The 72089-nt window shown below is 37.6% G+C and overlaps 1 protein-coding gene and 3 pseudogenes across 1 annotated transcript; all 4 read left to right on the top strand.

The window, feature by feature from the left end:
- Positions 1–21704: 21704 nt before the first annotated feature.
- On the top strand, positions 21705–22526 carry LOC125819390 (uncharacterized; annotated as a pseudogene).
- A 2294-nt stretch (positions 22527–24820) lies between these two features.
- On the top strand, positions 24821–27616 carry LOC125819389 (uncharacterized; annotated as a pseudogene).
- A 566-nt stretch (positions 27617–28182) lies between these two features.
- Positions 28183–29004, top strand: LOC125819388 (uncharacterized; the record flags this gene model as incomplete). The annotated part of the gene is made up of 1 exon (XM_049498826.1): positions 28183–29004. A coding segment is annotated over exon 1 (822 nt), but the record flags the coding sequence as incomplete, so codon positions are not given.
- Positions 29005–31297: 2293 nt separating this feature from the next.
- On the top strand, positions 31298–45028 carry LOC125819387 (uncharacterized; annotated as a pseudogene).
- The last annotated feature ends 27061 nt before the right edge of the window (positions 45029–72089 follow it).

The raw sequence follows: 72089 nt of genomic DNA, 5'->3' as shown, positions 1-72089 counted from the left end.
ATTTTAGGCTTAAGTGGACTAATTTTGAACAAGGGTCTATGATCACCTCCCAACTTCTAGCCTATATTATCTTAGCATGATCAACGGGGTAAGTTCTAGATTGGCACACACTGTATGAACATTCAAGCTTTTCCTCACACTCATTTGGCACATTGTTTTATTATCATATTATTCGACTACCCAATTCAAGTTTTAGCTTAAGTCATGAGGTCAAATCGGTTCCTATCTTCTCACATTGAGATCCAACACATTTGACTTATCAAGCCTAAAGATCTAGAACATTTCATTATTTTTGGTCAGGGATCATTTTTTCATGCTTTTCTCCTACACATATATTCCTAAACATGCCGATTCAACAAAAATTAAAACCATCTCTTTGGGGGGAAAGAACACAGGCAAGAAAACCCCAAGAGATTATGAGTTGGGTTACTCAAACTTCACCCTATCACTCACAATCCGTTTATCATACCCCCAACAAAATAAAGTGCAATTGTCCCCAATGCACAAAAAAATAAAAAGTAAAGGATCGGGTGAAGCAAACTTGTGGCGCATAGCGCCGAAGACCAGTCAAGAAGCGGGTGGGTCCGATTTCCCCGAGCCCGCTGGATCAACACTCAGAACGCCATCAGTAGCGCTCCCATCTACTATCTCAGCACTCTCAGTAGTGCTCACATCAACTCTCACAACACTATCAGTAGTGCTCACACCGCTAGATGGGCCAACACCTATCTCCTGGCCCGCAACTGTCTGAACTCCTCATCTAGTAATGACGCCCTCATAGCCTCCTCCAATTGATGGTGCTCTTTCTTCTTTAACCTCTGGGCATCAGCATCATAAGAAGTACAGCCGGAGCGGGGGAGCTTCCTAGTAGCACAGGAAGAATGAGGTGGCGGCATATCATCGCTGAATAAGGCAGTCATCACCACCTCATCAACCGGTGCCATGAAGGAAGACTCTGGCTCAGTCTCTGGGGGGGCTATGAGTGCATCAACATCAGCGCGGAGGGAAGCCAACTCCTGCTAGAAGGTGAACACATCAACGGTCGGGGATGGCCTCTCCAACACGCGCAACTCAAAGGCATCCAGACACTTATGAACAACCTCAGCCTTCTACTCCATCAGCCGCTCCATCCTCGCCTCAAACTCTACTATGGACCGCTGCATCCAAGGCTTTATGTGCTGAAGCAGGGTGGCCATCTGCCTCTCTAGCTTCTGGACTTGGGCTAGAGGGATTGTGGTGGAACCGGAAAAGTGGGTGGCTCTGGATGAGCTAGGGTCCTGACTGGCGGTCGAAGACGGAGGAGCTTGGGCATCCACTGTAGTGACTTGAGGGTAGTGTCATCACCCTGCATCTACTACAAGGTCAACTCCCAACGGTGGCACCTCAACCTGTAGCTCCTAGCGAGGTGCAGCTACATTGGCCTCATCCCAAATAAGGTTGATATCCAGAGTCTTGGTTGCCTGAAGCAACTGGTCACAATGCTACACTAGTATGGACGCATCCTTGCATAGATGGAAGATGAGGCACAGGAAGGGAAAGGTGGTGGTGGCCTTGAAAACCCTCTCATTGATCTTCGCAATTAATATATGGGAAAATTCAATCTCAAACCCTGCTACCATAGATGCAACCATCACTATTCGGTCCCATGTGACCACATTGTCCACCTGAGTAGGGGACACACGATTTCACACCAGCAGCCAAAAGCAGCAAAAGTCAGGGTCGCCTTCTTGATACAAGCTCGGGGTCTGGACCCACTCAGCCACTCTCCATCCGTAGCAATATGTCGGGCCAGCGATCTCACAAGGACTCCCTCTGCTCGGCATTCCTCTGAAAAGCTCCGCTCTGAATAATGAACATTCGATAGTCAAACTCTGTTGTATCGATGGGCAGAATGTGGTTCGGGCCATAGATAAACCTGCGAAAGATGGTCTCTGATATGTCAACAGTGAACCCCGGACGGGTGTGGCCTCAAGTGGAGGCTGAGCTAGCCGGTGATCCAATCGGTGTGGCCCTTTCTTCATACTGGGGGCAGTGACCACGTTGAAGCTCATCCACCGGGCTTGGTTCCGTGAAGTGCGTGGAGCAGTAGGGGAGGTCCTAGTGGGAGGTGGAGCATACTCCCCATCCGTATCCTCATCGATTAGCCTGAAAGAGGGAGCAACATTGTAACACCCCGTCTTTTTGAAACGTATAAATTGACTCGTATCTTCGTGGAAAGACCAGGAGGGTGGGTAATAAATTAAGAATGATGTTTTATGTGATATTTTAAGTGTTCAATTGTTGTATATCAAGTTTTGAAGTTAGGTAAATGTCAAAAATAAAGTTGGCGAAAGTTACCGTAAATTCCTTTTTAAAGATTTTTCTGAAATTTGGGTCAAATGTCTCAGACGTTTTCTCCCAATCTATTAAGAATTATGGTCCCCGCAACCTACAAAATTTAAGGTCTATGAGTCTAGTTTCCAACGCATCAACCCGTTTGTTCATACAACTTCACAATTGAGGGATATTCACATTTTCACAAGACTGCGCAAGCAGGCAGGTGGGTGGGTAGGTCCCCTAGGTCGGTGGAACTTTATATATAACATCTTCTTCGACTTTTCTTCATTTTTCCTTCATTTTCCTTAGTGAAGAACCAGAAAACTCACAAAATCTACAAAACCCACTTCTAGGACAAGCCAAGTTACTGATTTTCATGACTTAACTCCTTGACAAAAGTTGTTCTACGCATTGAGCTTGTCAACATGGTATAATTTGTTTTATCGATTTCCTAGCATATCGTACTTTGGTGTGTATACAACAGGAGATTGGGCATATTTTAAAGTTTTGAGGTGTATTACAAACTTATAATCAAGGTAAGACCCTTCTTTCATCGACTCTAGCTTTGATAAGTCGTAACTAGCAATTTGCGATGGAAATACATATCTTTTATCGGATTTTCGTTGTATATTCTATTCTTTTGTGTTGATTATGATTTTTCCTTGTTGTAGTATCAAAGGGTGTTGTGATTAAAGTTATTAGGACACGTGAATTCAGCGAAAAAGGTATGTTAAGCTATTCCCTACTTACGTCATGTTTCCTTAAAGCTTAGAAGCAATGTATTTGGGTTTATCCTTGATATACTTGTACCCGTGATTGTTGATTGTTGGCTGCTCGAGTTGACATAATCCTCCCTTGTCGGGATTCTTATTCAATTAGTAGTGTCTCTATGTTGGACACGACTTAGAGGATATTTGTATAGGTTGGTTATAACTAAATTGCTTGATTTTAGCGATTGTATAGTTATTGTTTCCCTTGGGGCTTTTGTGGTTAGCTGCATGAATGTGATCTATGCCTAGAAGGGCTATGTTCTGCCTATAGGGCTATATGGATACTAAAAAGGGCTATGAGTTGCCTATAGGGCTATATTGATGCCTAGAAGGGCTATTAGTTGCCTACAGGGCTATATTGACGCCTAAGAAGGTTATGTTCTTCCTACAGGGCCATGTTGTTGCCTAAGAGGGCTATGAGTTGTCTATAAGCTATGTTGATGCCTAAGAGAGCTATGTGCTGCCTACGGGGTAATATTAATTCCTAAGAGGGCTATGTGACCTCCTACGGGGCTAGGGGACTACTGATATGGTTATATAGGCTGATTGGCACCATCAGAGCTTATGGGGGCCTGAGTAGGTGGTCTTATGTGTTGTTTGTACCTGCCAAGCTTATGGGGGCTTGGTTAGGTTGTTGTTTTATTATTTTTGATAAGTTTAGATTTAGGAGCAGGTCAGTACACTTATCTTATCCTTGATTTATTTATCAAATTATTCCAGTATATCAGGATACCTCATCATAGTCTATTGCCTTTCATACTCTGTACATTATTTTGTACTGACGCCCCATTGCCTTGGGGACGCTGCATTCATGCGTGCAGGTCTTGACAGACGACCGCGTAGACCTCCTCAACAACATGATTGACTTTTATCCGGTTGGCTAGCCCTTTTCTTTCGGAGCTACCAGAGTTGGGAGATTTGTTACCTTTTGTTGTATATATCTTTATGGATAGGCTGGGGCCCTGTCCCACTAATCTTTACTACTCTTAGAGGCTTGCAGACTAGTGTGTGGGGTGTATAGCTACGTTATGGCCATACTAGCCTATGTTGTTGGTTTGTTGAAGCTTGTGAGCTGTTTGATGTATTGTATTGATATATACTTGTTTTTAGTTTTGGTATAGATATCATGGTGGCCTCGACGGCCCAATCAAGACTTTTGTGCTAGTTGGCTATTTATTTATATGATGTCCTGGGAGTAGCTCTTTCTTTTATAGATCAGTTGACAGGGGCCTTGCCGGCTGATGGCTTAGTTTTAAGCCGAGATATACTTGTTTGTTTTCTTGATTCCGTGTTGCTGCCATGCGCTAGTAGCAAATGGTTCAGCAGGGTCGGCTCGGGCCTGAGTTTTGGCATTAGGAGCCAGTTGCACCCCTCAAGTTTGGGGCGTGACAAATTTGGTATCAGAGCAACATTGTATCCTAGCGAGTCTGCAAGCCATGTCTAGTAGAGTCTTGTTTATAAATGTGTTGTGCACCACATCCGATTAGCAAGAAGCTACCAAGCATGTTAGAATGACTATCCTTCTTTTGCTCACCTCGTGTTATAGAGCGGTGTCTTAAGGGTTAAGGTTTCTGGCTTATAATTGATACTTGTATGCATATAGAGATGACTGACACTAGACAGAGCACAACTAGCCAGAGGCTAGATACAACTGCAAGCGAGGGTACCGGCAAGGTACCACAGGTGGAGGTAGCCCATTGTGAGACCCATGGGGAGACATCTTCTTAGCCCCTATAGCTTCTCCACAGCTTCAGGAGGCTCCGAGGGCTACAGGACTTCCGGCTCCACCAGCAGTACCACCTCTAGTTCCTCCTATTCCATCTGATCAGGATTTCAAGAGTGCAATATATCTGTTAGCACAGTTAGTAGCTGCACGTGAATCCTCCACAGTTTCCAGGGACAGATTGCAGAGAAGACCCTCAGCACTTTGTTGATCAGCTTCATAGGATCTTCAGAGTCATACATGCCTCAGCGACTGAGTCAGTTGAGTTAGCAGCATTTCGATTGCGTGATGTTACAGTATTGTGGCATGAAAGTTGGGAGAGATCTAGGGGAAAAGATACATCTCTACCCACTTGGGATAGCTTTACAGAAGCTTTCATAGATCACTATTTGCCTCGAGATATTAGGGATGGCCGGGTGGACCAGTTTCTGAACCTCCGATAGGGTGGCATGAGTGTCCGAGAGTACGGGCTGAGATTTGATTCATTGGCTAGATATGCACCAGTATTTGTTGATACGATGCATGACAGGGTGTGTAGATTTGTGGGAGGGCTTGACTCAGACTATATCAAGTCTTGTTCTACCGCTGCGCTAAATGATAATATGGATATCTCACAGATTCAGGCCTTCGTACAGGGCATAGAGGATCACCGATATCTAAAGTATATGAGTGAGGGGGTCGAGAGAGAGAGACAGAAGAGGGCTAGGCCTGCTGGTTCGCAGGGAGATTTTCAGGGTGGTCCCAGACCCCGATATTTTATTAGGACACCTAGACCTCCACCACATCTGTTCCAAGGTAGTAGATGTGATCGTCATGAAGAGGCTAGATACAACTGCAAGCGAGGGTACCGGCAAGGTACCACAGGTGGAGGTAGCCCATTGTGAGACCCATGGGGAGACATCTTCTTAGCCCCTATAGCTTCTCCACAGCTTCAGGAGGCTCCGAGGGCTACAGGACTTCCGGCTCCACCAGCAGTACCACCTCTAGTTCCTCCTATTCCATCTGATCAGGATTTCAAGAGTGCAGTATATCTGTTAGCACAGTTAGTAGCTGCACGTGAATCCTCCACAGTTTCCAGGGACAGATTGCAGAGAAGACCCTCAGCACTTTGTTGATCAGCTTCATAGGATCTTCAGAGTCATACATGCCTCAGCGACTGAGTCAGTTGAGTTAGCAGCATTTCGATTGCGTGATGTTACAGTATTGTGGCATGAAAGTTGGGAGAGATCTAGGGGAAAAGATACATCTCTACCCACTTGGGATAGCTTTACAGAAGCTTTCATAGATCACTATTTGCCTCGAGATATTAGGGATGGCCGGGTGGACCAGTTTCTGAACCTCCGATAGGGTGGCATGAGTGTCCGAGAGTACGGGCTGAGATTTGATTCATTGGCTAGATATGCACCAGTATTTGTTGATACGATGCATGACAGGGTGTGTAGATTTGTGGGAGGGCTTGACTCAGACTATATCAAGTCTTGTTCTACCGCTGCGCTAAATGATAATATGGATATCTCACAGATTCAGGCCTTCGTACAGGGCATAGAGGATCACCGATATCTAAAGTATATGAGTGAGGGGGTCGAGAGAGAGAGACAGAAGAGGGCTAGGCCTGCTGGTTCGCAGGGAGATTTTCAGGGTGGTCCCAGACCCCGATATTTTATTAGGACACCTAGACCTCCACCACATCTGTTCCAAGGTAGTAGATGTGATCGTCATGAATAGTCAGTCCCAGGTGAGGTTCATGAGCATCAGGCTCGCAGCAGCAGAGGGGTTCAGGTCAGGCTAGGACATCCCCACCGTGTTGCGCTACTTGCGGTAGGATGCATTTCGGGAGGTGCAGACAGGGTTCCACAAGTTGTTATTCTTGTGGATAGGAGGGGCATGGATGGAGAAACTGCCCTACCATAGGTCAGGGTTGTATAGGTCAGATGACCAAGTCAGCAGTAGGTTCCTCCTCATCAGCACAGTCTACAGGGCGTGGATCCCAGACTTCAGCACATAGGGATAGAGGCAGAGGTAGATGCAGAGAGGGAGCATCTAGTTCTGGTAGTGGACAGAACCATACATATTCATTAACCGACCGACAGGACTCAGAGTCATCACCAGATGTTGTGACATATACATTGATTGTTTTCTCCGATTGTGTTTATGCTTTGATAGATCCTGGATATACTTTGTCTTATGTTACACCATTTATTGTGGGGAGGTTATGTATAGTAGCAGAGTCATTAGATTTCAGTTGTCATCTCACTCAATCGCGTCTAAGCCTATTTCCTGCAAATATAAAACATTATTTCTAACATAAAATGGCCCTAGACACATACAACTCTTACGTGAAATGCATCAAAAATAACGTAAACAAACTGTATATCATACTTCTTTTCGTAACTTTGTGAAAATGGCTGAATATCACGTTAATACCCCTAAATGGCCGAAAAATCAAGAAAACTACATTAAAAAATACAAAAAATGCCTCAAAAAAATATCGACTTGCACCTATGACCTTGGAATATCGTGGCGAATAAAAGAATTTTTTTTATTTCTTTTCGTAGCTATCCAAAAATGGCCGAATATCAGGTAAATGCCTCTAAATGACCGAAAAATCAAGAAAACTACATAAACAATACAGAAAACGCCTCAAAAATATCGACTTGCACCAATGACCTTAGAATATCGTGACGAATAAAAGAACAAAACTTTACTTCTTTTTGTAACTGTCCGAAAATGGCAGAATATTACGCAAATTCCCCTAAATAGCCGAAAAATCAAGAAAACTACATAAACAATACAAAAAATGCCTCAAAAAAATTTGACTTGCAACAATGACCTTAGTATATCGTGACAAATAAAAGAAAAAAACTTTACTTCTTTTTTGTAACTGTCCAAAAATGGTTGAATATTACGTAAATACCCCTAAATAGCTAAAAAATCAAGAAAACTGCATAAACTAAAAACGCCTCAAAATTTTTTGACTTGCACCAATGACCTTTAGAATATCATGGCGAACAATAGAACAAAACTTTACTTCTTTTCATAAATGTTCGAAAAGGGCCGAATATTACGTAAATACCTCTAAATAGCCTAGAATCAAGAAAACTAAATAAATAATACAAAATACGCCTCAAAAAAATTTCGACTTGCACCAATGAACTTAGAATATCATGACAAATAAAAGAACAAAACCTTACTTCTTTTCGTTACTGTCCGAAAATGGCCAAATATTACGTAAATTCCCTTACATGGCCAAGAAATCAAGAAAACTACATAAATAATTTTTAAAAAGCCTCAAAAAAATTTGTCTTGCACCAATGTCCTTAGAATATCACGACGAATAAAAGAACAAAACTTAATTCTTTTCTTAACCGTCTAAATATGGCCGAATATTACGTAAATGCTTCTAAATAGCCGAAAAATCAAGAAAACTACCTAAACCATACAAAAGACGTCTCAAATTTTTTTTTACTTGTACCAATGACCTTAGAATATCGTGATGAATAAAGAACAAAACTTTACTTCTTTTCGTAGATGTCCAAAAGTGGCCGAATATTACGTAAATACCCCTAAATGGCCCAAAAATCAAGATAACTACATAAACAAAATAAAAAACGCCTCAAAAAAGTATCGAATTGAACCAATAACCTTAGAATATCGTAACAAATAAAAGAACAAAACTTTACTTCTTTTCATAACTTCCGAAAAAAGCCAAATAGTACGAAAATGCCCCTAAATGGCAAAAATATCAAGAAAACTACATAAACAATACAAAAAATGCCTCAAAATATATCGACTTGCACCAACGACCTTAGAATATCATGATGAATAAAAGAAAAAAACTTTACTTCTTTTCGTAATTGTTCGAATATGGCCGAATATTACGTAAAAGCCCCTAAATGGCCGTAAATCAAGAAAATTAATAAATAGTTTAAAAAATGCCTCAAAAATATTTAGACTTGCACCAATGACCTTAGAATATCTTGACGAATAAAAGAACAAAACTATACTTCTTTTCGTAACTGTCCGAAAATGATCGTATATTACGTAAATTCTCCTAAATGGACAAAAATCAAGAAAACTACATAAAGAATACAAAAAAACGCCTTATATAAATTTTGACTTGCACCAATGACCTTAGAATATCGTGACGAATAAAAAAACCAAACTTTGGTTCATTTCATTACTGTCCAAAAATCACCGAATATTACGTAAATACCCCTAAATGGTCGAAAAATCAAGAAAAGTACATAGGCGATACATAAACGCCTTAAAACTTTTTGACTTGCACCAATGACCTTAGAATGCCGTGACGAATAAAAGAACAAAACTTTACTACTTTTCAAAACTATCCGAAAATGGCCAAATATTAGGTAAATTCCCCAAAATAGCCGAAAATCAAGAAAACTTCGTAAATAGTACAAAAAATGCCTACAAAAGTTTCAACTTGCACAAATGACCATAGAATATCGTGACGAATAAAAGAACAAAACTTTATTTCTTTTCGTAACTGTCTGAAAATAGCCAAATATTACGTAAATTCCCCTAAATGGCTGAAAAATCAAGAAAACAACATAAACAATGCAAAAAACGCCTCATAAAAGTTTCGATTGGTACTAATGACCTTAGAATATCGTGACGAATTAAAGATCAAAACTTTACTTATTTTCGTAATTGTCAAAAAATGGCCGAATAGTACGTGAATGCCCTTAAATAGCCAAAAATCAAGAAAACTACATAAACAAAACAAAAAAATGCCTCAAAAAAATTCGACTTGCACCAATGACCTTAGAATATCGTTATGAATAAAAGAACAAAAATTATTTTTTTCATAATTGTCCGAAAATGGCCGAATATTACGTAAATGGCCCTAAATGGCCAAAAAATTAATTAAACGATAAAAACAATACAAAAAATGCCTCAAAAAAAATTTGACTTGAGCCAATGACATTAGAATATCGTGACGAATAAAAGAACAAAACTTTACTTATTTTCGTAACTGTCCGAAAATAGCCGAATATTACGTAAATGCCTTCAAATGGCCGAAAAATGATGAAAACTACATAAAGAATACAAAAAACGCCTAAAAAAAGTTTCAACTTGCGTCAATGACCTTAGAATATCATGACGAATAAAAGAAGAAAACTTTAGTTCTTTTTGTAAATGTCCATAAATGGCCAAATATTACGTAAATGCCCCTAGAGGTGTGCACTATTCGGATTAAACTGAATAACCAAAGCAAATCAAACCGAAGTTTTATTTGGATTGGTTTTTTAGTTTTTCGGATTGCTTTTGGATTAATAAATTACTTTGTTTGGCTTTCTGGTTTGATTTTAGATTTTAAAAAATAAAAATCGAAAAACCAAAAAAAACCCGAATATATATATATATATATATAATATATATATATAATGTTTAGGCTTAGAATTAAGTTGGAGTTAACCACTTTTGTCCCTTATTGGTTATTGCATTTCATGATGATTACGTTTATATTTTCTGTTTGAATTACATCTATAATAGGTATACTTATAAGTATTGTGTTTTAAGTTTTGCTTTTGATTTATATTAGAAAGTATATTTAAGGGATTAAATATTATTACTTTGATTATATATGTTATTAATTTTTGACATAACCGAATAACTAAACTGAAAAAAGCCGAACCAAATAGAGGAAAACCAAACCAAACCAAATTTATTTTGGATCGGATTGGATTACACTTTTACAAAACCAAAAACCGAAAATCCAAACCGAGGAGTGTAAAACCAAACCGAAAAACCGAATGCACACCCCTAAATGCCCCTAAATGGTTGAAAAATCAAGAAAATACATAAACAATACAAAAAATGCCTCAAAAAAGTTTTGACTGGCACCAATGACTTAAAATCCTGTGACGACCAAAGGATTAAAATTTTACTTCTTTTTGTAACTGTCCAAAAAGGAACGAATGTTACATAAATGCCCATAAATGGCCGAAAAATTAAAAAACTACATAAATAATACAAAAAACACCTCAAAAAAGATTCGGCTTGCACCAATGATCTTAGAATATCCTGACGAATAAAAGAACAAAACTTTACTTCTTTCTGTAATTGTCCAAAAATGGCCGATCATTACGTAAATACCCCTAAATGGCCGAAAAATTAAGAAAACTACATAAACAATACAAAAAATGCCTCAAAAAAAATTTGACTTGCACCATAACCTTAGAATATCATGATGAATAAAAGAACAGAACTTTACTTCTCTTCGTAACTATCCGAAAGTGGCCAAATATTACGTAAATCCCCCTAAATGGCTGAAAAATTAAGAAAACTACATAACCATACAAAAATCGCCTCAAAACTTTTTTGACTTGAACCAATGACCTTAGAATATCGCTACGAATAAAATAACAAACCTTTAATTCATTTTGTAACTGTCCAAAAATGGCCAAATATTACGTAAATACACCTAAAGGGAGGAAAAATCAAGAAAACTACATAGACAATACAAAAAACGCCTCAAAAAAATTTCAACTTGCACCAATAACCTTAGAATATCGTGTCGAATATGACAACAAAACGTTACTTCTTTTTATAACTGTCTCAAAATGGTCGAATATTACGTAAATGCCCCTAAATATTCAAGAAATCAAAAAACTACAAAAACAATAAAAAAAATGCCTCAAAAAAATTTCGACTTGCATCAATGACCTTAGAATATCGTGACGAATAAAAGAATAAAATTTTACTTCTTTTCGTAACTGTCTGAAAATGGCCAAAATTACGTAAATTCCCCTAAATGGCCGAAAAATCAAGAAAACTATATAAACCATACAAAAAACGCATCAAATTTTTTTTGACTTGCACTAATGACCTTAGAATATCGTGACGAATAAAAGAACAAAATTTTACTTCTTTTTGTTACTATCCGAAAATGGCCGAATATTACGGCAATGCCCTTAAATGGCTGAAAAATCAAGAAAACTCCATAAGCTATATAAAAAACACCTCAAGTTTTTTTTTGAGTTGTACCAATGCCGTAGAATATCATGGCGAAGAAAATAACAAAATTTTACTTCAATTCATAACTGTCCGAAAATGGCCAAATATTACGTAAGTGCACCTAAATGGCCGAAAAATCATGACAACTACATAAACAATACAAAAAACGCATCAAATTTTTTTTGACTTGCACCAATGACCTCAGTATATCCTGACGAATAAAATAACAAACTTTACTTCTTTTTGTAACTGTCATAAAATGGCCGAATATTACGTAAATTTCCCCAAATGGCAAAAAATCAAGAAAACTACATAAACAATAGTCAAAAAAGGCCTCAAAAAAATTTCAACTTCCACCAATGACCTTAGAATATCGTGACAAATAAATGAACAAAACTTTGTTTTTTTTCGTAATTGTCCGAAAATGTCGGAATATTAAGTAAATGCCCCTAAATGGCCGAAAAATCAAGAAACCTACATAAACAATACAAAAAACGCCTCAAAACAATTTCCACTTGCACCAATGACCTTTGAATATCATGACAAATAAAAGAACAAAACTTTACTTCTTCAAAACTGTCCGAAAATGGTCGAATATTACGAAATTCCCCCAAATTGTTGAAAAATCAAGAAAACTACATAAATAATACTAAAAAACGCCTCAATTTTTTTTTGACTTGCACCAATGACCTTAGAATCTCGTGATGAATAAAAGAACAAAACTTTACTTCTTTTAGAACTGTACGAAAATGGTTGAATATTACGTAAATTCCCCTAAATGGCCGAAAAATCAAGAATGCTACATAAACAATAAAAAAAATCTCAAAAGAATTTCGACTTGCACCAATGACCTTAGAATATCGTGACGAATAAAGGAACAAAAGTTTACTTCTTTTCATAACAGTCCGAAAATGGTCGAATATTACATAAATACCTCTAAATGGCCGAAACATCAAGAAAACTACATAAACAATACAAAAAACAGCTCAAAAAAAATTTGACTTACACCAATGACCTTAGAATATTGGAACGAATAAATGAACAAAACTTTATCGCTTTTTGTAACTGTCCAGAAATGGCTGAATATTACGTAAATACCCCTCAATGGCCTAAAAAAAAGAAAACTACATAAACAATACAAAAATACCTCAAAAATTTTTTGACTTGCACCAATGACCTTAGACTATCATGAAGAATAAAAAAATAAAACTTTACTTCTTTTCATAACTGTCCGAAAATAGCCGAATATTACGTAAATTTCCCTAAATGGCCGAAACATCAAGAAAACTGCATAACCAATACCAAACACGCCTCAAAAAAATTCGACTTGAACCAATGACCTTAGAATATTGTTGCTAATTAAAGAACAAAATTTTACTTCTTTTTCGTAACTGTCTGAAAATGGCCGAATATTACATAAATGCCCCTAAATGGACGAAAATTCAAGAAAACTACATAAACAATACAAAAATGCTTCAAATTTTTTTTGACTTGCACCAATGATTTGAAATATCGTGACGAATAAAAGAACTAAACTTTACTTCTTTTCGTAACTGTCCGAAAATGGCCGAATATTACGTTAGTGTCCATAAATGGCCGAAAAATCAAGAGAACTACATAAACAATACAAAAAACACTCCAAATAAATTTTGACTTGCACCAATGACCTTAGAATATCGTGATGAATAAAAGAACGAAATTGTACTTCTTTTTGTAACTGTTCGAAAATGGCCGAATATTACCTAAGTCCCCCTAAATGGCCGAAAAAAAGAGAACTACATAAACAATACAAAAATGCCTCAAAAAAATTTCGATTTGCACCAATGACCTTAGAATATCATGACTAATAAAAGAACAAAACTTTACTTTTTTTCGTAATTTTCCGAAAATGGCTGAATATTACGTAAATGCCCTAAATGGCCGAAACATCGAGAAAACTACATAAACAATAAAAAAAACGCCTCAAAAAAATTACAACTTCAACCAATGACATTAGAATATCGTGACGAATAAATGAATGAAACTGTACTTCTTTCCGTATACGTAAATACCCCTAAATGGCCGAAAAATAAAGAAAACTACATAAAAAATACAAAAACACATCAAAATTTTTTTACTTGCACAAATTACCTTACAATATCATTATGAATAAAAGAACAAAACTTTACTTCTTTTCGTAACTATCCGAAAATGGTCGAATATTACGTAAATGCCTCTAATTGGCCGAAAAATCAAGAAAACTACATAAACAATACAAAAAGATGCCTCAAAAATTATCAACTTGAACCAATGACCTTAGAATATCGTGACGAATAACAGAACAAAACTTTGCTTCTTTTTCGTAACTGTCCGAATATGGCTGAATAATACGTAAATGCCCCTAAATGGTTGAAAATTCAAGAAAACTACATAAACAATACAAAAAAGGCCTCAAATTTTTTTTGACTTGCACCAATGACCTTAGAATATCGTGACGAATAAAAAAAAAAGTTTACGTCTTTTTGTAACGGACCGAAAATGACCGAATATTACGTAAATTCCCTTAAATTGCTAAAAAATCAAGAAAAGTCCATAAACAATATAAAAACGCATAAAAAAATCGACTTGCACCAATGACCTTAGAATATCGTGGCGAATAAAAGAATATAACTTTACTTCTTCTCATAACTATCCGAAAATGAATGAATATTACGTAAATGCCACTAAATAGCCGAAAAATCAAGAAAAGAGAAAATAGTCAAATGCCCCCTTAAGCTATGACCGGATTCTCAACTACACACTTATTCTTTACGGGAGTCCTATCCACCCCCTAAACTGTTTAAAACTAAAATTATCATCACCCTAAATACCTACATGGCAAAGTGAGTGTATTGCACTCTCTTTGAGAGTGTGAACATAAAAAAATAATATTAAAACTTTACTTTTAATATTTTTTCATAAATTTCCGTATTTTTATTTTTTTTTCTCCCTTTTTCTTGTATTTGTTTCTAGTTCTAAATTGTTTTCTTCTTCATACCTATTAGAAGTAGATCATCAATGGCAACCACCAAATTTCATCATCACTCATCATCTTGCCATTACTAATTTTAGCTTCAAATAATATTCTTCAACTTATTTAACAACTGATAATTTCCTTGCAAATCTAATAATGCAACCTAGTTCTTCATCTTCTTTAGAATAATTTCTATAAAAAATTGATGCCAAATCACCTCAACTCTTCTTCAAATCACTCTAAATTCTAGATATAAACTTTTCTCACCGTTTCGATTCCTTTGGTATATTACCCACTTAAAACGGAGATCATTTGTGGCAAGTCGAAATAAGAACTCAAGCTTTTGAACTAACTTTAATGGTGGTTTAAGTTGTGCTTCACGGTTTCAACCTTGAACTTCAATTTTTGGCCACACAAAATTCTTCAAACCATCAACGAAGTCACTTGCTTCCAATTCAACAATATAGATTCAAAAAAATCATATTGAAGCTTACCCATTTCCACGGAAATCCGACATTCTTAGAATTAAAAATTGCAGCTATGAAATCATTTAACCAGTGTTTTTAGCTTCAAACAACTAACAATCAACATTATAATCAACAAAATTCAAATAAGAAGATCAAAAGACACAAATCTATAATTTTTGACCTTTTAACCTTCAACAAAGTTTTTAAATGATGAATCAATAAGGGAAAAACTAAAAAAAAAAAAATTAATAAAATTTCCACCTGTCAAACGCGTTCATTTCACTTATCAACATAAATGTGGTTGTGACTTTTTAGGGGTGTATTTATTTTAATTTTTAACAGTTTAGGGGGGTGATAGGACCCCCGTGAAATACAAGTGTGTAGTTGGAAATTCGAGTATAGGTTAGGGGGACATTTGACCATTTTCTAAAAAACTACATAAACAATACAAAAAATGCCTCAAAAAATTTCAACTTGCACCAATGACCTTAGTATATCGTGTCGAATAACAGGACAAAACTTTACTTCTATTCGTAACTGTCCAAAAATGGCCGATTATTACTTAAATCCCCCCAAATGGACGAAAAATCAAGAAAACTACAAAAACAATAGTAAAACAATGCCTCAATTTTTTTTTGACTTGCACCAATGATCTTAGAATATCATGACGAATAAAATACCAAAACTTTACTTCTTTTCGTAACTATTTAAAATGGCTGAATATTACGTAAATGCCACCAAATAGCTGAAAAATCAATTAAACTACATAAACAAATCAAAAAATGCCTTAATAAATTTTTGACTTGCAACAATGACCTTAGAATATCGTGATGAATAAAAGAACAAAACTTTACTTCTTTTCGTCACTGTTCGGAAATGACCGAATATTACGTAAATGCCCCTAAATGGAAGAAAATCAAGAAAACTCCATAAACAATAAAAAAATACTTCAATTTTTTTTTACCTGTACCGATAACCTTAGAATATCGTGACAAATAAATGAACAAAACTTTACTTCTTTTCTTAACTGTCCGAAATTGGTCGAATATTACGTAAATGCCCCTAAATGGCCTAAAAACAAGAAAACTACATAAGTAATACATAAAACGCCTCAAAAAAATTTGGCTTGCACCAATGACCTTAGAATATCGCGATGAATAAAAGGAAAAAAACTTCGTAACTATTCGAAAAATGGCCTAATATTACGTAAATTCCCCTAAATGGTCAAGAAATCAAGAAAACTACATAACCAATGCAAAAAACGCCTCAAATTTTTTTGATTTGCACCAATGACCTTAGAATTCGTGATGAATAAAAGAACAAAACTTTACTTCTTTTCGTAACTGTCCAAAAATGGCTGAATATTACGTAAATGCCCCTTAATGGTCGAAACAATTACATAAACAATTCAAAAAGTGCCTCAATTTTTTTTGACATGCATCAATGACCTTAGAATATCGCGACGAATAAAAGAACAAAACTTTACTACTTTTTGTAACTATCCAAAAATGGTCGAATATTACGTAAATGCCCCAAAATTTCTGAAAAAACTACATAAACAAAACATAAAATGCCTCAGAAAAATTTCGACTTGCATCAATGACCTAAGAATATCGTGATGAATAAAAAAACAAACTTTACTTCTATTCTTAACTCTCCGAAAATGGCCGAATATTACGTAAATACCCTAAATGACCGAAAAATCAAGAAAACTACATAACAATACAAAAAGCGCATCAAAAAAATTTCGACTTGCACCAATGACCTTATAATATGGTGATGAATAAAAGAAAAAAACCTTATTTCCTTTTGTAACTATCCGAAAAATGGCCGAATATTATGTAAATTCCCCTAAATGGTAAACAAATCAAGAAAACTACATAACCAAAAAAAAAGGCCTAAAAAAATTACGACTTGCACCAATGACCTTAGAATTCGTGACCAATAAACGAACAAAACCTTACTTCTTTTCGTAACTTTCCGAAATGTTCGAATATTACGTAAATGCCCCTTAATGGCCGAAACAATTATATAAACAATACAAAAAATGCCTCAAATTTTTTTGACATGAATCATTGACATTAGAATATCGCGACGAATAAAAGAACAAAACTTTACTACTTTTTGTAACTATCCAAAAATGGCCGAATATTACGTAAATGCCCCTAAATTTCCAAAAAAACTACATAAACAAAACATGAAATGCCTCAGAAATTTTTTGAGTTGCATCACTGACCTTAGAATATCGTGACGAATAAAAGAACAAACTTTACTTCTTTTCGTAGCTGTCCAAAAATGGCCGAATATTACGTAAATACCCTAAATGACCGAAAAATCAAGAAAACTACATAAACAATACAAAAATAGCATCAAACAAATTTTGACTTGCACCAATGACCTTAGAATATCGTGATGAATAAAAGAACAAAACTTTACTTCTTTCGTAATTGTCCGAAAATGGTCGAATATTACATAAATTCCCTTAAATGGCCAAAAAACTACATAAACAATACACAAAATGTATTAGTATTAAGGCATACAATCACTGGAATTTAACAGTCACAACTACTCGAGCAAGATTGTCAAATTAAAACATGCGTATAAACAATCTAATCCTATCCGGCAATGTCATAATACTTTCAAAAAGATGTTGGATATTGCAAATGAGCATAAATTTTTATAAAATAAATTTGGGGCATAGTAAACCGACCTTTTGTGTTGACTACGAAACGATTGAAATGCTAGGCGGCAAGGTAATCCAATTCCGAGCACAAATCAACCAACCAAAATACTCTAAAAGTGCAAGAAATATATAAACTAGAGTGTAGGTATGAGTTTGGGCAGATAAAAAGTGATGGAAAGTGAATGAAGTTGAAACTTTTAAACCTTTGGCTTGCAAAACCGTCCAGTTTTCGCCCACTCGGCGACATTAGTCAAGCTCTCCTAATAACTTGGTGGAACGTCGAATGTTTTAGTTTCCTCACTGAAATTTACAGGACCTCCAGTTAATGTGGGGGTCCCAACGGTGATCTCCATTGAGGTCGCCGACCTCTTTGGCGATTCACCGATTGGACCTGTTGCTCGCCACCCTACACTTTTTCGAACACTTTCCATGCTTCGACCTTTACAAACAACACACCATTATTTTACCATAACACGAATAAAAATAAAAAATGGGTTTCGGGTTGCCTCCCAAACAACGCCTTAGTTAACGTTATGGCACAACGCAAGTTAACGTCTAGTCCTCATCCTCAGAGTCGGCCATGGTGTAACTAGGCGAGTCTCGGCAAACGGTGGATAGCGACCTGATATTAACTGATTTATCTCGGCATCTTGTAGCTGAATTGTCATAGAGTTAGAGGTTGTCGCTTGATTCAGCATGTCGATGTTCTCTTTCATCTCATTCAACATCTTCTCTTGTTCTTCAATTTTTTGTTGGATGAGTGAGAGGAATTCGTCATCTTGTACACCCTCCTTCTTCTTCCTCTTTGTACACTCTCGGAGGGAGAAGTGCTTGTCCTTTTTCAAGGCCTGTGCTTCCAACTCCATGACTCTTTTGGATAAAAAATCCTACTGAGCTAGCAGTGCATCCAGATTTTGTTTCTTTTTGGTTTCCTTGTTAGCTTCAAACATGTGTAACGACCCGCTAGGTCGTTTTGAAAACTAGGACTATTTTGACTCTTTTCGAAAAATTTAAAGGAGTATTTTAAACTATTCGATAACAATGAGTATCTAGTTGATGAATTTTTATTAAATGAGTATTATAGTTGAATAGTTAGTGGGTCACATCCATAATTAATAGTTACCACTTGGCCATGTATTGAATTAAGTTAGAGGGATTAAACGGGTATTGTATCATAACTGGGAAAAAAATATAAGCGAGCAATGGCGGCATGGGCAGAAGAGTTACTCGTGAATCGTGCATTTCAGGTGAAACTTTCAAATTTTATAATAAAGATATATTATGTTTTTCTTAAGATTTAGTGGGATAGTATGGTGCAAACGTGGTAGGGATAGATGTTAGTTAATTGGATTATAGTGGTAGGAGAAAATTTTGTTTGTCTTCTTCGTGTTTAGGACCTATTGTTCATTGCTAATTTTAGTAGTATAATTGATGTAATTAATGAGGTTTAGGGAAAACATTTGGGGGTCATATTGAGGTGCATTAATGGAGGGAGAAACCCTTTTGATTCTGAGGGTCGCCACTGGTTTTGTGACCAGTGGTTGAATTCAATTGTTATTAATTATTTGTCTTATGGTAAATCTAGTTTTAATATAGTGAGATAGGTAATAAATTATTAGATGTATATTATATGATTAGCATTGAACTTGAGATACTTGGAGGGATTGAGGCTTAACACTAGGTTTGAAATTTAGCAAATATGATTCTTGGCATATTATAATTTAATAGCATTATTAGTAATTTATATTAATTATAAACTAAATGAGGATGGCGTGATAAGAATTAATGGGTCAAAGTCTGTGATGGTTAAATATTTGTATTATATTGTTAACAATTAGATTGGTATTAGGAAATAAAAGATGGTTCCAAATTGGAAAATTTAAATGCTGCAACGTTGTGCCTTTTCTGGAATTATTAGGATAGAGGGAAAATCTTTAGGTAATAATTAGGATCCTTATTAATGACTATATTGGAAGGAAACCAGAATGTTTAGATGTTAGGTGTACTATATTATATCAATATTAGTAGATTAAGATATGTGGAGAGATCAAGACTTAACCCTATGCTTGAGATTTAAGAAAATGATAGTAAATTTAGATGAGTATTTGGGGATATAGATAAACATATAGCAATATGGGTGTCTACCAACTCATTCACTTACAAAATATTGCATAATTGGTAGATTGGGAACGTTCAGAAGCTTTGCGAAAAGGGAAGGACAAATCTTGAGGGTTCGTGGCACGTGTTCGGCATTCAAGGTAAGTTAAGCCTTTTAGACTTCGTTGGACGACGTTTTCCTAATTTAAAGATTAAAATAAAAATGGAATAGACAATGGATAAGGGAGAAAGATGGGGGTCTCGTACCAATGATGTGACGGGCATTGGTACGAGTACCGGTGTTATAAAGGGAAAGTCTATTACTATAGAATGCGGATTTTAATCCGAGAATGCCAAAGCATATGGGCGTTAGCTGATATATTATTGTCTGATTATTTGTGTGATTGTGTTCTTATTTGAACCCGTATACTTGTGATGGTTGAGGTGGTTATGTATTACGTTGATACTTGATTGATTTAGATGCATTACCATTCCTTTATTTGAGATTATATTGTGCACATGCATTGACATGAGATTGAGTATAAGTTGGGCACGTGGAGATCGTCCGTGCTGGGGATGGTGAGATTCTAAGATTTTATTTTGGGCACGTGGAGATCGTCCGTGCGGAAATTGTTTGATTTTATGATAGTGCGTTGAGATTATCCGCTCAGACATGTGGAGATCGTCCGTCTCGGTATATGGACCTCGCGAGTCCCCCATGGGTCATGAACTCTCGATGTTTTTCCGAGGAGTATCATGTATATACGGTTGAGAGAGTACTTGATATTCTGAGGCATATCATTCCATGGTGTCATATTGCATTGCATCTCATGTCATCCTTCATTTCTGATGATTATGTGTTTTATTGGTTGTTGGAAAGTACTTGTTATTTGATTTCCTATATTTGATGAAACTTGACTCGTAATTATAATATAGACGTGTATAAATAAATAACATATTTTTCCTTATATGAACTCCCGTCACTACTTCTTCGTTGTCGGTCTATGAGATATATTGGGTACATGTGGTTTCGTACTCATACTACACTTGTTGCCTTCTTTTGTGGTGCAGATTCGATTTCGAGTACGAGCACATCTCGTGGAGCTTTTTGAGTCCGAGCTTGGAGTATCTTGGAGTTGTGGTGAGCTGCTTGGCTATTTCGTGGCCCACACCTCCTTCTACCTTTTATCTATCCTGTTATTTTAGTATTCAGACAGAATATCCCTTATGTTTGGACTTGTCATTTAGTTTCAGACTTGCATCATATTTAGAGGCTCTTGTACTCATGACACAAATTTCTTGGGTAGTATTTTAGCTTTCCGCGGTTCGTATTTATAAGGAACTTAGTGTTGGAATTTTTACTCATTGTTTACCTTTTTACCTCATTAGTTAATCATAATTGGTAAATATGTTGGGTTGGCTTACCTATTGGTTGGGAACATAGGTGCCATCACGACTTGTGAATTTGGGTCGTGACAAATTTGGTATCAGAGCTCTAGGTTCACTGGTCTCACGAGTACAAGAGCAATGTCTAGTAGAGTCTTGCGGATCGATATGATGACGTCCATACCTATCTTCGAGAGGCTATAGGACATTTATGAAAATTTCTATGCTTTCATTCATTATCGTGCACACTTTACCTTGTTGAAATTCTAATCTTTATATCTCATTCTCTCAGATGGTTAGGACTCGTACATCTGCAAGTGGTGATCATGAACCTATTCCTGCGCCTGCTTCTGGGAGCACTATTCGAGGTAGAGGCAGGGGACTAGGTCGAGGTCGAGGTCAGGGTAGGGGTCGTATTGCAGCATCTGTGGAAGGACAAGTACCAATAGCTACCCAGGGCCGTGATAGGACAATACCTCATGATGCAGATGTTATTTATGGGGATGTGCAGTATCGTGTCGATGTGGATGGACTAGCTCAGGCTCCACCCAATATTATTGCTACCCCAGTGCTTCAAGATACCTTGACTCGTATGTTAGGACTTCTAGAGGGGATGACTTAGGCGGGAACTTTGCCTGTCACCTCTGATGCTTTGGAGACTCGTGTTGGTGGTCAGACTCCAGATCTGATGGTTGCTCCAGATTCTCAGACTCCCAGGACTCAGCCAGCTGCTGCTGTAGCTCCCCGTTTAGATAGTACAGAATTTCCAGGTATTGCATCACACTTGGCGAACAGGCCTTCCATGACCATTGATGAACAAAAGATGTTTGGGAGGTTCAGACTAATGAATCCTCCGACTTATACTGGTGACTTAACTGAGGATGCATATGAATTTATTGTTAGTTGTCATGAGAGGTTGCATAATCTTGGATTAGTGGAGTCTCATGGAGTTGACTACACAGCGTTTCAGATGACTGGCTCAGCCAAGCAGTGGTGGAGGGATTATATTAGTAGTAGGCCAACTGGATCCCCTCCACTATCATGGACTCAGTTTACTCAGGTATTTCTAGCCAAGTTTGTTCCACGCAGTAAGAGGGAGCGTAAGAGGGCAGAGTTCGAGGGTTTACAACAAGATGGTATGTCGGTCACAGAGTATGAGGGTAAATTCCATGCCTTGGCTAGGCATGCTTCGATGATACTTCCCACAGAGGCTGAGAGAGTGAGAAGGTTTGTTAAGGGGCTGATTATTCCGATTCGTCTGGGAGTTTCTCAGGTTGCTATTTCTGGTGTGCCGTTCCAGAAGGTAGTAGATGCTGCTAAGGAGTTGGAGATGATTCGACGTGAGGGATTTGAGCAGCGTGAAGGCAAGAGGACTCGTCATTCAGGTGATTATGGTGGGGCTCTGCCTAGGAGTCGAGGTTACTTAGGGAGAGGTTATCACTCTCAGTCTAGCAGATCCATTCATGCTGCTATACCAGCGTCTGAGGCTGGTTACGCTGGGCATAGTTCTTCGAGTTGGGTGCATACTTCACAGGGTTCATCTTCTAGACCTGTAGGCTGTGGAGGACATTCTGGTTATTCAGGTTCCTTTCATCAGCCTACGTTTCGTAAGGGTTGTTTTGAGTGTGGTGTATGGGACACTTTGTGAGAGATTGCCTTAGGACCAGACGTGATGGCTTGCATCAGGGTTCTCAGGCTTTGACTTCCAGGGCTGCACAACCTCCAACTAGGGGAGGTGTACAGAGTGGCAGAGGTGGTTCTCATTCAGGTAGAGGTGGTTCTTCTTCTGGTCGAGGTGGTGGTCGTGGAGGTTCACAATATGAGGGTGGTCGTTCTCACTGTTATGCTTTTCTGGGTAGGCCAGAGGCTGAGGCTGAGGCTTCAGATGCTGTTATCACAGGTATTATTTCGGTTTGTCATCGACCAGCTACTGTATTATTTGATCCAGGTTCTACTTATTCTTATGTGTCCACATATTTTGCTTCGAGTTTGGATATAGTATGTGAGTCTCATGATTTGCCCGTACATGTTTCTACTCCTGTCGGGGACTCTGTAGTGGTAGATCGGGTGTATCGATTATGTATAGTTACCTTGATGGGATATGACACTCATGCAGATTTAAAGGTCTTAGATATGGTAGACCTTGTGTGCATTGTGAGGTGTTCACAGATCATCGTAGTCTCCAGTATATATTCAATCATAGAGATCTTAAGTTGAGGCAGCGGAGATGGTTGGAGTTGCTCAAAGACTACGACATGACTATTCTTTATCATCCAGGCAAGGCAAATGTGGTAGCAGATGCCTTGAGTCGGAAGGCGGTAAGTATGCGTAGTCTAGCCATGTTACAGGTTGGCGAGCGTCCTTTAGCTAGGGATGTCCAATCCTTGGCCAATAGCTTTGTGAGGCTTGATATTTCAGAATCTGGTAAGGTTTTGGCTTATATGGAGGCTAGGTCATCCTTGTTGGAGCAGATTCGGACTCGACAGTTTAATGATGTTGATTTATGTAAGATTCGAGACAAGGTGTCAAAAAGAGAAGCAAAAGATGCAATTCTTGATAGTGAGGGAGTTTTGAGGATAAAAGGTCGTATTTGTGTTCCTCGAACAGGTGATTTAACTAGACTGATCATGGAGGAGGCCCATTGTTCGAGGTACTCTATTCATTCGGGGGCTACTAAGATGTATCGTTACTTGAAGCAGCATTATTGGTGGTGTCGTATGAATAGGGACATAGTAGATTCTATATCTCGGTGTTTGAATTGTCAGCAAGTGAAGTATGAACACCAAAAGCCTGGAGGTGTGACTCAGAGGATGCCCATACCTGAGTGGAAGTGGGAGCGTATTGCTATGGACTTTGTGTTAGGGTTGCCACGTACATTGGGTAAGTTTGATGCCATATGGGTTATCGTGGATCGATTGACTAAGTCTGCACACTTCGTACCAGTTCAAACTACCTATAATTCAGAGAAGCTAGCCAAGATCTATATTCGAGAAATAGTTCGCTTGCATGGGGTTCCTATTTCTATTATATCAGATCGTGGCACACAATTTACATCTCATTTATGGCGGTCTATGCAGAAGGAGTTGGGCACTCGGGTGGATCTCAGTACAACCTTTCACCCTCAGACTTCATGGTCAGTCTGAACGGACTATTCAGGTTCTTGAGAACATGTTGCGGGCGTGTGTGATCGACTTTGGTGGTCATTGGGATCAATTTTTGCCTTTAGCGGAGTTTGCTTACAATAATAGTTACCATTCGAGCATTGAGATGACACTATTTGAGGCTTTGTATGGTAGGAGATGTCGATCTCCAATTGGTTGGTTTGATGCATTTGAGGTTAGACCGTGGGGTACAGATCTACTGAGGGAGTCGTTGGACAAGGTTAAGTTGATCCAAGATAGACTTCTCATGGCTCAGAGTAGGCAAAAGAGTTATGCAGATCGGAAGGTTCGTGATTTGCAGTACATGGTGGGAGAGCGGGTTCTATTGAAGGTTTCACCCATGAAGGGTGTGATGAGATTTGGAAAAAAGGGCAAGTTGAGCCCAAGATATATTGGCCCTTTCGAGATTGTGGAGCGTATTGGTGAGGTGGCGTATTAGTTGGCTTTGCCACCTAGTTTGTCGGATGTTCATCCTGTATTTCATATTTCGATGTTGAAAAAGTATAATCAGGGTGGTGCTCATGTGATTCAATGGGATTTAGTGTTACTTGATCAGAATTTGACTTTTGAGGAGGAGTCGATAACCATTTTGGATAGGCAAATTCGAAAGTTGAGGTCGAAAGAGATTGCTTCAGTAAAGGTTCAATGGAAGCATCGTCTAGTGGAGGAGGCTACATGGGAGACCGAGTCAGACATGAGAATTAGATATCCTCAGCTTTTTGAGTGTTCAGGTGCGTTCTATTCTTTTACCGTTCGAGGACGAACATTTGTTTAAGTGGTAGGTGATGTAACGACCCGCTAGGTCGTTTTGAAAACTAGGACTATTTTGACTCTTTTCGGAAAATTTAAAGGAGTATTTTAAACTATTCGATAACTATGAGTATCTAGTTGATGAATTTTTATTAAATGAGTATTATAGTTGAATAGTTAGTGGGTCACATCCATAATAAATAGTTACCACTTGGCCATGTATTTAATTAAGTTAAAGGGATTAAACGGGTATTGTATCATAACTGGGAAAAAAAATATAAGCGAGCACTGGCGGCGTGGGCAGAAGATTACTCGTGAATCGTGCATTTCAGGTGAAACTTTCAAATTTTATAATAAAGATATATTATGTTTTTCTTAAGATTTAGTGGGATAGTATGGTGCAAAAGTGGTAGGGATAGATGTTAGTTAATTGGATTATAGTGGTAGGAGAAAATTTTGTTTGTCTTCTTCGTGTTTAAGACCTATTGTTCATTGCTAATTTTAGTAGTATAATTGATGTAATTAATGAGGTTCAGGGAAAACATTTGGGGGTCATATTGAGGTGCATTAATGGAGGGAGAAACCCTTTTGATTTTGAGGGTCGCCACTGGTTTTGTGACCAGTGGTTGAATTCAATTGTTATTAATTATTTGTCTTATGGTAAATCTAGTTTTAATATAGTGAGATAGGTAATAAATTATTAGATGTATATTATATGATTAGCATTGAACTTGAGATACTTGGAGGGATTGAGGCTTAACACTAGGTTTGAAATTTAGCAAATATGATTCTTGGCATATTATAATTTAATAGCATTATTAGTAATTTATATTAATTATAAACTAAATGAGGATGGCGTGATAAGAATTAATGGGTCAAAGTCTGTGATGGTTAAATATTTGTATTATATTGTTAACAATTAGATTGGTATTAGGAAATAAAAGATGGTTCCAAATTGGAAAATTTAAATGCTGCAACGTTGTGCCTTTTCTGGAATTATTAGGATAGAGGGAAAATCTTTAGGTAATAATTAGGATCCTTGTTAATGACTATATTGGAAGGAAACCAGAATGTTTAGATGTTAGGTGTACTATATTATATCAATATTAGTAGATTAAGATATTTGGAGAGATTAAGACTTAACCCTATGCTTGAGATTTAAGAAAATGATTGTAAATTTAGATGAGTATTTGGGGATATAGATAAACATATAGCAATATGGGTGTCTACCGACTCATTCACTTACAAAATATTGCATAATTGGTAGATTGGGAACGTTCGGAAGCTTTGCGAAAAGGGAAGGACAAATCTTGAGGGTTCGTGGCACGTGTTCGGCATTCAAGGTATGTTAAGACTTTTAGACTTCATTGGACGACGTTTTCCTAATTTAAAGATTAAAATAAAAATGGAATAGACAATGGGTAAGGGAGAAAGATGGGGGTCTCGTACCAATGATGTGACGGGCATTGGTACGAGTACCGGTGTTATAAAGGGAAAGTCTATTACTATAGAATGCGGATTTTAATCCGAGAATGCCAAAGCATATGGGCGTTAGCTGATATATTATTGTCTGATTATTTGTGTGATTGTGTTCTTATTTGAACCCGTATACTTGTGATGGTTGAGGTGGTTATGTATTACGTTGATACTTGATTGATTTAGATGCATTACCATTCCTTTATTTGAGATTATATTGTGCACATGCATTGACATGAGATTGAGTATAAGTTGGGCACGTGGAGATCGTCCGTGCTGGGATGGTGAGATGCTAAGATTTTATTTTGGGCACGTGTAGATCGTCCGTGCGGAAATTGTTTGATTTTATGATAGTGCGTTGAGATTATCCGCACAGACACGTGGAGATCATCCGTGTCGGTATATGGACCTCGCGAGTCCCCCATGGGTCATGAACTCTCAATGTTTTTCCAAGGAGTATCATATATATACGGTTGAGAGAGTACTTGATATTCTGAGGCATATCATTCCATGGTGTCATATTGCATTGCATCTCATGTCATCCTTCATTTATGATGATTATGTGTTTTATTGGTGGTTGGAAAGTACTTGTTATTTGATTTCCTATATTTGATGAAACTTGCCTCGTAATTATAATATAGACGTGTATAAATAAATAACATATATTTCCTTATATGAACTCCAGTCACTACTTCTTCGTTGTCGGTCTATGAGATATATTGGGTACACGTGGTTTCGTACTCATACTACACTTGTTGCACTCTTTTGTGGTGCAGATTCGATTCCGAGTACGAGCACATCTCGTGGAGCTTTTTGAGTCCGAGCTTGGAATATCTTGGAGTTGTGGTGAGCTGCTTGGCTGTTTCGTGGCCCACACCTCCTTCTACCTTTTATCTATCCTGTTATTTTAGTATTCAGACAGAATATCCCTTATGTTTGGACTTGTCATTTAGTTTCAGACTTGCATCATATTTAGAGGCTCTTGTACTCATGACACAAATTTCTTGGGTAGTATTTTAGCTTTCCGCGGTTCGTATTTATAAGGAACTTAGTGTTGGAATTTTTACTCATTGTTTACCCTTTTACCTCATTAGTTAATCATAATTGGTAAATATGTTGGGTTGGCTTACCTATTGGTTGGGAACATAGGTGCCATCACGACTTGTGAATTTGGGTCGTGACAAATTTGGTATCAGAGCTCTAGGTTCACTGGTCTCACGAGTACAAGAGCAATGTCTAGTAGAGTCTTGCGGATCGGTATGATGACGTCCATACCTATCTTCGAGAGGCTATAGGACATTTATGAAAATTTCTATTCTTTCATTCATTATCGTGCACACTTTACCTTGTTGAAATTCTAATCTTTATATCTCATTCTCTCAGATGGTTAGGACTCGTACATCTGCAAGTGGTGATCATGAACCTATTCCTGCGCCTGCTTCTGGGAGCACTATTCGAGGTAGAGGCAGGGGACTAGGTCGAGGTCGAGGTCAGGGTAGGGGTCGTATTGCAGCATCTGTGGAAGGACAAGTACCAATAGCTACCCAGGGCCGTGATAGGACAATACCTCATGATGCAGATGTTATTTATGGGGATGTGCAGAATCGTGTCGATGGGGATGGACTAGCTCAGGCTCCACCCAATATTATTGCTACCCCAGTGCTTCAAGATACCTTGACTCGTATGTTAGGACTTCTAGAGGGGATGGCTCAGGCGGGAACTTTGCCTGTCACCTCTGATGCTTTGGAGACTCGTGTTGGTGGTCAGACTCCAGATCCGATGGTTGCTCCAGATTCTCAGACTCCCAGGACTCAGCCAGCTGCTGCTGTAGCTCCCCATTTAGATAGTACAAAATTTCCAGGTATTGCATCACACTTGGCGAACAGGCCTTCCATGACCATTGATGAACAAAAGATGTTTGGGAGGTTCAGACTAATGAATCCTCCGACTTATACTGGTGACTTAACTGAGGATGCATATGAATTTATTGTTAGTTGTCATGAGAGGTTGCATAATCTTGGATTAGTGGAGTCTCATGGAGTTGACTACACAGCGTTTCAGATGACTGGCTCAGCCAAGCAGTGGTGGAGGGATTATATTAGTAGTAGGCCAACTGGATCCCCTCCACTATCATGGACTCAGTTTACTCAGGTATTTCTAGCCAAGTTTGTTCCACGCAGTAAGAGGGAGCGTAAGAGGGCAGAGTTCGAGGGTTTACAACAAGATGGTATGTCGGTCACAGAGTATGAGGGTAAATTCCATGCCTTGGCTAGGCATGCTTCGATGATACTTCCCACAGAGGCTGAGAGAGTGAGAAGGTTTGTTAAGGGGCTGATTATTCCGATTCGTCTGGGAGTTTCTCAGGTTGCTATTTCTGGTGTGCCGTTCCAGAAGGTAGTAGATGCTGCTAAGGAGTTGGAGATGATTCGACGTGAGGGATTTGAGCAGCGTGAAGGCAAGAGGACTCGTCATTCAGGTGATTATGGTGGGGCTCTGCCTAGGAGTCGAGGTTACTTAGGGAGAGGTTATCACTCTCAGTCTAGCAGATCCATTCATGCTGCTATACCAGCGTCTGAGGCTGGTTACGCTGGGCATAGTTCTTCGAGTTGGGTGCATACTTCACAGGGTTCATCTTCTAGACCTGTAGGCTGTGGAGGACATTCTGGTTATTCAGGTTCCTTTCATCAGCCTACGTTTCGTAAGGGTTGTTTTGAGTGTGGTGTATGGGACACTTTGTGAGAGATTGCCCTAGGACCAGACGTGATGGCTTGCATCAGGGTTCTCAGGCTTTGACTTCCAGGGCTGCACAACCTCCAACTAGGGGAGGTGTACAGAGTGGCAGAGGTGGTTCTCATTCAGGTAGAGGTGGTTCTTCTTCTGGTCGAGGTGGTGGTCGTGGAGGTTCACAATATGAGGGTGGTCGTTCTCACTGTTATGCTTTTCTGGGTAGGCCAGAGGCTGAGGCTGAGGCTTCAGATGCTGTTATCACAGGTATTATTTCGGTTTGTCATCGACCAGCTACTGTATTATTTGATCCAGGTTCTACTTATTCTTATGTGTCCACATATTTTGCTTCGAGTTTGGATATAGTATGTGAGTCTCATGATTTGCCCGTACATGTTTCTACTCCTGTCGGGGACTCTGTAGTGGTAGATCGGGTGTATCGATTATGTATAGTTACCTTGATGGGATATGACACTCATGCAGATTTAAAGGTCTTAGATATGGTAGACCTTGTGTGCATTGTGAGGTGTTCACAGATCATCGTAGTCTCCAGTATATATTCAATCATAGAGATCTTAAGTTGAGGCAGCGGAGATGGTTGGAGTTGCTCAAAGACTACGACATGACTATTCTTTATCATCCAGGCAAGGCAAATGTGGTAGCAGATGCCTTGAGTCGGAAGGCGGTAAGTATGCGTAGTCTAGCCATGTTACAGGTTGGCGAGCGTCCTTTAGCTAGGGATGTCCAATCCTTGGCCAATAGCTTTGTGAGGCTTGATATTTCAGAATCTGGTAAGGTTTTGGCTTATATGGAGGCTAGGTCATCCTTGTTGGAGCAGATTCGGACTCGACAGTTTAATGATGTTGATTTATGTAAGATTCGAGACAAGGTGTCAAAAAGAGAAGCAAAAGATGCAATTCTTGATAGTGAGGGAGTTTTGAGGATAAAAGGTCGTATTTGTGTTCCTCGAACAGGTGATTTAACTAGACTGATCATGGAGGAGGCCCATTGTTCGAGGTACTCTATTCATTCGGGGGCTACTAAGATGTATCGTTACTTGAAGCAGCATTATTGGTGGTGTCGTATGAATAGGGACATAGTAGATTCTATATCTCGGTGTTTGAATTGTCAGCAAGTGAAGTATGAACACCAAAAGCCTGGAGGTGTGACTCAGAGGATGCCCATACCTGAGTGGAAGTGGGAGCGTATTGCTATGGACTTTGTGGTAGGGTTGCCACGTACATTGGGTAAGTTTGATGCCATATGGGTTATCGTGGATCGATTGACTAAGTCTGCACACTTCGTACCAGTTCAAACTACCTATAATTCAGAGAAGCTAGCCAAGATCTATATTCGAGAAATAGTTCGCTTGCATGGGGTTCCTATTTCTATTATATCAGATCGTGGCACACAATTTACATCTCATTTATGGCGGTCTATGCAGAAGGAGTTGGGCACTCGGGTGGATCTCAGTACAACCTTTCACCCTCAGACTGATGGTCAGTCTGAACGGACTATTCAGGTTCTTGAGAACATGTTGCGGGCGTGTGTGATCGACTTTGGTGGTCATTGGGATCAATTTTTGCCTTTAGCGGAGTTTGCTTACAATAATAGTTACCATTCGAGCATTGAGATGGCACCATTTGAGGCTTTGTATGGTAGGAGATGTCGATCTCCAATTGGTTGGTTTGATGCATTTGAGGTTAGACCGTGGGGTACAGATCTACTGAGGGAGTCCTTGGACAAGGTTAAGTTGATCCAAGATAGACTTCTCATGGCTCAGAGTAGGCAAAAGAGTTATGCAGATCGGAAGGTTCGTGATTTGCAGTACATGGTGGGAGAGCGGGTTCTATTGAAGGTTTCACCCATGAAGGGTGTGATGAGATTTGGAAAAAAGGGCAAGTTGAGCCCAAGATATATTGGCCCTTTCGAGATTGTGGAGCGTATTGGTGAGGTGGCGTATTAGTTGGCTTTGCCACCTAGTTTGTCGGATGTTCATCCTGTATTTCATATTTCGATGTTGAAAAAGTATAATCAGGGTGGTGCTCATGTGATTCAATGGGATTTAGTGTTACTTGATCAGAATTTGACTTTTGAGGAGGAGCCGATAACCATTTTGGATAGGCAAATTCGAAAGTTGAGATCGAAAGAGATTGCTTCAGTAAAGGTTCAATGGAAGCATCGTCTAGTGGAGGAGGCTACATGGGAGACCGAGTCAGACATGAGAATTAGATATCCTCAGCTTTTTGAGTGTTCAGGTGCGTTCTATTCTTTTACCGTTCGAGGACGAACGTTTGTTTAAGTGGTAGGTGATGTAACGACCCGTTAGGTCGTTTTGAAAACTAGGACTATTTTGACTCTTTTCGGAAAATTTAAAGGAGTATTTTAAACTATTCGATAACTATGAGTATCTAGTTGATGAATTTTTATTAAATGAGTATTATAGTTGAATAGTTAGTGGGTCACATCCATAATTAATAGTTACCACTTGGCCATGTATTGAATTAAGTTAGAGGGATTAAACGGGTATTGTATCATAACTGGGAAAAAAAATATATAAGTGAGCACTGGCGGCGTGGGCAGAAGATTACTCGTGAATCGTGCATTTCAGGTGAAACTTTCAAATTTTATAATAAAGATATATTATGTTTTTCTTAAGATTTAGTGGGATAGTATGGTGCAAAAGTGGTAGGGATAGATGTTAGTTAATTGGATAATAGTGGTAGGAGAAAATTTTGTTTGTCTTCTTCGTGTTTAGGACCTATTGTTCATTGCTAATTTTAGTAGTATAATTGATGTAATTAATGAGGTTCAGGGAAAACATTTGGGGGTCATATTGAGGTGCATTAATGGAGGGAGAAACCCTTTTGATTTTGAGGGTCGCCACTGGTTTTGTGACCAGTGGTTGAATTCAATTGTTATTAATTATTTGTCTTATGGTAAATCTAGTTTTAATATAGTGAGATAGGTAATAAATTATTAGATGTGTATTATATGATTAGCATTGAACTTGAGATACTTGGAGGGATTGAGGCTTAACACTAGGTTTGAAATTTAGCAAATATGATTCTTGGCATATTATAATTTAATAGCATTATTAGTAATTTATATTAATTATAAACTAAATGAGGATGGCGTGATAAGAATTAATGGGTCAAAGTCTGTGATGGTTAAATATTTGTATTATATTGTTAACAATTAGATTGGTATTAGGAAATAAAAGATGGTTCCAAATTGGAAAATTTAAATGCTGCAACGTTGTGCCTTTTCTGGAATTATTAGGATAGAGGGAAAATCTTTAGGTAATAATTAGGATCCTTGTTAATGACTATATTGGAAGGAAACCAGAATGTTTAGATGTTAGGTGTACTATATTATATCAATATTAGTAGATTAAGATATTTGGAGAGATTAAGACTTAACCCTATGCTTGAGATTTAAGAAAATGATTGTAAATTTAGATGAGTATTTGGGGATATAGATAAACATATAGCAATATGAGTGTCTACCGACTCATTCACTTACAAAATATTGCATAATTGGTAGATTGGGAACGTTCGGAAGCTTTGCGAAAAGGGAAGGACAAATCTTGAGGGTTCGTGGCACGTGTTCGGCATTCAAGGTATGTTAAGACTTTTAGACTTCATTGGACGACGTTTTCCTAATTTAAAGATTAAAATAAAAATGGAATAGACAATGGGTAAGGGAGAAAGATGGGGGTCTCGTACCAATGATGTGACGGGCATTGGTACGAGTACCGGTGTTATAAAGGGAAAGTCTATTACTATAGAATGCGGATTTTAATCCGAGAATGCCAAAGCATATGGGCGTTAGCTGATATATTATTGTCTGATTATTTGTGTGATTGTGTTCTTATTTGAACCCGTATACTTGTGATGGTTGAGGTGGTTATGTATTACGTTGATACTTGATTGATTTAGATGCATTACCATTCCTTTATTTGAGATTATATTGTGCACATGCATTGACATGAGATTGAGTATAAGTTGGGCACGTGGAGATCGTCCGTGCTGGGATGGTGAGATGCTAAGATTTTATTTTGGGCACGTGTAGATCGTCCGTGCGGAAATTGTTTGATTTTATGATAGTGCGTTGAGATTATCCGCACAGACACGTGGAGATCATCTGTGTCGGTATATGGACCTCGCGAGTCCCCCATGGGTCATGAACTCTCAATGTTTTTCCGAGGAGTATCATATATATACGGTTGAGAGAGTACTTGATATTCTGAGGCATATCATTCCATGGTGTCATATTGCATTGCATCTCATGTCATCCTTCATTTATGATGATTATGTGTTTTATTGGTGGTTGGAAAGTACTTGTTATTTGATTTCCTCTTAATGCTCTTGTTACTCTTGTGACTTAGCCACACTTCACTGCTCTTATCTAAAAGTTGGGGTCTCTCACTTGTACCACTCATATTTATTGTTGCTAATCACCTTAATTCCTCACCTACTCTATCTCAAGTCTACCCGATCAAATCTCAAGGCTAACATCATCACCCTCATGTTACCATTTTTTGGATCATGACACTCATTCAAATTCAAGCTTAATGTTCATTACTAAACCCGAATATCAATACTATTGCTCGCCTACTATGCTATACCTCATTACTTGATCAGTTCTATAACCTTCTGAACATCATGACCCTCTCAAACAAATCATAAGCCTAGCTTAGATCTATTACTTTATGAATACTTTGTGCTTCTATTAAACACATATATTTAGCCTCCTCTAACACGATGGCACATCGACATTAATTCTATTTTGGTTAAAAATATATATGCTCTATCTCATCTTGACTAGAAACTCTTACTCTACCTTCTATCATGAGATCTTCACAACTCATCCCTTCTTAGTCTACCCATTAGGGAAAACTCCTCAACAATAACTTGCTGCGTCCATAACTATAATAACATAATCTGCCCCATCACTATCCCCCTTTCATAGATCTCTATACCTCTGCATACTTTTATCTAACTCTGGGCACTTTCACTACTATTTCTCATGATCTTGTAACTCATGTTACCTCTTCGGGTGGAGATCTTACCCAAGCTCTAAACATACTTCTTAAAAAGGATCTCAGCTGAAATAAGGCTTAAGGAAAAGAGTATAACTCGCTTTTAGCTCAAATGCAGGAATCATATGAATATAAAGACATTACTCTGAAACTCAACACTTAACTCACTCATGGGCTTCTCTCAAGCCCCTCTAGAGTCTCATGACTTCCTCAATACTTTTGTTAAGAATAACTCATCCATAAGGATCTTGGGCTTCACTTTTCAACCACCTCTAGTATAACGGGTAGTCGAATGAATCTGAGAACGCAAGAGTTAGAATAATCCTACATGGCATAACTCTATTGCACGATTAAGAGTACGAAAGAAGGAAAACTTTTAAAAATGTATGTAGTCCCTCATTTATAGAAGTGGGGCCCTTACACCAATAAATAAAACCTCACTGACACGGCTTCATAGACACCCTAGGACACTTGAAACATGGCTCTGATACCAAGTTTTTCACAACCCGAGACTACACCCTGGACGTGGTTGGCACTCGAGAACCGTTGTTGGTCCCCAAGCGAACCCTCATTCTGGCTGACTACAAAGGAAAAACTAACTCAAGCATACAAAGCTTAAAAACTGAATAAAATTCATGAAACTTACAAATCTTTAACTCAAATGAATAACTCTGAATAAAAATAGAATATTCAACTAGCCAACAATAGGCAACTCAAGTCTTTAATACATTTAATAAGATAAATGATGCAGACTTCTCAAACTCTACTATCTATCTATGAAGCCTCTAACTGACAATGATGGAAGTTGGGACAGGACCCACGACATCCTAACAACTGATATAACTAAAAAGTAAATGAAATCCTCCGGAAGCAAGGAGGCTCACCATAGCTAACTCGAACTCCATGTGGTATCAACGAAGCTCATGTTGATGATCCTGAATCTGCATCATATAAGGATACAGGCTAAATAGCTCAGTACATGGAATTTACGAGCATATAAGGGGAATTCTAAAGCATAACATAAGCTTGAAACTTGATAAAAAGGGAAACATACTTACTTCTCAACTAACTCAACTCAGAGAAACATGGTTCAACTCAACTCAAGGAATACTCAAGGATACTTAAAACTACTCAAACTTACTCAACTCAGAAGTACTCAAGGATAAGATACTCAGCTTAGAAATAAGGTTATCAACTCAGTGAAACTCAACAACAATAAAGCACAAATCAACTCAAGATACTCAACTCGAAAGACTCAACTCATGATACTCAAGGATAAAGCAATAGTAAAAGATGCAATATATATGAAAATCTATAAAACTGTAGATAACAACTCAATGTATTGAAAAAATACAATAACAACTCAATTTGTATATATTATAATATAACTCTGAGGGAGTTTCTCTAATCGACAACCATGACTATGTGCCTAAGTGATGATACAATGTCTTGCCCACGCTGCCAGAACTGTCATATACTTTGTCGTCATATAGAACGTCTTAACTAAGTGGATCCACTATCTATACTAAAAAGCACTAAGGATTCATCTAAAACGTATGATCTTTTCTACCCATGATGGCTATATGGTTTAGGGATATTTGAGTTATTATGAACTCACGTCCCCATAACGGTACATAATACTACTCCCAAAATATACCCAGCTCATATGTTTCAAAAACAAAACTCGTTCTTTGGTTCGAGATAATTACTCAAAACTTAGCTTAAAAGCTCTCTTGGAAATCGGTGTTTCCTTTCTTGCTCAAATGTGAAAACATTTTTAACTCTTGGGCATACTTAGTTCCCGTATAATCTTTGAAGAAATGAACTTTACTCTTACTCTTTACTAAACTCAAAGCTTAAGTCTTAAAATAAAATTAAAACGTTTGTAAAAGACTTCTAAAAATATGGTTCACGCCGAATTATGGACGTGAACGACTCAATGCAAGGTTTTCAATAACCATAGATTGAATTCAATACTTGGAACTCAAGAACTTCAATGATCCTACTCATTTCGAGAATGCTCAACTCAGAGGGTTCATGTGGAATTATGAGCATGAACTACTCAACTCAAGAACTCAAAGATATATCTCATCTCAAGACTGTTCGACTTGTAGGGTTCATGCGAAATTATAGGCATGAACAATTCAACTCAAGGACTTTATGGGTAACATGTATTAGTCTCATGATTAGAAATATAATCTCAAAGGGGATTAGGAACTCAATACTCAAGACTTAGAACTTGTAGATACTACTCCTATCGAAGGTACTCAACTGATGGAGTTCATGCGGAATATATGCGCATGAACGACTCGTCTCAAGGGTCAAAATATAAATAAGGAACTCATGTATACAAGTCTTCTCATACTCAAATCGCAATGGATTCACAATTGAACTCAAAGTCTTCCTTGAACTCTACTCTTAACTCTCTCTTGAATGTGAATTATAAATTCAAGAGTTATGGTTCATGATAAGAAGAATCTCGGGATGATAAAGTAGACTCATGAATACATTCTTCTCATTCTCATACTCACTTGCTCGAGTCTTCAAACAAGTTATTAGAAATTGTAGAAGACTCCTCAAAAGACTCATAGGGACTTTCTAAAAAATGTTCGAAAGAAATCTCAAAACTTGAGTCTCAACTCTTCCTTGATTTTGACTTATGAATTCAAGGTTGTGATTTGTGATAGGAAAGATCATGTGATGTTTAGGAGTGTTTTTAGATAGTTAAACATGAGAAACAGTTGAAAAAACACTGTCTGGGAGCAAGTCCGCGACGTGGAGATGAATTAAAATGTTTGGTCGAAATAATTTTTGAAACAATGGAGTCCGCGACTTCTCTGTGATGCAGAGAGAAAATTTTCACATTGTAGGAACACGTCCGCGTAGCGGACCTGCTACCTGTTGCTTTTCTGATATTTTTCTTGATCGTTTTCTAATCCCAATTCACCTAAATTCATTTCTTTTTCTCAATTTCTCTTTAGATTCAGATACCCAATACATGTACCCAAGAATCTAATCAAACACAACTCTTAAATCGACTTGATTTCCTCAAGAACTCATCAATCTCATTTTAACTCAAAAACCAATGCCAATTTAAAGAACACAATTCAAGAACATCAAACCTTTATCTTTCTAGAACGAATTTAACGCTGAAATTAACATGATTGGCGTGTAGGTGAACAAACCCAACACTATGGAAGCTTACATATCTATTAGGGATAAAACCCATGGCGAAAATATGCAAGAGAACTCAAGAACTTTGATGAATGCCTTGATCCTTTCCTCTTTTCTCTTCTTTCCTCTTCTTTTCTCTTCTTTTCTCTTCTTGAACTCTCAACTAAAATCCTAGGCGTATATTAGGATTATAAAACTGAACCTAATGGGATTATAACCTTAAAAACTTACTAAAAATGAACTAAACCTGATTTGGTAAGGAAAAGACCAAAATGCCCCTTACTATTTTCGGGTAACTTTCCTTATTTGGACAGCCTGACTTCAAAAGGGCATTTCTCAATCATCCAAACTCAAAACTTAGCAAACTCGGTGGCGTTGGAAATATAATTCAAAGACCTTTAATTTTATATCTTATGGCCCACCTAACTTATCCTGTACTGAGAGTTATAGTCATTTGAAGTTGACCTAAAACTAATAACTTAAGCATAACTTGCAAAATTTCAGATTTTGCTATTTCCAATTTAGTTCATTTTGGAACTCAAGGTGCTACACCTAGTGAGCTTAACACTCAAGAAATTTAAATTCCTCGGTAAACTCCTACTCACAACGAATGATGGTTCGAGTCTTAGTTTGAATTTTTTATGGGGTGTTACATAGAGTAGGTGCCTACACGGCCCGATGGGTTAGGTCGTGACATTCAAGGACATTTACGTAATATTCAGCCATTTTCATACAGTTAAGAAAAGAAGTAAAGATTTGTTCTTTTATTCGTCACGATATTCTAAGGTCATTGGTGCAAGTCAAAATTTTTATGTGGTGTTTTTTGTATTGTTTATGTAGTTTTCTTGATTTTTTGGCCATTTAGAGGCATTTACTTAATATTAGACCATTTTCGGACAGTTATGAAAATAAGTAACGTTATGTTCTTTTATTCGTCACGATATTGTAAGGTAATTGGTGCAAGTCAAAAAATTTTGAGGTGTTTTTTGTATTGTTTATGTAGTTCTCTTGATTTTTCGGCCATTTTAGGGGATTTTACGAAATATTCGGCCATTTTAAACAGTTACGAAAAGAGATAAAGTTTTGTTCTTTTATTCGTCACGATATTCTAAGGTCATTAGTGCAAGTCAAAAAAAATTTGAGTTGTTTTTTGCATTTTTTATGTAGTTTTCTTGATTTTTCGGCCATTTAGAGGTATTTACGTAATATTCAGCCATTTTTGGACAGTTAAGAAAAGAAGTAAAGTTTTGTTATTTTATTCGTCACGATATTCTAAGATCATTGGTACAAGTCAAAAAAATTGACACGTTTTTTGTATTGTTTATGTAGTTTTCTTGATTTTTCGGCCATCTATGGGCATCAACGTAATATTCGGCCATTTTCGAACTGTTACGAAAGGAAGTAAAGTTTCATTCTTTTATTTGTCACGATATTCTAAGGTCATTGGTGCAAGTCAAAAAAAATTAGAGGCATTTTTTGTATTGTTTATGTTTTTTTTTCCGGCCATTTAGGGGCATTTACGTAATATTCGACCATTTTCAAACAATTGCTAAATGAAGTAGAATTTTGTTCTTTTATTCGTCACGAAATTCTAAGGTTATTGATGCATGTCAAAAAAAATTAGAGGCATTTTTTGTCTTGTTTATGTAGTATTTTTCACCATTTAGGGGAATTTACGTAATATTCGGTCATTTTCGGACAATTCCAAAAAGAGATAAAGTTTTGTTCTTTTATTCGTCACGATATTCTAAGGTCATTGGTGCAAGTCGAAATTTGTTTGATGCGCTTTTTGTATTGTTTAAGTAGTTTTCTTGATTTTTCTATCATTTAGGGTATTTACGTAATATTCGGCCATTTTCGGAGAGTTTTGAAAAGAAGTAAAGTTTGTTCTTTTATTCGTCACGATATTCTAAGGTAAATGATGCAAGTCAAAAAATTTCTGAGGCATTTTATGTTTTGTGTATGTAGTTTCTTCGGAAATTTAGGGGCATTTACGTAATATTTGACCATGTTTGGACAGTTACAAAAATTAATAAAGTTTTTTTTATTATTCATCGCGATATTCTAAGGTCATTGATGCATGTCAAAAAAATTTGAAACATTTTTGTATTGTTTATGTAATTGTTTTGGCCATTAAGGGGCATTTACGTAATATTCAGCCGTTTTCAGATAGTTACGAAAAGAAGTAAGGTTTTGTTCTTTTATTTGTCACGAATTCTAAGGTCATTGGTGCAAGTCAAAATTTTATTGAGGCCTTTTTTGTATTGGTTATGTAGTTTTCTTTATTTTCTTGCCATTTAGGGGAATTTACGTAATATTCTGCCATTTTTTGGATTGTTACAAAAGGGAATAAAGTTTTTTTATTATTCATCACGATATTCTAAGGTCATTGGTGCAAGTCGAAATTTTTTTGATGCGCTTTTTGTATTGTTTATGTAGTTTTCTTGATTTTTCGATCATTTAGGGTATTTACGTAATATTCGGCCATTTTCAGAGAGTTAAGAAAATAAGTAAAGTTTGTTCTTTTAGTTGTCACGATTTTCTAAGGTCATTGATGCACGTCAAAAAAAAATTGAGGCACCTTTTGTTTTGTTTATGTAGTTTATCGGCCATTTAGGGGCATTTACATAATATTCGGCCATTTTTCGGATAGTTATAAAAGGAAATAAAGTTTTGTTCTTTTATTTAACACGATTTTCTAAGGTCATTGGTGCTAGTCGAAATTTTTATTGAGGCATTTTTTGTATTGGTCAAGTAGTTTTCTTGACTTTCTTTTACCATTTAGGGGCATTTACGTAATATTCGGTCATTTTTCGGATAGTTACAAAAGGAAATAAATTTTTTTTCTTTCATTCATCAAGATATTCTAATGTCATTGGGTCAAGTCGAATTTTTTTTGAGGCGTTTCTCCTATTGTTTATGTAGTTTTCTTTACTTTCGACTATTTAGGGGGAGTTACGTAATATTCGGCCATTTTCAGACAGTTACGAAAAGAAATAATGTTTTGTTCTTTTATTCATCACTATATTCTAAGGTCATTGATGCAAGTCAAAAAAATGTTAAGGCGTTTTTTGTATTGTTTATGTAGTTATCTTTATTTTTTGGCCATTTTAGGGAATTTAAGTAATATTCGGCCATTTTCGGACAATATGAAAAGAAGTAAAGTTCTTTTCTTTTATTGGTCACGATATTCTAAGGTCACTGATGCAAGTCAAAAAATATTTTAGGCGTTTTTTGTATTGTTTATGTAGTTTTCTTGATTTTTTGGCCATTTAAAGGCATTTTACCTAATATTCGGTCATTTTCAGACAGTTACGAAAAGAAGTAAAGTTTTGTTGTTTTATTCGTCACGATATTCTAAGGTCATTGGTGCAAGTCAAAATTTTGTTGAGGCATTTTTTGTATCGTTTATGTAGTTTTCTTTATTTTTAGGCCATTTGGGGGCATCAACGTAATATTCGGTCATTTTTGGACAGTTACGAAAAGAAGTAACGTTTTGTTCTTTAATTCGTCACGATATTCTAAGGTAATTGGTGCAAGTTGAAATTTTTTAGAGGCGTTTGTTGTATTGTTTATGTAGTTTTTTTGGCCATTAGTGGCATTTACGTAATATTCAACCATTTTCGAACATTTGCGAAAAGAAGTAAAGTTTTGTTCTTTTATTCGTCATAAAATTCTAAGGTCATTGATGCAAGTCAAAAAAAAATTAGAGGCGTTTTTAGTATTTTTTATGTTGCTTTTCGGCCATTTAGGGCATTTACATAATATTCGACCATTTTCGGACAATTGCGAAAAGAAGTAAGGTTTTGTTCTTTTATTCGTCATGATATTCTAAGATAATTGGTGCAAGTTGAAATTTTTTTATGCGATTTTTGTATTGTTTATGTAGTTTTCTTGATTTTTCGGTCATTTAGGGTATTTATGTAATATTCAGTCATTTTCGGAGAGTTACGAAATGAATTAAAGTTTATTCTTTTATTCGTCACGATATTCTAAAGTCATTGATGCAAGTCGAAATTTTTATGAGGCTTTTTTTGTTTTTTTATGTAGTTTTTTCGGCCATTTAGAGGCATTTACGTAATATTCGGCCATTTTCGGACAGTTACAAAAAGTAGTAAAGTTTTCTTCTTTTATTTATCACGATATTCTAAGGTCATTGATGCATTTCAAAAATTTTGAGGCATTTTTTGTATTGTTTATGTAATTTTTTCGGCCATTTAGGGGAATTTCCGTAATATTCGGCCAGTTATGAAAAGAAGTAAAGTTTTGTTCTTTTATTTGTCACGATATTCTAAATTCATTGGTGCAAGTCAAACTTTTTTAGAGGCGTTTGTTGTATTGTTTATATAATTTTTCGACCATTTAGGGGCATTTACGTAATATTCGACCATTTTCGGACAATTGCGAAAAGAAGTAAAGTTTTGTTCTATTATTCGTCACAAAATTCAAAGGTCATTGAAGCAACTCAAAAAAATTTAGAGGCATTTTTGTATTGTTTACGTAGTTTTTTTGGCCATTTAGGGCATTTACGTAATATTCGACCATGTACGAACAATTGCGAAAAAAAGTAAAGTTTTGTTCTCTTTATTCGTCACGATATTGCAAGTACATTGGTGCAAGTCAAAACATTTTTGATACATTTTTTTGTATTGTTTAAGTAGTTTTCTTGATTTTTCAGTCATTTAGGGTTTTTACTTATTATTCGGAAATTTTCGTAGAGTTACGAAAAGAAATAAAGCTTGTTCTTTTATTCATCACGATATTCTAATGTCATTGACGCAAGTCAAAAAAATTTTGAGGCATTTTTTGTTTTGTTTTGGTAGTTTTTTTCGGCCATTTTCGGACAGTTATAAAAAGTAGTAAAGTTTTGTTCTTTTATTCGTCACGATATTCTAAGGTCATTGATGCATTTCAATTTTTTTTGAGGTGTTTTATCTATTGTTATGTAATTTTTTCGGTCATTTAGGGGCATTTACGTAATATTCTGCCATTTTTGGACAATTATGAAAAGAAGTAAAGTTTTGTTCTTTTATTCGTCACGAATTCTAAGGTCATTGGTGCAAGTCGAAATATTTTGAGGAGTTTTTTGTATTGGTTACACAGTTTTCCTGATTTTTTTACCATTTAGAGGCATTTACGTAATATTTGGCCATTTTTCGAATAGTTACGAAAAGAAATAAAGTTTTTTTCTTTTATTCATCAGGATATTCTAAAGTCATTGGTGCAAGTTGAATTTTTTTTGAGGCATTTTATGTATTGCTTATGTAGTTTTCTTGTTTTTAGGCAATTTAGGGGAATTTACATAATATTCGGCCAATTTCGGATAGTTAACAAAAGAAGTAAAGTTTTGTTCTTTTATTCGTCATGATATTCTAAGGTCATCGGTACAAGTCAAAAAAAATTTGAAGTATTTTTTTATTGTTTATGGAGTTTTCTTTATTTTTCGGCCATTTAGGAGAATTTACGTAATATTCGGTCATTTTCGAACAGTAACGAAAAGAAGTAAACTTTTGTTCTTTTATTCTTCACAATATTCCAAGGTCATTGGTGCAAGTCGAAATTTTTTTGAAGCGTTTTTTGTATTGCTTATGTTGTTTACTTGATTTTTCGGTCATTTAGGGTATTTACGTAATATTCGGCAATTTTCGGAGAGTTACGAAAAGAAGTAAAGTTTTTTCTTTTATTCATCACGATATTCTAAGGTTATTGATGCATTTCAAAAAAATTTGAGGCATTGTTTGTATTGTTTATGTAATATTTTGGGCCATTTATGGGCATTTCCGTAATATTCGGCCAGTTTCGGACAGTTACGAAGAGAAGTAAAGTTTTGTTCTTTTATTTGTCACGATATTCTAAGGTAATTGGTGCAAGTTGAAATTTTTTAAAGGTGTTTGTTGTATTGTTTATGTAGGTTTTTCGGCCATTTAGGGGCATTTAGGTAATATTCGACCATTATCGAACAATTGCGAAAAGAAGTAAAGTTTTGTTCTTTTATTTGTCACAAAATTCTAAGGTCATTGATGCAAGTAAAAAAAATTTAGAAGCGTTTTTTGTATTGTTTATGTAGTTTTTCGGCCATTTAGGGCATTTACATAATATTCTACCATTTTCGGACAATTGCGAAAAGAAGTAAAGTTTTATTATTTAATTCATCATGATATTCTAAGGTCATTGGTGAAAGTTGAATTTTTTTAATGCGATTTTTGTATTGTTTATGTAGTTTTCTTGATTTTTCGGTCATTTAGAGTATTTACGTAATATTCGGTTATTTTCGGAGAGTTAGAAAAAGAATTAAAGTTTGTTCTTTTATTTGTCACGATATTCTACGGTCATTGATGCAAGTCAAAAAAAATTTGAGGCATTTTTTGTTTTCTAATGTAGTTTTTTCGGCCATTTAGTGGCATTTACGTAATATTCAGCCATTTTCAGACAATTACAAAAAGTAGTAAAGTTTTTTCTTTTATTCGTCACGATATTCTAAGGTCATTGATGCATTTCAAAAAAATTGGAGGCATTTTTTGTATTGTTTATGTAATTTTTTCGGCCATTTAGGGGCATTTCTGTAATATTCGGCCAGTTTCGGTCAGTTACAAAGAGAAGTAAAGTTTTGTTCTTTTATTTGTCACAATATTCTGAGGTCATTGGTGAAAGTCAAAATTTTTAGAGGCGTTTGTTTTATTGTTTATGTAGTTTTTTTGGCCATTTAGGGGCAATTACGTAATATTCGACCATTTTCGGACAATTGTGAAAAGAAGTAAAGTTTTGTTCTTTTTTTCGTCAAGAAATTCAAGGTCATTGATGCAAGTCAAAAAAAATTAGAGGCGTTTTTGTTTTGTTTGTGTAGTTTTTTTGGTCCTTTAGGGGATTTACGTAATATTCTACCATTTTCGGACAGTTAAAAAAGTAGTAAAGTTTTGTTCTTTGGAGCAAATGCCTGGGTATGCAAAATTTATGAAAGATTTGGTAACCAAGAAGAGGGCCATCAGTTCTGAGAATCATGAGAGGTTGTAACATTGCAGTGCTATTGCTACGAGGTCACTTGTGCAAAATAAAGAGAATATTGGAGCTTTCACTATTCCTTATACCATTGGGTTATTGCATTTTGTGAAGGTGTTATGTCATTTAGGTGCTAGCATTATTCTGATGCCATTGTCTATCTACAAGAAGTTGGGTTTAGGGGATTCAAAATCGACTGTGATGCGACTACTCATGGCCGATAGAACTGTGAAGAAGCCCATTGGTGTTCTCCAAGATGTCTTCCTGAAAATGGAGTCGTTCATTTTGTGATACTTGATTATGAGGTTGATTTTGAGGTTCCCATCATCCTAGGGAGACCATTCCTTGCTACTGAGTGCGCCTTGGTTGATATGGAGAGATGGTAGATGAAGTATTGATTGAATAATGAAGAGGTAAATTTCAACATCTATAGGTCTATGAAGAAGGAAAGTGATCTTATATCAGTATCAGTGGTGAATCATATTGTGGAGCAAGGTTCTGATGTGTCTATTGAAGAAAGGTTGGGTGTTGATGCACTGACAGTGGTCATGATGAATTTTGAGGGTGATGGTATTGAAGATTATGATGAATTAGTTGTTGCACTTGATATATTCGAATTCCGTTCCAAACCAAAGAAATTGGAGTTAGATATGAAGAATGGCGACTCTCCAACCGAAAAACCGTCTATGGAAGAAGCTCCAAAATTGGATCTTAAGGTTCTACCATCACATTTGAGGTATGTGTTCTTGGGAAGAGATGGCACTTTACGGTAATTATTGCGGCGGATTTGAGTGAGGTACAAGTTGAGGCATTGGTTTTTGTGTTGAAGAGATTCAAGCGGGCTATCGAATGGACTATTACAGACATTATTGGGATTCCTCCTGACATTTGTTCTCATAAAATCGAACTCATGCCGGACAACAAGCCTAGTATCGAGCACCAAAGGAGACTAAATCCGCCTATGCAAGAGGTAGTGAAAAAGGAAATCATCAAATGGTTGGATGCTGGAGTCATATACCCCATTGCAGACACTAATTGGGTTTGTCCTGTTTAGTGTGTACCTAAGAAGAGTGGGATTACTATGGTCCCTAATGTGAAAAATGATCTCGTTTCGATGAGGCCAGTGACCGGATGGAGAGTACACATGGACTACCGCAAATTGAATGCTTGGATAAAAAATGATCATTTCCCGATGTCGTTCATGGTTCAGATGCTAGATCACCTTGCTGGTAAGGGTTGGTATTGCTTTCTTGATGATTATTCGGGCTACAATCAGATTTCAATAGCTCTGGAAGACTAATAAAAGACCACCTTCACTTGTCCTTATGGACTTTCGCCTTCAAAAAGATGCCATTTGGGTTGTGTAATGCTCCAGCGACCTTCCAGCGTTGCATGATGTCGATATTTTTAGATATGGTGGAGGACACTATTGAGGTACTTATGGATGATTTCTCTGTGGTAGGTGACTCGTTTGATGGTTGTGTGATGCATTTAGTTGAGGTACTGAAACGGTGTGAAAAGTGCAATCTTGTGCTCAATTGGGAAAAGTGCCACTTCATGGTTAAAGAGGGGATAGTTCTGGGTCATCGGATTTCTGAGAAGGGTATTGAGGTTGACAGAGCTAAAGTTGAGGTAATAAAAAAGCTTCCACCACCTATCTCTATAAAAGGTGTTAGAAGTTTTCTTGGGCATGCAAATTTCTATCGGAGGTTTATCAAGGATTTCTCTAAAATTGAACACCCATTGTGCAAACTACTCAAAAATGAGTGTAAGTTTGATTTTGATGATGCTTGTCTGAGAGCATTTGGAGAGTTGCAAGCAAAGCTAGTTTCCACACCTATCCTTATTTCACCGGATTGGGGGCAACTGTTTGAAGTAATGTGTAATGCGACTGGAGTGGCACTTGGTGTGGTATTGGGACAGAGGCAAAAGAAGATTCTTCAATCCAATTTACTATGCCAGCTAAGCGCTGAATAAAGCTCAAAATAACTATACGGTGACTGAACAGGAACTCCTTGTTGTAGTTTTTGCATTAGAGAAATTTCGATCCTACTTTCTTGGTAATAAGGTCATAGTGCATACCGACCATTATGCATTGAGGTATCTGATGGCTAAAAAGGATGCAAAACTAAGGTTGATCAGATGGGTATTGTTGCTGCAAGAGTTCAATTTTGAGGTGAAAGACAAAAAGGGGATAGAAAATCAAGTTGTCGATCATTTGTCCAGATTAAAGGAGGAAGTTATGCTCAAGTTAGGAGATGGAGCTGAAATTAATGATGCATTCCCAGACGAACAGGTATTGGCTACTTCTTATTATCTTATTCCTTGGTTCATAGATTATGCTAACTACTTGGCAAGTGATTTGGTTCCATAGGATTTGTAATTCCACCAAAGGAAAAAGTTTATGCATGATATGAAGAAGTTCTATTGGGATGAGCCTGACTTGTTTCGTATTTGTGTTGATGGGATTATTCGTCGTTGTGTGCCTGAGGTTGAGATGATAAGTAATCTAGAGGTGTGTCATTCATCACTTGTAGTTGGGCATCATAGAGGTATTCAGACTTCTCATAAAATCTTGCAGTGTGGGTATTACTGGCCTACCATCCACCAAGATGCTCATGATTTTGCCAAGTCGTGTGATCATTGCCAAAGAGAAGGAGGAATTTCAAAGAGGCAAGAGCTACCTATGAATCTGATATTGGTCATTGAGTTGTTTGAATTTTGGGTCCTTGACTTCATGGGCCCTTTTGTGTGTTCACATGGGATGAAGTATATTCTTGTTGCGGTTGACTATGTATCGAAATGGGTGGAAACAATTGCACTTTCAAACAATGAGGGTTAGAGTGTCACCACATTTCTAAAAAAGAGTATCTTCTTAAAATTTGGTACACCTACGGTGATTATCAACGATGGAGGTTCCCACTTTTGTAATAAGTTGTTCAAAGCATTGCTCGAAAAATATCAAGTCTGTCACAATGTAGCTACTCCTTACCATCTGCAGTCTAGTGGGCAAGTTGAAGTGTCAAATTGAGAGATAAAGTAAATCCTTGTAAAGACTGTGAACGTTAACCGAACGGACTGGTCAAGAAGGCTTGATGATGTTCTATGGGCCTATCGCACCGCATTCAAGACTCCCATACGTATGTCCCTTTGCCAACTTGTATATGGGAAGTCATGCCATTTATCGGTAGAGCTAGAGAATAAGTCCATGTGGGTGCTAAAGAAGGTTAATTTGGATTGGGGCGCCGCATCGAGCCAAAGATTGAATGAGATGAATGAGCTTGATGAGTTTAGCCTAAAATCATACGAAAGTTCAGCCCTGTACAAGGAGAAGATGAAGAAGTATCATGATCAAAAGATTGAAAAGCGTGAATTTATTGTGGGTGATCTGGTGCTTTTATTCAATTCAAGGCTGCGATTGTTTCCTGGCAACCTTAAGTCCAAGTGGACCAGGCCATTCCGAGTCACTCAAGTATTTCCACACGGAGCGGTCAAGCTCGAGAACATGAATGGAACAAGGTTCAAAGTGAACAGTCAAAGAATCAAGGTCTACATGGGGAAATCAGAGAGTGTGCAAGAAGTGATTGAGGCCTTCTATCTTGATGAAGTCTGAGTAATCAAGGTGTCTGTGTCGTGCCACGACGTTAAATCAAGTGTTGCTTGGGAGGCAACCCAAGATGTACCATCTAGCCAACTATAGGTTTTTCTTTTTTATTTAGGAGTTTCCTTCTTTTATTTTAATTTTTGTAACTCTGTAGATAGGTGTTTTATTTTTTGTATTGGTGTTGGCTAGATATAGAATAGGGTATGTGTCTAAAAAGTTTCAAGAAAATGTAAAAAGAAAGTCCTAATGGTTGCTACGTGTGCAGGGACGAAAGGAAAAATCTGTAGAAAAAGATAGTAGAGCAGTGGTCTACGGGCCCCATCGACGGTACGTTGGTCCATCCGTGGACTGTGAATGGTGTCCGTAGACCCCAGGTAAGTGTTCTGAATTTTATAAGTGTCAGAGTGACCTACGGACCAGACCTACGAACCGTCGATGGGGTCTTGTGGGTACAAAATTAGGGTTCGCCTGACCCGACCCAGACCCCCTTTTAAATAAAACCCCTTCATTTTTTAAAACACCCCCACGTTTAAATCTCCCTCCCAACCATTTTCCAACCCTCTAAATACCCAAAATCACCCAAATCCCCCGTATAACTCCCACATTCAATTACCCAAATCCCATAAACTCCCTTTTCTCTCCCAAATCATCCCCCCTTGTACTCTTCCTCCCCAATGATTCCAATGTCCGAGTTCAGTGTCAAAAGGCTAGCAAAGGGTCACGAATATCGTTGCAACACTCACTCATCATCGTGATTACTTGTAAGGTGTATAAATTTCACCCAAACTTTGAATTACATCATTGTTTCATTTGAAATCACATCGATGAACTTGACCTTGGGTTGTTAGTTTCGTGTTTGATTGTTGAATTATAAATTAGAAAAACCCTTGGTATGATGGTATGTCAGTGTGTAGTCAATTAAAATCCAACTAAATCAGAGTAAATGGTCTACTTGGATGTTTTGACTTAGGGTTCCTAGTTCGGTATGTTAAAAAGTCGAGTTGTGTGTAATCGGAATCCTAAGGATGATTAACTACCATATATTGTGGTGAAATGCATGATTACATTGATGAAATAAGGAGTAAAGTGTGAGTCATATCTGAAACTTGGCACAAAACCGACCCACGAGATCCCGTCTACGGACCATAGGTCATTCTACGGACCGTAGACTGGGTCCGTGGGCCAGAAGCACACAAAGTACTAAGTGTAGAACCACAATGTGGACTACAGTCCGCCGTTCCATCGACGGACTGTTCTGGACATCCATGGTTCCCACATTAGAGACCTAATTTCGGGTACTCTGACCTACGGAGGGGACCCACTAACCATCGTTCCATCCACGGATCGTCGGTACCCACCGTAGGTCGACAGTTAAGCTACTGTCCAAGGAATTTTTATTTTTTGTTTTGGTTCAACAATTGTTCTAATATTATTCCATGAGTATTACTGCACTATTTTGGTACTAACTAAGCTTCCACAGGTACCATGGCCCCGAAGCAAGCTCCAACCTACACTGCAAAGGGAATATCAAAATATGTTGCTCCCTCTTTCAGGCTGATCGATGAGGATACAGATGGGGAGTATGTTCCACCTCCCACCAGGACCTCCCTCACTGCTCCACACACTTCACAGAACCGAGCCCGACAGGTGAGCTCCGACGTGGTCACTGCCCCCAGTCTGAGACCATCTTCCGCAGGTTTGTCTATGGCACGAACCACACTCTGCCCATCGATACAACAGAGTTCAACTATCGGATGTGCATTATTTAGAGTGGAGTATTTCAGAGGAATGCCGAGCAGAGGGAGTCCTTTGTGAGATGGCGGCTCGACATATTGCTACGGATGTAGAGCGCGCCGAGTGGGTCAGACCCCAAGCTTGGGTATCAAGAAGACGACCCTAACTTTTACTGCTAAATTTTGTTGGCTGCTGGTGTGAAACCGTGTTTCCCCTACTCAAGTGGACAATGTGGTCACATGAGACCGAGCAGTGATGTTTGCATCTATAGTAGCAGGGTTCGAGATTGACTTTACCCGCATATTGATTGCGGAGATCAATGAGAGGCCCTTCAAGGCCACCACCACCTTGGCCTCCCTGTGCATCATTTTCCATTTATGTAGGGACGCGTCTGTACCAGTGTGGAATTGTGACCAGTTACTTCAGGCAACCAAGACTCTGGATATCGACCTTATTTAGGATGAGGCCAATATAGCTGCACTTCGCAAGGAGCCACAGGTTGAGGTGCCACCGTTGGAAGTTGACCTTGTAGCAGATGCAGGGTGATGACACTGCCCCTCCAGCCACTATAGCGGATGCCCAGGCTCCTCCATCTCCTGCCGCCAGTCAGGACTCTAGCTCATCTGGAGCCACCCACTCTTTCAATTCCACCACCATCCCTCTAGCCCGAGTCTAGAAGCTAAAGAGGTAGATGGCCACCCTTCTTTAGCATATGAAGCATTGGATGCAACGGTCCATAGCAGAGTCTGAGGTGATGATGGAGTGGATGATGGAGTAGAAGGCTTAGGTTGTTCATAAGTGCCTGGATGCCTTTGAGTTGCGCGTGTTGGAGAGGACAGCCTTGACCGTTGATGTGTCCACCTTCTAGCAGGAGTTGGCTAGCCTCAGCACTAATGTTGATGCACTTCTAGCCCCCCCGAGACTGAGCCATAGTCTGCCCCTGATGACACCGATTGATGAGGTGGTGATGACTACCTTATTCGTCGATGATATGCTGCCACCTCATTCTTCCCGTGCTGCTGGGAAGCGCCCCCGCTCCGACTGTACTTCCGATAATGCTGAGGCCCAGAGGTTAAAGAAGAAAGAGCACTAACAATTGGAGGAGGCCACGACGGCATCATTACTAAATGAGGAGTTTAGACAGTTGTGGTCCAGGAGATAGGTGTTGTCCCATCTAGCGGTGTGAGCACTACTGACGGTGCTTTGAGAGTTGATGTGAGCACTACTGAGAGTGATGAGATAGTAGATGGGAGCACTACTGATGCCGTTCTGAGTGTTGATCCAGTGGGCTCCGGAAAACCAGACCCACCCACTTCTTGAGTGGTCTTCGGCGCATATGCGCCACCAGTTTGCTTCACCCGATCCTTTACTTTCTATTTTTTTGTGCATTGGGGACAATTGCAATTTATTTTGTTGGGGGTGTGGTAAATGGATTGTGAGTGATAGGGTGAAGTTTGAGTAACCCAACTCATAATCCTCTCTTGGGGTTTTATTACCTGTGTTATTTTCCCCCAAGAGACCATTTTATTTTTTGTTGAATCGGTATGTTTAGGAATGTATGTGTATGAGAAAATGATGAAAAAATGATCCCTGACCAAAAATGATGAAATGCGCTAAATCTTTAGGCTTGATAAGTCGAATGTGCTGGATCTCAATGTGAGAAGATAAGAACCTATTTGACCTCATGTCTTAAGCTAAATCTTGAACTGGGTAGTCGAATAATCTGATAATGAAAGAATGTGCCAACTGAGTGCGAAGAAAAGCTTGAATGTTCATACAGTGTGTGCCAATCTAGAAATTGCCCCATTGGTCCTGCTAAGATAATCTAGGCTAGAAGTTGGGAGGTGATCATAGGCCCTCGTTAAAAATTAGTCCACTTAAGCCTAAAATGATCTAACCAAATGAAATCAATGTTCCCTTTGATCCAAATGCTTGAGCCTAAAATAGACCATTTCTTTCGATTCACCTAATTCACCTTCCCTAAAATAATTGTTTTGGCCCCTGTCCCTCCTTGGAGATGTGCAACTTGACTTAGGCAAAAGCTTAAGTTGAGGGTGGCTATTCAAAAGTAACCTTGATCTTGGCCCTGGTCCGACATCGGATATTGTGTACCTCAACTCATGCTAAACACATAAGTTGAGGGTGGCTGTGAAAAAGGAAACTTAAAGAAAAAAGGTATTAAAAGAGTTATGTGCTGAAGAGAGAAATTGAAAAGAAAAAGATGTGACTTTGTGCAAAAAGATGATAAACAAAAAGTGCTAAAAGAAATAAAGATAAATAAAGTGAAAGAAAAACAAGAGAGTGAAAAGTAAGAGCCATAAAGTCAAAAGTCACATCTGTGTTGAAGAGAGTCAAGGGAAAGAAAGTAAAATGAAAGGATATCAAAAATAGGTTGAGAAAAGAGGTTTTCCAATGTAATGTCAAGGAGGGTAGAAAGTCCCAAAAAAGTACCCAAATGTACCACACCTGACCCTGAGCCTGCGTTACAAGCTAAGAAAGTCCTATAGTGATCCTAGAAACTAGTTTGGAAAGTCTAAGTAGTGAAAATAAGGGCAAGCCTATGGTATTGATCACTAACTGTACTTGAAGTCACTTCTAATTGTGAGTGTTGAACGAATACTAAAACTTGAAAGTGATATCTCTTGTGAGTGAAAAAAGGATTTCTTTTAAAGTGAGGGCACTAGTTACATGACCTTGGTGATTGTGAATGGTGTATGTTGTGGTGTATATTGGTCAATCGATGTAATGTTTTAATCCATATGAGTTGGTTTGTTGAGTCTAATAGAAAAGATTTGCAATAAGAAAATGGAATGGATTGAAATGGCCATGTGATTGCTTGAGACTCAATGTCTGCTTCTACACAACTGTCGTTTAGAGTTTTAGTGTGTTGCTTGAGGAAAAACAAAATGTTTAAGTTGAGGGTGTTGATATACCATGAGTTTAAGGTAATTTTGATGCATTTCACTTAAGAGTTATGTGTGTCTAGGGCCATTTTGTATTAGAAATAATGTTTTATGTGTATGTTTGCAGGAAATAAGTTTGGACGCGGTTGAGTGAGATGACAACTGAAATTGTGTAGAAGGAGCCACCCACGATGTGGTCGATGGACCGTAGGTTCTTTGATGGTCCATCGATGGGTAGGCATATATGGAGCATCAGGAAAGTCTGACCAGGTGTGGAACTACAGAGCAACTGACGGATCGTAGGTCAACCCACGGGCCTTCCTTCACATCCGTCGAATGGTTTCATAGAGTTGAAGTTCTAGTACCTAATGAAAATCCTAAGTGTGGAGCCACGGAAGAGGACCCACGGACCGTCCTGCATTTCCGTCGTTGATGATCTGAGAGTGAAGGTTCCAATCTCTGCTGAAAAGTTCTAAGTGTTGACCAACAGAAGAGGACCTACGAACCGTAGGTCGACCTATGATCTATAGGTCGAGTCGTCGATTGATGCTGCGTTCTAGAAGTTTATTTCCTTATTTTGTTTCCTTTTTGTTTAGGACATGTTTTTCTATAAATAGGGTATGTAAATCTCATTTTTGGGGGTTATACATTATTGTTTACTTTTAGTTCATGGTATTTTCTTTGGGAATTAACTTGCAAACTTTGGCAATTTGATTTCCAGATTTTGGTTTATAAGATTTTCGCTTTGAAATTCAATTGGAGATTTCGGGTTTCTTCTACTCTAATCGTAAGTTCATGAATTTTCTTTATCAAAATATGAATTGTATTCTTCCAAGTATGAGTAACTAAATCCACAACTATGGTTGTGGGAACCATGAGCAATTAACAACGTATGAATAATAATTAAGTAATTCTTGAATAGTGTTTGTGCATGTATTGGTAATTCTTTCTCTTAGAAGTCTTTTTAACGAGTGCACGCGTTAGAACTCGCCTTGTTGCTACTTTCCGAACCAAGGAGGTAGTTAATGAGAAAAGAATTATCGACAGAGATTTAGTGGGATACTATCTAATAGTCTAATGTCAATTGGTGCGAGGGTGAAAACTAAGTCATAGATTGATGTGATGTCTAATCTAAGGTAAAGGTAGGGGTTAGTAAAGTATACACATGTAGCCGGACCAAGGTACGGGGTGAAATTCCCTATTTGGAGGACCAATCACTTAGGGATACCTATCTTACCAATTTTGCGTGTAAAACACTAGGAAATGATTACTATTATTAGGATTACCGCGTTAAGAGCTTATGGGGAACATATACGCCCTAGTTTCTCTCTGATATTGATAACTCGAAGTTTAAATGTTGCTCACTTGTTACTTAAACTACAATTGGTTATTTGCTTACAAAACCCCCATTTAATTACATGTTTCAGAAATAGTTTGACTAAACGAATATAATCGTGAGTTAAGTTTAAGTCTGAACCATATTCCTCGTGGGATCGACCCCAACCTATAAGTTGGGTTCTTTATTTCACGACGATCGCTTATACTTCTTTAATAGAGGTGTAATGTGAGCCTATCCAAGTAAATTTTGTTCTTTTATTTTTCACGATATTCTAAGGTAATTGGTGCAAGTCAAAAAAAATTTGAGGCGTTTTTTGTATTGTTTATGTAGTTTTCTTGATTTTTCGGCCCTTTAGGGGCATTTACGTGATATCTGAACAGTTACGAAAAGAAGAAAAGTTTTGTTATTTTATTCGTCTCAATATTCTAAGGTCATTAGTGCTAGTCAAAAAAAGATTTTGATGCATTTTTTGTATTGTTTATGTAGTTTTCTTAATTTTTCGGCCATTTAGGGGTATTTACATAATATTCGGTCATTTTCGAACAGTTACAAAAAGAAGTAAGTTTTGTTCTTTTATTCGTCACGATATTCAAAGGTCATTGGTGCAAGTTGAAATTTTTTTGAGGCATTTTTTGTATTGTTTATGTAGTTTTCTTGATTTTCGACCATTTAGGGGTATTTACGTAATATTTGGCCATTTTCAGACAGTTACGAATAGAAGTAAAGTCTTGTTCTTTTATTCGTCACAATATTCTAAGGTCATTAGTGCAAGTCAAAAAAAAATTGAGGCATTTTTTGTACTCTTTATGTAGTTTTCTTGATTTTTCGGCCATTTCAGGGAATTCACGTAATATTCAGCCCTTTTCGGACAGTTATGAAAAGAAATAAAGTTTTGTTCTTTTATTCGTTACGATACTCTAAGGTCATTGGTGCAAGTCGAAATTTTTTAGAGGCAATTTTTGTATTGTTTATGTAGTTTTCTTTATTTTTCGACCATTTAGGGGCATTTATGTAATATTCGACCATTTTCACTCACTTACGAAAAGAATTAAAGTTTTGTTCTTTTATTCGTCGCAATATTCTAAGGTCATTGGTGCAAGTCGAAAATTTTTTGAGCTGTTTTTTGTATTGATTATGTAGTTTTCTTGATTTTTCGGCCATTTAGGGGCATTTACGTGATATTCGGCCATTTTCGGACAATTACAAAAAGAAGTAAACTTTTATTCTTTTATTCGTCACGATATTCTAAGATCATTGGTGCAAGTAAAAAAAAATTTGAGGCATTTTTCATATTGTTTATGCAGTTTTCTTGATTTTTCGGCCATTATGGGGCATTTACGTAATATTCGGTCTTTTTCGGACAGTTATGAAAATAAGTAAAGTTTTGTTCTTTTATTCATCACGATATTCTAAGGTCATTGTGATATACCATGAGTTTATGGTATTTTTGATACATTTCACTTAGAAATTGTGTGTCTAGGGCTATATTGTATAAGAAATAATGTGTTATGTATTATGTTTGCAGGAAATATGCTTGGAGGTGGTTGATAAAGATTTGGAGCTGAAAAGTGCGAAAGTACCCACCAACGGAGCCACCCACGGACCGTAGGTCCATCAACGGGTTGTGGGTGGTTAGTCGTATGTCCTGGTCCGGGAAGTTGAGTTGTAGTAGTCAACCTACGGAGTACCAAGACAGACCGTAAACCAGTCCACAGACCGTGGGTAAGGCATCGTAGGTGGAACATCAGGGAATTCTAACAAGTGTGGAGCCATGGAGCAAGATGACTGACTGTAGGTCGACCCACGGTCTGTCCTGCACGTTCTTCATTGATGATCTAAGAGTGAAGGTTCCAGTACTTGATGAAAAGTTTCTATGTGTTTAACCACGGAGGGTGACCTACGGACCGTAGGTCGACCCACGGTTCGTGGGTCGTGTCGTCGACATAAGCCACGTCCAGACAACTTATTTCCTTATTTTGTTTCCTTTTTATTTAGGACTTATTTTCTATAAATAGGAGTTATAAACCTCATTTTTGAGGGTTAAACATTATTGTAAACTTTTAGTTTTGGTGTTTTTGGGAATTAACTTGCAAACTTTAGCAATTTGATTTCCGGATTTCATTTTATAAAATCTTCACTTTAAAATTCAATTGAAGATTTTGGGTTTCATCAATTCCACTTGTAAGTTCATGAATTCTTTTTACCCAAATATGAATTGTGTTCTTTCAAGCATGAGTAGATAAATCCACAATTAGGGTTGTGGGAACCATGAGCAATTAACAAAGTATGAATAGTAATTAAGCAATTCTTAAATAGTGTTTATGCATTTATTGTTAATTCTTTCGCTTAGAAGTCTTTTTAACAGTGGCCAACGTTAGAACTCGCCTCATTGCTACTGCCGGACCAAGGAGGTAGTTAATGAGAAAAGAATTAATAACAGAGATTTAGTGGATGCTATCTAATAGTCTAATGTCAATTGGTGCAAGGGTGAAAACTAAGTCATACAATGATGTGATGTCTAATCTGAGGTAAAGGTAGGGTTAGTAACTTATACACTCATAGCTGGACCAAGGTGCGTAGTGAAATTCCATATTTGGACGACTAATCACTTAGGGATACCTAACTTACCAACTTTGCATGTAAAACACTAGGGTAGGATTACTATTATTAGCATTACTGCGTTAAGAGCTTGTGGGGAACACATAAACTCTAGTTTCTTTCTCATATTGATAACTAAAAGTTGAATCTTGCTTACTTGTTAATAAATCAACAATTGTTACTTGCTTACGAACCCCCCCCCCCCCCCTTTTATTTACTTGTCTCGGAAATAGTTTGACTAAACGGATATAATAGTGAGTTAAGTTTAAGTCTGAACCATATTCCTTGTGGGATTGACCCCAACCTACAAGTTGGGTTCTTTATTTGACAACGATTGCTTATACTTCTTTAGGGAGGTGTAATTTGAGCGTATCAAATTTTGGCACCGCTGCGGGGGAATACAACTTGTAGATTAAGTTTAACTACATTATTGAACTTTAGTCAAGTATTTCCTGATTTTACATTTTCTTTTGTTTTTTATTTTCTACAGGTTTCTACTCTAGTGTATGCCAAGTACACAGAGTCTAGGCGAATCATTGACCCCTACGATCCAAAGTTGGGAAAAACTATGAGAAAAATTAATAATCAAGGGGTCCAAATCAATCAAATCAGAGAGAATCTAGGTGATGGAGTTAATTTGCAGCCTCATGGGGTTGTTAATATGCACGCTCAGGTTCATGGTGGTAATCTAATCGGAGATGCAAAATGGTACAACATCCGCCAGCACCGAGGTTGCGTGATAACTACAGGGTTGACTTCAATACAGTTGAATTAGAAGGGCTAATTGTTCTTCCTTCTCTACCTCCAGGGCATACATTTATTGTAACCAGTAGTCTGATGCAAATGCTTGCAACACGAAGGTTGTTTTCTGGTCTAGCTTCAAAGGATCCGTATTGTCACACGGCTAAATTGAGAAGTGTCTGCAAGATTTGTGTGGGGCGACCGGAATTGGATATGGATGTTATCAGGTTTAGAGTGTTCCCTCTATCATTGACTGGTGATGCTGCGGTGTGGATTTTAGAGCTTTCATATAATTCGATTCATACATGGTACTAATTTCATAAGGTGTTCATGGCGAAGTATTTTCCGGTGTCAAAGAAGCTGAATCACAAGGACAAACTGAATAACTTCATAGAACTACCTGGTGAATCAATAAGCAGTTCATGGGATAGGTTAACATCATTCATCAGAAGTGTTTCTAATCACTGCAATGATGATGAGTTGTTGAAGGAGTACTTCTACAGAGGTCCGGATGACAATGGAAAGGTTGTGCTTGATACTATTGCTGGAAGGATCATATGGTGAGTGCACTTTTGAGGAGATTGCTGAATAATTGGAGAAGATTTCTCGAAATAATAAGGCATGGACCAATAGAAAACTAATACCGGAAAAAGCACGTTCGCTATTCAAGCTGCACCAGATCATTCTAATGATGACATTCGTGAAGAGGTGGCTCAGATGAGGACAGAACTTGGGTTGGTATTGAAGCATGTGAGTGGAAATGCATAAAAGGTGAATGTGGTAAACTACCTAACAAGAGCTCCACCACCACCAGTTGAGGAATGTTACTATGAGGAACATGCATATTTGGTGAACGATTAGACGAGGGTTTCCGAGCAACGCCCAAGGTCGCAACTCGGATAATTGGTGCCAAGGTAAAGGAAACCAAGGTCGATTCTATGGAAACTACAATCGAGAGGGAAACTATGTCCGGGATGGGAACTACAATCGTGATAACAACTACAACCAGAACAACTATGGCAACAAAAATGAGAGAGTTGGGCCCTATGTTCCACCTGGGAATCGGGAATCTGGCAATAGAGAGGCTGAGGTATTATGTCATGCATTGAGGATATTATGCAGAAGATGATGAAGATGTTTGATACGACTGATGAGAATATGAAAGAGATGCAAAATAAATTATCTAGAATCGGTCAAAAAGTTGATACCCATGCAGTGTCGATCAAACAACTTGAGCAGCAGCCTGTCCATTACCGTGAACCCATGTCAACCTGGCATTCTTCCTAGCAACACCATCCAGAATTCAAAAAATGATGGGAATTGTATCGCAGTCACTACTTGAGGAGGTAAACAGATCATTGATCCCCCTAAGCTATCTGAGGTTGAAATTATGGAAGAAAGAGATGAAGATGAGATTGAGGTTATGCGAAGTCTAAAAATGCTATAGAGAAGGAAACAGAGGTGACCTAAAAAGTTGTCCCCATGCCTAGACCCCCACCTCCATTCCCATAGAAATTGGTGAAAGAAGACCGAAGAAGTAAAAGACGCAGGTTCATAAGTATGTTGAAACAACTTTCCATCATGTTCTGTTGATAGAAGCTTTGGAGAAAATGCCTGAGTATGTGAAGTTTATGAAGGATTTGGTGACTAAAAAGATGGTTGTCAGTTCTGAGGATGATGCAAGGTTACAACATTGTAGTGCTATTGCTACCCAGTCATTAGTGCAAAAGAAAAAGGATCCTAGAGCTTTCACTATTCCGTGTACCATTGCGATGTTTCATTTTGCGAAGGCGTTGTGTGATTTGGGTTCCAACATTAATTTGATGCCATTGTCTATCTACAAGAAGTTGGGTTTAGGGGCTCCAAAACCGATTGCAATACGTCTACTCATGGTCGATAGAACTGTGAAGATGCCCATTAGTGTTCTCCAAGATGTCCTTCTGAAAGTGGAGTTGTTCATTTTTCAAGCGGATTTTGTGATACTTGATTGCGAGGTTGATTTTGAGGTTCCCATCATCTTATGGAGACCATTCCTTGCTACTGGAAGTGCCTTAGTCGATATGGAGAGAGGGCAGATGAAGTTCCAATTGAATAATGAGGAGGTAACTTTTAATATCTGTAGGTCTATGAAGTAGGAAAGCAATCTCAAGTCAGTATTAGTGGTGAATCATAATATGGAGCGAGGTTCTGAAGTGTCTATTGAAGAGAGGTTGGGTGTTAATGCACTAGCAGCGGTAGTGATGAATTTTCAGGGTGATGATATTGAAGACTATGATGAATTAATTGCCGCACTTGATAGGTTTGAATTCTGTTCCAAACCAAAAAAGATTGGAGCTAGATATAAAGAATCGCGACTCTCCACCCGCAAAATCATCTGTGGAAGAAGCTCCAAAATTGGAGCTCAAGGCTCTACCATGGCATTTGATGTATGTATTCTTGGGGAAAGATGGCACTTTACCAGTAATCGTTGCAATTGATTGGAGTGAGGTATAAGTAGAGGCATTGGTTTCTGTGTTGAAGTGGTTTAAGCAGGCTATTGGATGGAGTACTGCGGACATTATTGGGATTCCTCCTGGCATTTGTTCACATAAAATTCAACTCATTCCGGACATCAAGCCAAGTATTGAGCACCAAAAGAGACTAAATCCACCTATGCAAGAGGTAGTGAAAAAGGAGATCAACAAATGATTGGATGTCGGAGTCATATACCCTATTGCAGATAGTAGTTGGGTTTGTTCTGTTCAGTGTGTACCTAAGAAAGGTAGGATTATTGTGGTTTCTAATGTGAAAAATGAGCTTGTTCCGATGAGTCCAGTGACTGGATGGAGAGTATGCATGGGCTACTGCAAGATGAATGCTTGGACATAAAAAGATCACTTCCCGATGTCATTCATGGATTAGATGTTGGATCATCTTGCTGGTAAGGTTTGGTATTGCTTTCTTGATGGGTATTTGGGCTACAATCAAATTTTCATAACTCCGGAAGACCAAGATAAAACCACCTCCACTTGTCCTTATGGGACTTTTGCCTTCAAAAGAATGCCATTTAGGTTGTGCAATGCTCCAGCGACCTTCCAGCGTTGCATGATGTCAATATTTTTAGATATGGTAGAGGGCACTATTGAGGTACTTATGGATGATTTCTCTATGGTAGGTGACTCGTTTAATGATTGTCTGATGCATCTGGTCGAGGTAATGAAATAATGTGAAGAGTGCAATCTTGTGCTCAATTGGGAAAAGTGCCACTACATGGTGAAAGAAGGTATAGTTCTGGGTCATTGGATTTTTGAGAAGTTTATTGAGGTTGATAGAGCTAAGGCTGAGGTAATAGAAAAGCTTCCACCACCTATGTCTGTTAAAGGTGTTAGAAGTTTTCTTGGGAATGTAGGTTTTTATCAGAGGTTTATCAAAGATTTCTCAAAAATTACACATCTATTATGCAAACTACTCGAAAAGGAGTGTAAGTTTGATTTTGATGATGCTTGCCTGAGAGCATTTGGAGAGTGGAAAGAAAGGTAGTATCAGCACCTATCATTATTTCACTGGATTGGGGGCAACAATTTAAAGTGATGCGTGATGCCAGTGGGGTGGCGCTTGGTGTAGTATTAGGACAGAGACGAGAGAAGATTCTTCATTTGATTTACTATGCCAGCAAAGCTCTGAATTTGGCTAAAAAGAACTATATGGTGACTGAACTGGAACTCTTTGTTGTGGTTTTCGCATTCGAGAAATTCTGATCCTACATGCTTGGTACTAAGGTCATAGTGCATACTAACCATTCTGCATTAACGTATCTGATGGCTAAAAATGATGCAAAACCTAGGTTGATTAGATGGGTATTGTTGCTGCAAGAGTTCGATTTTGAGGTGAAGGACAGAAAGGGAACAAAAAATCAGGTTGCCGACCATTTATCTAGATTATAGGAGCAATCTATGCTCAAGTTAGGAGATGGGGCTGGGATTAATGATGCATTCGCAGATGAACAGGTGTTGGCTGCTTCTTATGATCTTATCCCTTGGTTCGCGGATTTTGCTAACTACTTGGCAAGTTATTTGGTTCCATCGGATTTGTCATTTCACCAAAGGAAAAAGCTTATGCATGATGTGAATAAGTTCTTTTGGGATGAGCCTTACTTGTTTCGTATTTGTGTTGATGGTATTATTCGTCGCTGTGCGCCCGAGGTTTAGATAATAAGTATACTAGAGGCATGTCATTCATCGCATGTTGGTGGGCACCATAGTGGTATTTGTACTGCTCATAAAATCTTGCAGTGTGGGTATTATTGGCCTACCATCCACCAAGATGCTCATGATTTCGCCAAGTGTTGTGACTGTTGCCAAAGAGAAGGGGGAATTTAAAAGAAGCAAGAGCTACCTATGAATCAGATATTGGTGATTGAGTTATTTGATGTCTGGGGCCTTGACTTCATGGGTCCATTTGTAAGTTCACATGGGATGAAGTATATTCTTGTTGCGGTTGACTATGTATCGAAATGGGTAAGCAAGTGCGCTTTCAAACAATGAGGGAAAGAGTGTCACCGCATTCTTGAAAAAGAGTATCTTCTCCAGATTTGGTACACCTAGGGCGATTATCAGCGGTGGAGGTTCTCACTTTTGTAATAAGTTTTTCAAGGAGTTGCTAGAGAAATATAGAGTTCGTCACAATGTAGCTACCCCTTACCATCCGCAGTCTAGTGGGCATTTGAGGTGTCAAACAGAGAGATAAAGTAAATCCTTGCAAATAGTCTAAACGCCCATATAATGGATTGGTCAAGAAGGCTTGATGATGCTCTATGGGCCTATTGCACTGCATTAAAAGCTCCCCTAGGTATGTTCCCCTACCAACTAGTATATGGGAAGTAATGCCATTTTCTGGTAGAGCTACAACATAAGGCATTGTGGGTGCTAAAGAAGTTGAATTTGGATTGGGGCGTCGTATCTAGTCAAAGATTAAATATCATGAATGAGCTTGATAAGTTTCTCCTAAAAGCATATGAAAGTTCAGCCTTGTACAAGGAGAAGATGAAGAAGTATCACGATAAAAAGATTGAAAAGCATGAATTCGTTATGGGTGATCTGGTGCTTTTGTTCAACTAAAGGTTGCACTTGTTTCCCGGCAAGCTCAAGTCCAAGTAGACTGGGACATTCAAATTCACTTAAGTATTTACACATGGAGCGGTAGAGCTTGAGAACAAGGAGGGAATGGGGTTCAAAGTGAACAGGCAGAGGATCAAGGTCTACATGGTGAAATCGGAGAGTGTGTAAGAATTTATTGAGGCCTATTATATTGATGAAGTCTGAGTAATCAAGGTATATACATCGTGTCGCGACGTTAAATCAAACACTACTTGGGAGGCAACCCAAGATGTACAATCTATCGAACTATAGGTTTTTCTTCTCGATATAGAAGTTTTCTGCCTTCTTTTTTATTTTTGTAGCTCTTTAGATAAGTGATGTTTATTACCTTTTGTGCTTTAATGAACTATATGTGAGTCGTTTATGACTTATGATTCTTCAACACTTTAAAAATGATGTTCAAAATTGCCTAAAGCATGGTTTCAACTAAATGTCCCTTTTAAGCATGTTTTTATGGTTTTTATGCATGGCTTCCATACTTAGTACTTTTGTGCTAACCCCTTCTTCTACATTTCTTACAAAGTGTAGGGTTTGGAGATGTGGTGTCTTATACTTGGAAGATAGGTTTCTAAGGAGCTTGGGAATGAAGACTTGGGGAGTCCTCATAGTTTCAAGGATGAACCCACCTTGTTCACTTATGTCTTTATTATTATATTTTTAGATTTATGTAAGGACAATGTCTCTAAGTTGTATTAATAGAGATTTAAGTCTAATGTGATAGATGGTTTGAGACATAGTGTCAGAGGCTCTCTCTTATTTTATAAGGTCTTCGATTGTAAAGAGAAGTTTTAAATTTTCCGCTATTTTCATATGTTTTTTAATGTTCATGATATGCTAAGGGCTTGTATAAGACCTCTTTGAGGTCGAATACACCGTGTTACGACTAGGGGGTGCTCTCGGGTCGTGAAACATCTTGACATGGAATCCAATGTCATGAAACCCCACACCGGAAAGAGGTGGTCTACTTGCCTAAAGAATACCGGTTCATTAGCTTAGGTAGATCTACTAGCTAGACTTATGTGGGCACATAGTCATGGGAAATGTATGATGTTCATTGAAATTTGGACTAATTGGGAGAATCTCCATCATACCATATCCTCTTAGTGCTTAGCCTACATTCCGATAGAGTATTTATTTTACATTACATTGTTGTACTTGAGGGGCCACCAATATTATGTCTACCTGTAACGACCCTCAAAATGAAGTAGAATAAAGTAGAGCCTCACATGAGTTTTATGTAATAACTTGTTAAAATAACGAAGAATAACCTTTTAAGTCAGTTTTAAAAAGTTTGTAAGTCAAACGTCAAGGAACGACCAAGACGTTCGGAAACTAGTCTTTTACGTGTTGGTGTGTTCTAGTATGTTGTTCATGTTTTTATCTGTCGTTTGGAGTCTAAAAACAGTGAAGGGGACCCTAGTTTCTTAATAAATGTTTTTAGGGTCAAAACGTTCGGTTACGACGCCCCCGAAGCCATCCTAAGGGTCCCCGAGGAAGACCCCAACCTTGTCCAAGCAAGATGCCAAGGCAGCTTGAAGTTGTGCTTGGAGGGAGCATGTCCGCGTCGCGGACTAGCTCCACCCAGGACCAAATGTTTGGTCCGCGTTGCGGACTGTACTGTCTCGTAATTTAATTTCCAGAAACTTGTGGGAACACCTCTGCGTCGCAAACTTGTTTCCCGACGAAATCTGTGAAAATAAAACTCAAGTTTTACTTGTTTAAAAAGGTTCAACTAAGTGAGGGGTAGTTTGGGTACTTTGGAGAATTATTAATAACGGTTATCCTACCAATTTTAGGGTATTTGAAGTTGGTTAAAACCCCTAAACCTAAAATTAGACCCCATTCTTCAAATTGACCCTTCCCTCTCAAAATAGATTCTCGCAAAAACTCCATTGAAGACCTTGATGAAGCTCAAGCTAGAAGATGGGTTTTCAACTGATTTCTTCTTCAATTTCATGTGTCTTTAATAATTAAGGTATGGTAACTCTTGATTCTGGAATAACCTCTCATTCAAGGAGTTCTATCAAATATTTTCAAAAGTGATTCAATGACCAAAATTCCCAATTTTCAATCTAAACATGGGTTCCTTGTCAAACGATTTTCTAAATCATTGTATTGATGAACTAATGTGGAACTAATATTTTTAAGACAAATTTCAAACGAATTCTTGAAGAACCCAGGATCCCCAAATTCTCAAAAATTGGCCTATGGTGTGGGTCTTTGTGAATATGATCTCTATTGGTGAAATTATGTTTAGATTAGATTGTATTGATGTTTCTTATGATTATCTATGCGTATTCATGTTGAATTGTTGGTATATTGATGAGTTGAGGATTATGGCATTATGGGCAAAGTTATGGGTTGATCCCTTTGTTTATGGAATTGTAATTAGACTATGATTATGATATTTAATTGGATTGTTGATTCCTATTGCTACCTATGTCAATTGATTATTAATTGTTGAGGATTGATAGATGGTGATCATGGCTTGGAGAATTGGTAAGTTAACCTAACTTCTAGTCTATAGTATGAGAATTTATGTTGTGTGGTTTGATCCACTTATGGTGGAGGTGTTCACTTCTTGTCTATCTATGCATGTTGAGATCATGGCCTTGAAGGCAATAGCTATGAAGTGAATTGATGATTATGATGCATATGTTTATGAAGTTATGCTATAAAGGTTATGTATGAAATCCTCAATGCTAGCATGATTTTTAAAGTGTGTTGATGATGAGGAGTATAATGTGAATGATAATGTTAGGGATAAGGTGTGGTCTATATGATTGATTATGTTAGGTACTATTGTGGAATGACCCCTACCTATATGACCCCTATATGAATGTTTGATAATATACATGTTAGGAGTACCTATTCAATGTTGAATGTGTCCTTGTCTATTATGATGAAGTGTGGGTGTGTGGTCTAGAATCCCTAAGGGATTTATGTGTGAATTGCTCATGATTTAGGGACATTGTGAGTGTGTGGTGATCCCTTAAATGGAAGTGCACTCAATATCAATGTAGTTGCTATTATGTCATTATGAGAACCAATATACAATCACACACACTCTACATGCATAGCTATGAATATGATGTGTTATGGTGTCTATTGAAAGGTTAACTCTTATATGCACCCCTACATCTTTTTATGCATGCAAAGTGTATGATTATCAAGGTCTGAATATATGTTGTATAAAGGTGTTTATGTGAAACGCTTTCTCACAATTGTACACACACACATGAATGAATGAATAGGGTTATGATAATCTAGTGAAAGTGAGTGTCTTGAAAGGGTTCCTCAATTGTACTCTAAACTAGACTATGTTATGAATATGGTGTGATTATGTGAAAGGTCATTCTCACATAATGTACATTCTATGATGAAAGTTCATTTTGATCTTTGAAACCTTTGAGCTATATGATATGAGTGATTAAGTCCCTAAAGCCTACTTTATGAACTAATGTTAAATAAAGGCTTAAAGATGTTTAAAAAGGGAGTTGGAGCTTAGCACCGAGTGAACATGAAAAATTATTCTCACATAATGTACATTTTATAGATGTTGTCTCATGAGATGGAAACCTCCACGCCTAGTAAGTCAAGGTTTCTAGTAGCAATCTCCTTGTTCCATAACTACGTGCCCCCGTAGGTCTTAACTTAGTGGATCCACTAGATAGCTATTATGCATGTAGGTCCTAATTTGGCAAGTAGTACCCTCCCTTTTCGGTGTGGGAGTAGAACACCGGATTCCATGTAGCTCACATGGTCTATGTCGGCTATGGCAATATCTCCCGAATGTTAAGAAATGAACTAAGATAAGAATATGAACTCCAGTCATGATTTCTTGAAGAGTTACTTAGTGTTGGTAGGACTATGGACCTTACCTATGCATTGCACAAGTGTACTCTAAGGGAGGTTATGATTATGCTCTTTATGTAATGAAGACTATGGTCTATGTATGTTAATATGAAAGCATGTTAAGGTTGACTTTACTTATGTCAAGACATGAAGTATGATTATGCATGTGAATTACACTTATGACGTCTTAATGGGTTTGCTTAGTATATGTGGGGGTATGGGACTCCATGTGTACATTGCACAAGTGAGCTTGTGAAGGGGTTGTGAGGGTGGTTTACCTATGATATGAACCAAATGGGTTATGACTAATGATGTAGTAAATGAATGAGTCTTTATATGATGCTATGAAGTATGTTGGTCTTATGTCTAATGTAAAATGAAGATGTTATGACTTGTTGAATATGATGTGCCTAGTCTATGGTAGCTTCCTAGGAACACTTGGTGGGAGTAGTATTATGGGATGGTACTTGCACATTGCACTAGTGTGACTTGGGCGTTGACTTAGGTGATGGTTCCTATGTGAAGACTATGTCTTATGGTGTACTTATGACTCTATGAATATATGTGGTTGGATTGATGAAGGCTATATGTAAGTTAACCCTTGGTAACCTTAAGGTGATACAATGCACCAAGTATTCCCTAAGGGTCGCTTGAGGAAAGGAGTTAAAGATAAAGAGGAAGGTAATGTATTGTATGCATTGAATGTGCCTAATATGTTATAAGTGTTTCTATGAGCTATTATGAATGGTTTCCGTGGGTATGATGATGTATGTGGTTTATATTATGCCTATGTACTAAATGTTCTTGAAGTTTCTCTAATAAGGCATGATGCATAGTTTCCAACTAAATGTCCTTTTTAAAAGCATGTTTTGCACAATTATCATACTTAGTGCATTCTTGTACTAACACCATTCTTCTTCATCTTTTTACATCAAGTGTAGGTGATGGTGACTAAAGGGCCTTTCCTAGAAGTGATGAGCTTGGCTTACTATTCCCAAGTTCGGGTGTGTCCTCAAAAATTCAAGGACCTTTATGTTAAAGAGTTTCCTTAAGTTCTATGTATTAGATAGTAGTTGTTTTTGTATTGTAAGTGTTGTGTCCCTCTTGTGTTGTAGTCATGTTTTAAGATGGCTACCTTGAGACGTAGTACTTCGATTTTGTTTTAAAGGTTTAAATGAGGTGACATTTAAGTCTTGTGTTATATTATGAAAAAGTTTTAAATTTTCCGCTATTTTTCTATTATAAATGCTATGACGAATACTAAGGGCTTGTATAAGACCTCTGAGAGGTCGAATACGCCGGTAACGACTAGTGGGTGCTCTCGGGTCGTTACAAACTTGGTATCAGAGCATAAGGTTATGAAAATGGTCTTAGGATGAACACGTCTCATGAGCCACGTCTAGTAGAGTCTTTTTCATCGGTGTGAGTCGCGATACATCTATGAGCGAGAGGCTATAGGACGATAGAAGTTTCACTTTCTTCATTGCTCTTGTGTCGTGCCGTAGAGCTTAACTCCCTATGATCTCTCTCTCTTATTTTCCCTTGTCCGGTGGTCTTCTAGACGTGATTACTTGGAAGGGGTGATGTTGCAAGGATCGAAGGAAGAAAAGGTGAGTTTTAATGCTTATTATGATGTGGTGACTATATGACTATATATATGAAGGTAGATTTGGAAATCGTATTGTGATACCAATCATGGCTATGTGTGAATTATGAGGTTGCGAGCATTACATTGAAAATGTTGTATGTTGGTGTACTTCTCGTATGGTAAGAGTCGTTATGGTAAGAATGAAATCCTTTTTTAGCATGATGAGTTGCTTTATGGTGATGGGTAATGATAGTAGAATGTCATAGTGAAGATTTGAGGAGTTTTGAAGGAATGTGGTAACTAGTGTGAGTTGAAAGTTGCCTTTTTCTTATGAGTGATGTTTCATGGTTATCCTTGTGTGAATCGAAGTTCTTGTGTAGGCTTTCCCTAAGAGTGGAAAAAGGGGCTTTGTTCCATGAGTTGGGATAGTGTTTTACTCTAAGGTTAACTTGGAGAGTTGCATGTACCCCTTAGTTCATGGGAAGGACAAGAGAATAGATGTTGATCAACTCTAAAGAAGATAGTTGTCTTGTAAGGCTGATCTTAAGTATGGTCATTCAAAGAGGGTGTTTAGATAATACCTAGGCATGACTGAGCGGAAAGTTACACCAAAGGTGATGATGAGGGTATGGTGTGATAAAGAGTTGATTAAGCTCACCCCAAGTGGGGGATAATGTGCCTAGATGGTAAGGTTTTCAGTGCCCTTAATATTTCTACATTGAATTTCCTTGAGTTCTCCAAGTTGAGAGCTACTTTTGGTGATAGATATGAAGTGGAGTGGTATAGATACTTATTTTTTTGGATTCTCGAAATCCTCACCTAAGGGAGCATAGTGAAGATTTAGTAGAGAATGGTTCCTACCTTAGAGATAAATGAGGTAATGATTAAAGGAGTTTGCATAAATTGATCCTAAGTGGGGGACATTGTGATTAATTGGTAAGTGATATTTCTCTTGGTTATTTTAATGTGCTCTTAGATGGGTTTACCCTAAGTGGGGGATGATGAGTGAGTAGTAAGGTTGTTGATATCCTTATATTTTCCTTCTATTCTTATTCAAGCTTGAGATCAAAGAGTTCCTAGTAGCTTGTTCATGTTCTGGAGTCTTGCATATGATTATGAGTTGCATGATCTCCATATGTTATGCATGTCTTAGAAGACACTATGTTATGCATGTTTTGAAGTATTCTTATTACATAAAAGTTGAATCTTAGTAATAAAATTCATGTTTCTCATGTCAATATGCATCTTTATATGGTGAATGCACTCTTGACTTCATGAGGAAGAGAGTATGAGCATGCTTAGGTTAGAAGTTGGAATTCTCCTTAAAAGAATTGACCTTTGTGTAATGCTTTCTTATGAGTTTTATGATGCTATGTGTATATGTTGTGATTAGGAGAAGGTAGTCCCTCCTTGAACATAACTAAACATGGTAATGACATGTATGTTCTTGATAGTATGATGATTAAATGATAAGACTAGTAGATGATCTATAATCCTGATGTGAGGGTGCAACTAGTATTAATTGCTTAATTGCCGCATGAGTGGAAATGTTGATCATCCCTATGTGTGCACTTGAAAGCCATTGCATAATGGACCCTATGATGATATAAAAGTGGTAAATATCATGTCATGCTTAGGAGAAGGTATTTCCTCCTTTGAACATGAGAAAGGCCTATGTGGTTGATGCATTATGAGTCAGTGAATAAAGTTTCAACTTGCTTGTGTTGCATGAGTTGATTCTTATGATAAAGTTGCATAATGTGCTTTAATGAGATAGTTGCAAGTTGTGTTTCTTTGGTGTTTGAAAAGAGAATGATGATTATGACATGATTTCCTTGTATGTGCATATTTTTGTGAAGATTCATGCTTAAGTTGTATTTTGAGTTTTCGCGAACTTTAATTCTCATAGTTGAAATTGCACCCATAGATGTTGTGTGATGCTGACTTCATGAGAGTTGTAATGAGCATGCTTGATGTTGTCTTGTTAAAGAAATGTCTTGTTGATTGCATAATATATATGTTGATGCTCATTGAATATGGAGAAGGTAGTTCCTCCTATACTTATGAGAAGTAAAGAGTTTTAAGCATAATGATGATTTGGAGAAGGAAGTTCCTCCAATGAAATGGGAAATAATAAAGTTAATCCATAAGGAGTTGGTACAGGTGTTGCTACTTTCTTGAATTGCACAAAGTTGTATTGAGCCTTTTATGTGGAGTTGATGTTCCTCCTTGATGTGTGCTCTTATGTTGATGTTGTATGTTGTGTATTGTGAGCTGCTAGTTGGGTCATTGAGTCCTCAAAAGTGTTTTAAGTATCATTCGAGGACGAATGTTCCTAAGTGGGGGATATTGTAACGACCCTCAAAATGAAGTAGGATAAAGTAGAGCCTCACATGAGTTTTATGCATTAATAACTTGTTAAAATAATGAAGAATAGCCTTTTAAGTCAATTTTAAAGAGTTTGGAAGTCAAATGTCAAGGGACAACCAAGACGTTCGGAAACTAGTCTTTTACGTGTTGGTGTGTTCTAGTATGTTGTTCATGTTTTTATGTGTTGTTTGGAGTATAAAATCAGTGAAGGTGACCCTAGTGCCTTAATAAATGTTTTTAGGGTCAAAACCTTCGGATACGACGCCCACGGGGCCAACCTAAGTGTAACACCCCTAAATAATAACCAAGAGTCGAATGTCGATTTACCGTTGCTTGTTTACTAGAATATGTTTTAGTTTCATTTTGGGAACTTGAAATGTTGTGATAATTGCTAACTTGCTTAACATAAATTGTGACCGTAATTTAAGGTATTGTATTAGGGTATTTTCGTAATATTCTAATTAGAATTATGTATAACTTTAAAAGGAGATGAGGGACATATATATAGGTGTAATTCTTTTTTTTCCAAGTCTAAAAACCTTAGAGCCTTCTTTAATAAGTTTTTCTTCAAAATTACAGAAGAAACACTTGGCCCTTTTGGCTGGAATTCAAAAACACACACTTCTTGTTGGTAAGTGACAAAATCTGTTTCTGAGTTGGGTAGTGTTTTCGTATTTTATGCATATCTCTCACTCTAGAACACAGTTTACAGTGAATAAATATGATTTGGAAAGATAATTTGTAGACCTACAACTCATATGTGTATGTAAAACTCTAATTTAGCTGTTATGGATTTGAAATATTGGACGCAACATAGGACGAGTTCTGTCCAGATTTTGGAATTTCAAATCCTGTATGAACAACTGTTAGTGTTTTGACTATATCTTGTTGTACAAAATATATTTTGCGGTGATTCTTGTTTATTTGCAACCCTAAGAGATGTAGATACATCTTTCATAAAGGCTACAAAGTCTAGTTTTGCCGTTTTGCATTTCAAATATAAGTTGCGACATGAGGTACTAGGCTGGCCAGAATCACTGTTTTGGGAGCATAGTTGTGTTTGTATAGGCCAATCTTACTTGTGATGATAATCCTATTTTACATCAATATTATTGAGCTTCTAAGGATTAAAGAAGTTATTTAATTGTATTTTAAAGGTTTTATATACTCGTGAACCAGTTGAGGACCTTGATACATTGGTTGGTCTACGGTTTGAACGCTTGAAGTTGTATTGGATTGTTTCATTGCTAAAGCATTGAGGTTTATGTATAAACTTGTATTTGTTCTCTTTTAACTGCTGGTATATCTAAAGGTTGATCTTGGTACCTAGGTTACCTCTTGTCACTTTGCATTGTACGGATTGTTTGATCACTTGGCACTATTGTTGGACCTTGTCCTTCTTGTGGCTGTGACTTTGTCACTATTACCATGCCTCTTGATTCGGATCATTTGCCATCTTGACTCTAGATTTTTAGTCGGTCTTAA

The sequence above is a fragment of the Solanum verrucosum genome, unplaced genomic scaffold (assembly GCF_900185275.1).
Source record: "Solanum verrucosum unplaced genomic scaffold, falcon-dt-bn FXZP01000244.1, whole genome shotgun sequence".
NCBI classification, from domain to species: Eukaryota; Viridiplantae; Streptophyta; class Magnoliopsida; order Solanales; family Solanaceae; genus Solanum; species Solanum verrucosum.
The sequence above is the reverse complement of the archived record's forward strand: the minus strand, read 5'-3'. Positions and strand labels throughout refer to the sequence as shown.